Source organism: Guyanagaster necrorhizus, assembly GCF_019112545.1.
Source record: "Guyanagaster necrorhizus MCA 3950 unplaced genomic scaffold BT62scaffold_10, whole genome shotgun sequence".
NCBI lineage: Eukaryota > Fungi > Basidiomycota > Agaricomycetes > Agaricales > Physalacriaceae > Guyanagaster > Guyanagaster necrorhizus.
Window position 1 is genome coordinate 635,757 of NW_025064889.1, and position 68,853 is coordinate 704,609.

The 68,853-nt window shown below is 43.3% G+C and overlaps 13 protein-coding genes across 13 annotated transcripts; 6 read left to right on the plus strand and 7 right to left on the minus strand.

Moving 5' to 3' along the window:
* Positions 1-28,500: 28,500 nt before the first annotated feature.
* BT62DRAFT_948286 (uncharacterized protein) lies at positions 28,501-29,783 on the plus strand. Its single transcript, XM_043188061.1, has 5 exons — positions 28,501-28,518; positions 28,569-28,634; positions 28,689-28,751; positions 28,803-28,919; positions 28,975-29,783. The coding sequence occupies exons 4-5, from the start codon at positions 28,832-28,834 to the stop codon at positions 29,493-29,495; spliced, it is 609 nt and encodes a 202-aa protein (XP_043040784.1). The 5' UTR covers positions 28,501-28,518; positions 28,569-28,634; positions 28,689-28,751; positions 28,803-28,831; the 3' UTR covers positions 29,496-29,783.
* BT62DRAFT_892684 (GTP-binding protein TypA) lies at positions 29,697-31,776 on the minus strand (the record flags this gene model as incomplete). Its single annotated transcript, XM_043183114.1, has 4 exons — positions 29,697-30,114; positions 30,164-31,228; positions 31,275-31,617; positions 31,665-31,776. The coding sequence occupies 4 exons, from the start codon at positions 31,774-31,776 to the stop codon at positions 29,697-29,699; spliced, it is 1,938 nt and encodes a 645-aa protein (XP_043040785.1).
* Positions 31,777-31,811: 35 nt separating this feature from the next.
* Positions 31,812-32,746, plus strand: BT62DRAFT_1075356 (uncharacterized protein). The gene is made up of 2 exons (XM_043179111.1): positions 31,812-32,311; positions 32,357-32,746. Exons 1-2 carry the CDS (start codon positions 31,836-31,838, stop codon positions 32,682-32,684), a joined length of 804 nt encoding a protein of 267 aa, XP_043040786.1. The 5' UTR covers positions 31,812-31,835; the 3' UTR covers positions 32,685-32,746.
* On the minus strand, positions 32,637-33,847 carry BT62DRAFT_931131 (uncharacterized protein). The gene is made up of 3 exons (XM_043186070.1): positions 33,701-33,847; positions 33,518-33,651; positions 32,637-33,472 (listed from the first exon to the last, which is right to left on the minus strand). The coding sequence occupies exons 1-3, from the start codon at positions 33,803-33,805 to the stop codon at positions 32,740-32,742; spliced, it is 972 nt and encodes a 323-aa protein (XP_043040787.1). The 5' UTR covers positions 33,806-33,847; the 3' UTR covers positions 32,637-32,739.
* A 147-nt stretch (positions 33,848-33,994) lies between these two features.
* Positions 33,995-34,646, plus strand: BT62DRAFT_1004866 (uncharacterized protein; the record flags this gene model as incomplete). The annotated part of the gene is made up of 3 exons (XM_043177090.1): positions 33,995-34,034; positions 34,087-34,413; positions 34,465-34,646. 3 exons carry the CDS (start codon positions 33,995-33,997, stop codon positions 34,644-34,646), a joined length of 549 nt encoding a protein of 182 aa, XP_043040788.1.
* A 749-nt stretch (positions 34,647-35,395) lies between these two features.
* On the minus strand, positions 35,396-37,694 carry BT62DRAFT_948294 (3-deoxy-7-phosphoheptulonate synthase). Its single transcript, XM_043188062.1, has 8 exons — positions 37,490-37,694; positions 37,358-37,439; positions 37,233-37,290; positions 37,084-37,178; positions 36,789-37,033; positions 36,562-36,743; positions 36,157-36,501; positions 35,396-36,106 (listed from the first exon to the last, which is right to left on the minus strand). Exons 3-8 carry the CDS (start codon positions 37,273-37,275, stop codon positions 35,799-35,801), a joined length of 1,218 nt encoding a protein of 405 aa, XP_043040789.1. The 5' UTR covers positions 37,276-37,290; positions 37,358-37,439; positions 37,490-37,694; the 3' UTR covers positions 35,396-35,798.
* Positions 37,558-38,562, plus strand: BT62DRAFT_948298 (uncharacterized protein; the record flags this gene model as incomplete). Its single annotated transcript, XM_043188063.1, has 2 exons — positions 37,558-37,808; positions 37,859-38,562. Coding segments are annotated over 2 exons (817 nt in total), but the record flags the coding sequence as incomplete, so codon positions are not given.
* On the minus strand, positions 38,314-44,605 carry BT62DRAFT_948301 (uncharacterized protein). The gene is made up of 6 exons (XM_043188064.1): positions 43,231-44,605; positions 42,203-43,176; positions 41,668-42,155; positions 41,398-41,615; positions 40,075-41,342; positions 38,314-40,029 (listed from the first exon to the last, which is right to left on the minus strand). The coding sequence occupies exons 1-6, from the start codon at positions 44,565-44,567 to the stop codon at positions 38,558-38,560; spliced, it is 5,757 nt and encodes a 1,918-aa protein (XP_043040791.1). The 5' UTR covers positions 44,568-44,605; the 3' UTR covers positions 38,314-38,557.
* Positions 44,606-44,633: 28 nt separating this feature from the next.
* On the plus strand, positions 44,634-46,167 carry BT62DRAFT_986591 (Metallo-dependent phosphatase). Its single transcript, XM_043190009.1, has 8 exons — positions 44,634-44,931; positions 44,982-45,049; positions 45,101-45,174; positions 45,221-45,300; positions 45,353-45,470; positions 45,524-45,615; positions 45,667-45,903; positions 45,955-46,167. The coding sequence occupies exons 1-8, from the start codon at positions 44,695-44,697 to the stop codon at positions 45,979-45,981; spliced, it is 933 nt and encodes a 310-aa protein (XP_043040792.1). The 5' UTR covers positions 44,634-44,694; the 3' UTR covers positions 45,982-46,167.
* Positions 46,010-47,405, minus strand: BT62DRAFT_892853 (terpenoid synthase; the record flags this gene model as incomplete). The annotated part of the gene is made up of 9 exons (XM_043183122.1): positions 46,010-46,227; positions 46,283-46,388; positions 46,437-46,515; positions 46,567-46,633; positions 46,683-46,784; positions 46,836-46,979; positions 47,032-47,078; positions 47,126-47,280; positions 47,331-47,405. 9 exons carry the CDS (start codon positions 47,403-47,405, stop codon positions 46,010-46,012), a joined length of 993 nt encoding a protein of 330 aa, XP_043040793.1.
* Positions 47,406-47,583: 178 nt separating this feature from the next.
* BT62DRAFT_892785 (ribosomal protein S26e) lies at positions 47,584-48,070 on the minus strand (the record flags this gene model as incomplete). Its single annotated transcript, XM_043183118.1, has 3 exons — positions 47,584-47,723; positions 47,783-47,848; positions 47,908-48,070. Coding segments are annotated over 3 exons (369 nt in total), but the record flags the coding sequence as incomplete, so codon positions are not given.
* A 311-nt stretch (positions 48,071-48,381) lies between these two features.
* On the plus strand, positions 48,382-56,875 carry BT62DRAFT_948312 (uncharacterized protein). Its single transcript, XM_043188065.1, has 14 exons — positions 48,382-48,479; positions 48,535-48,615; positions 48,667-48,866; positions 48,916-49,294; positions 49,346-49,637; positions 49,689-50,098; positions 50,153-50,448; positions 50,503-50,783; positions 50,841-51,130; positions 51,179-54,540; positions 54,593-56,159; positions 56,217-56,370; positions 56,421-56,655; positions 56,711-56,875. Exons 1-14 carry the CDS (start codon positions 48,426-48,428, stop codon positions 56,745-56,747), a joined length of 7,638 nt encoding a protein of 2,545 aa, XP_043040795.1. The 5' UTR covers positions 48,382-48,425; the 3' UTR covers positions 56,748-56,875.
* A 167-nt stretch (positions 56,876-57,042) lies between these two features.
* On the minus strand, positions 57,043-57,831 carry BT62DRAFT_919212 (uncharacterized protein; the record flags this gene model as incomplete). Its single annotated transcript, XM_043184139.1, has 4 exons — positions 57,043-57,550; positions 57,617-57,682; positions 57,742-57,752; positions 57,817-57,831. The coding sequence occupies 4 exons, from the start codon at positions 57,829-57,831 to the stop codon at positions 57,043-57,045; spliced, it is 600 nt and encodes a 199-aa protein (XP_043040796.1).
* Positions 57,832-68,853: the final 11,022 nt, after the last annotated feature.

A 68,853-nucleotide genomic window follows, 5' to 3' on the forward strand; every position in this document is an offset into this window, starting at 1 on the left:
GTCAAACCATGCAAGAAAACCAAGACACTTACTTTCACCACCCAACAACTTTTCACCCTTCACTAGCCCCACTACTTCCAACTTCACTCACTTCTTGGGACTAGCAATCACCTCTGTCTCACTGCCATCCACTATGCTCCTCAACTTAAACTTGCATTTATGGCCCTTCTCCACTGGACCTGCCACCTTCCTCTTCCTCTCTTGCACTCTCTTTCTTCTCTTCAGGGTTCCCTTGGATTCTTTCAACTCATTATCTCCCTCAGTCCCCTTATCCTGCTTACTATCAGACTCTGAAGGCATATAGCCAGTCACCTTCTTGAAGCAAAGACTGGAGCTAGGACCAAACTATTCTGCCAGCACTTGATGCAGCCAAAAATCAATGGCCTCTGTGGGGATCATCTGCAATCTATCCTCTGTAACTATCCTCTCCTGCCCTACCTCTGAGACTGAAGCCCTCACTTAGCCTCCATGGCCTCTCTCTCCTCAGCCTCTCTCTGAGCTGCCTCTCTCAACACCTCCTCCACTTTCTTAGTCTGTCTCTTCATGGCCTGCTGGACCTCCTCTCTCTTCCTCTCTAATTTCTCCTTCTGCTCTCTTTTCTGCACCTCTCAGGCCACATGGTCTGTCTAGATCTTTTTCTCCTGCTCCTGCTCCCCTTGCCATTCCAAATAGCTCTCTACAGCCTCTGCATATTCTTCCTCCATGGCTTGCTATTTCAGACAGAACAATTCCTTGGCCTCTTCAGAGCCATCAGGGGTGGATTCTCTCACCAGAGGATTGAGAGTGCATGAGCAATACATGGTGAGCAATAACATAGTCTCAATTAAGTGATGGTGGTGGTATTAGATCAAGCTGCAAAAACTCCCACAGCCACTAACAATCTTTCAGATGGCCCCACTGGCTATCAGAATCTACACTCTTGAAGGCAAGAACACTAATGGAGAGATACTATTATGTGCATGCCATTAGCCTCTATGTCACCTCAACCAACCATAAATTCAATCATGCTACCCATTGGACTCTGGCCACTTCCCATTATCTATTAATTTCATTTCACCATTATCATTTCACATCCATATTTCACATTGTAATATCTAGACCCCAAACTCAGTAGTGAATATTGACACCGGAACCCAATGGAACCCAACTCAGAATTAGCTACCATTAGTATATAAAGCCATGTATATCATCATAACTACTCAGTTTGAATATCAACTTGGATAGCCATTCACACTTCATGCTCACTTCAACTCCCCTCTATCTCATTCAATGGACTCCACTCCAAAGGATACCCTTCATTCTGCCAACAGAACTCCATTCTGTTCATCTAAATCCTTGGGCCTGACTCAAGGGGGACATTGCCAATAGCTTTGTTGATACCCATGTATTCTGCCAGTCTCCATATGTGCACTCAAGCCCAACTGATTGGCATGTTTCTAACAGGTAGCAGTGCTAGTTGATGTCTTAAATATCTTTTATTGTAAATAGAAATGGCCTGCTCAGTGGCCACATATTGAATAATATTCATATGCTCAACTTGGTTGGCAGTAGTATACCTTAAGCCCATGGGCAACACCAACCAGATGTCATCTCTCTATAGCTTAGCTGCTCTTTCCTGATACAGCCATAGAAATTCACTCTGGTGCTCCTCCTGTGCCTTCTTTGCTAACTCTTCTTCTGTCAGTTGCTTTATGAATACACTCTCCCACTCAGAGAGGGAATTCTTATTCTCCTTATCCTTCTTGTCCTTCTCATCCATCTCACTCTTATCCTCCTTAGCAAGAGAACTGCCTTCTTGTGGGTCATAGATGTCTGAGTCAGGCTGACTGCTGCTGCTGAGTGCTGGGTCTAGCATCACTAGATCTGAGGCAAGGAGAAGGCTCTCACCTTCTTTGCTGCTCCTCAAGAATCTCATTCCTTGCTGCTTCTGCCACCACTGCTCTGTGATATCAGTGGAAGTTTTGATAGAAGCAGAGTCAGAAGAAGAGGGATATGATGCATCTGTCTAAGACTCACTTAAAGTCTCCAGTGGGATCAATGCTTTCTTCATTGCCTCCAAAGTCTCCACTGACACTTGGTAGATCTCTGTCTCAGCTTAGAATATCATCAGTCTCAGCAATTGAGTCAGTCCCATAAGATAATGGGTGGTCATTATCAAGATCAAGTGGTGCTTGTCAGTAGATGTCATCTACATGGATAACACCTTTGAAGAGTACTGCCCATGGGTCAGGCTCAGATATAGTGAGAGTATTGGGCTCCTGAAATAGAGTAGAGGAATTGATGAGAGTGTAATCAATAATAGAGGTTCTAGAGCTCTCTGAGCATCTCCTCCAGTCATGCCTTTCTTGTACTCAGAAGTACTGTCTAAAGAGAGTGTTCTCCCTAGCAGCCTCATACTCAATGTGTGCCTGCTCCTGGATGTACTCAGCAAGAGAGTCAGTATGTCATACTTCATCCTCTGAGAGAAGAACCAGATTGATGGGCTCAGCTAGTTATAGTATATCCAGTGTCACTCATACACTTCTTGCTCTGTGAGCCTCATGGCATCTCTAGCATCACTTTATTCACTCAACTTCAAATACAGCATTCCTCCAATATCTTCACTTGTCGCTGTTATCTGCAAAATATACATCATCAGTTCTAATGATGCCTGTTCTGTTCCTCTCACTGTCAGTGCTCTGGTTTTTGATGTGTAGCTCAGTGAGAAAATTCTCTCTGCTGCCTGTAGGTGTTGCATATAGTGATCTATAGTTGCTGTTGGATGGGGGACTTCTATTCCCTTGAGCCACCCCAGGGGCATCAAGAGAGTCTCTGGCATGATATCCAATGTCAGGCTCAGAGGATGCAATTGAGGGAGAGCCTCTCATTGAATGGACATGGCTGGGGATATCTGTGTGCTCAATGTACAGGATAGATATGTCAGATTGTGGTCTTCAAAACCCTATAGTCTAAGGGTTGTTATTGTTTTAGATGATAGCTATTGAAGGTCAGGGTGGATATCAATATTCTTTTTCTTTCTGAGGATGCTGCAAATGCATGTCCCCAGGGTTGACTTCAGGTATGGTTCCTTCCATAGGCTGAAAGGACTGTCTGGCAGAGGGAGGGATGTCATGAAAAGAGAGGTCAGGAGTGACATTGCATAAGATATGTTAAATGTGCTGAAATTCTTGATAATGTCTAATGGCCTGGGCAGTGATTGATTGATGTCTATAGCACAGCTGTATGATCACCAATAATCCTCAAAGTGTTCTGATGATGGAAGCAAGGAGTTCAAAGAACTCATGGGTGAAATTTGAATCTGATAGGTTGATCGAGAGAAGCATTTGGTTTCTCAGCATAATTGGGCTTGAAAAAAGAAAGCTAGAAGCTTCAAGCTAATTGTTAAGCCCAAATGACATATGACCTAAACATGTGATAAACTGACACTGTCTTGCACTTCAGACAATAATGTCAGAGTTCACTTGATGTGTTATATGGCTCTATATCATAAGGCCTTTAGATTGACTCAAGATAAGATAGTAGAAGAATAAACTTTAGCTCAAAGCTGAGGATACTACAGTAAGAGCTACACTACTTATATACTAGTTGTCATCCATCTAAAGATATAACTATCTAATTGTGCATCCTGGCATTATAGAGCATTTTGTCCAGTGTCATTAAGCTACCTATAAAAGGGTATTGTCTGTTGTTGAGCAGTTACTATCATGTTGAAGGACAATGACCAACTGGGCATTGTTGTGCTGACTAAGCCCATCCCATGGTCCTAAACACTAGTCTAAGCACTCTGACTAAGCAAAGATAGAGGTCAATCTCTCAAATAAAAGATGAAAATGAGAAAAAATTATAACAATTCTGAATGCCAATGTGAATCTTGATTGTAAAACATATCTCCTCAGAAATTATAAGCAACAAGAACTAGATAAGTTCTTGAACAAAAACCTCTCCAGCAGGCAGATCTGACCATCAAAGTCTCTGATGGCTTTATCATTCTTTTTCATCAAAAAGAAGAATAGCAAGCTTCAGTCTGTGCAGAATTATCAGAAGTTGAATGAAATAATGATCAAGAATTGTTATCTACTTCTCTTAATCTCAGAACTAATAGACAAGCTCAGAAGCACCAAATACTACACTAAATTAGATGTCCAATGAGGATACAACAATGTATGTATTAAAGAGGGTGACAAATAGAAAGTGGCCTTTCAAACTAATTGAGGACTCTTTGAGCTCATGGTAATGTTCTTCAGGCTTACTAACTCTCCTGCAACCTTCCAGTGGATGATGAACAATATATTCAAAAATCTCATTACTACTGGAAAGATCACCATCTACCTAGATAACATCCTTATCATATCAAAAGAACATACAGAACACTGATGACTAGTCTGCCAAGTACTCAAGCTTATGAGAAAACACAAACTCTTTCTCAAAGCAGAGAAATATGAGTTTGAAGTGCTGAAAACAGAATACCTGGAGGTAATAATCAGTGAAAGAAGCATCTAGATGGACCCTATCAAAGTAGCCAGAGTAACCAAATAGCTAATCTCAACAAAAAAGAAGGAACTCTAATTCTTCTTAGAATTCACCAACTTCTATTGCTGATTCATTTGAGACTACAGCAAGATCATCAGGCCTATAATGCAGCTAACAGAGAATACTCCATGAAATTGGAGACTCTCTCAGCAACAGACATTTGACAATCTGAAGCAACAACTTGCCAAGGATGTAGTCTTAGCCATTCTGATGCAGGAAGGGAGATTTTGAGTAGAAGCCAACTCAAGTGAGGGAGCAATTAGTGTGACACTCTCACAGAAACAGGATGAGAAATGGTGGTCTATAGTCTTCCTCTCTAAGGTGCTCACTATTACTGAGTGAAACTATAAGATCTATGACAAGGAATTTCTAGCCATAATGCTCACTCTAGAAGAATAGTGGCATTATCTCATTAGCACAACCCAATCCTTCAAAGTATGGATGGATTATCAGAACCTCCAATACTTCTGTTTCCTGCAGAAGCTTAATTGTTGGCAAGTCTGCTGGATTACAGAGCTCTCTCAATATGAATATATGTTACACTACAAGCTCAGAATAGCCAACAAGAAAGTCAACCTTCTCAGCTGATATGCTGACTATGACTAAGGCAAGAATGATAATAAAGGAGTGGTACTACTAAAACTCAAACACTTTCAGGCAATAATAATGCCAACAGAAGAGGAGATTCACAAGTGAATCAAGAGTGTGATGTGAAACAACAAGAAATGGGACCAACATGTAGTCTCATTATTAAATCATGAATAGAAAATGATGAAGGAGAGAGGAATGATCTGTTATGATAGATGGATCTACATTCTAAGGAATCAGCAACTTTGTGGTGAAATTATTGCCACCTGCTATGACTATGCAACTGCAAGACATTCCAGAATAGCTAAGACCAAATAATTGGTCTTACAGGAATACTGGTGGCCAAAAATAAGCCAAGATATAGAATGATACATAAAGAGATATAAAATGTGCCAACAGGGCAAGTCATTAACTCAACCCCAGACAGCACCACTCCACCCAAATGAGGTTTTTAATTCATTCTGGACTCACATTTTAGTGGATATAGTGATCAGATTACCAAAATATAATGAATACAATGCAATCATTGTCATTATCAATCAGTTCTCTAAGGTGATTATTCCAATTGCATGCTTGATGGAGTTAACTTCAGAAGGATGGGCAAAGATCCTACATGATGAAGTATATACTAAATACAGGATGCCTCAAGTAGTTATCTCAGACTGAGGACCACAGTTTATCTCTAAGTTTCTTGACAACCTATACTGCCTCCTTAATATTTGGCAAAATACTTCAACCACATATCATTCTCAAATAGATGGACAAACAGAACAAGTTAATCAAGAGATCAAAAAATATCTTTGACTCTTTATTAACTACTGATAGGATGACTGGATAGAATAGCTTATGCTTGTGACTTTTCAACATAATAACCATGTTCACTCTGACACTGGGAAAAGACCATTCTTCATCAACTTTGGATAACACCCTAACATCTCACAAATGAAACAAGCAACAATATCTATGCCTGCCTCTCATGACTTCACCCACAAAATGACTAAGATTTATGCTAAGACCAAAACTGCTCTTGAAAAAGTGACAGTTTCCATGAAAAAACAATTTGATAAACACCACAATCTGATACACACCTATAGCATCAATGACAAAGTTTGGTTGGATACCTCCAACCTTCATCTTCTCTGTCCCAAACAGAAACTCTCCAATAAATGCATCAGCCTCTTCCTAATCATTGTTAAAGTCAGTGCCTCTGCCTATAAACTTTGCTTCCCACCAAACTGGAAGATTCATGACACATTCAATGAATCTTTACTCACACTCTTTATTGTCTCCACATTCCCAAATCAAAAATGACTGCCACCTCTGTCTCCCAACCTGATTGATGATGAAGAACATTATAAAATTGATCAAATATTAAATCACTGACTTCAAAAACTCCATGCTTGAAGTGGAGGGTCAACAACTACAGTCAACTACTTAGTTAGTTGGAAGGGCTATAGCCTCAAATCTAATCAATAGGTCAACAAAAAATAAATGAATACTGACAACACTATACATGACTATAAATTATCTCTAAATTAAGCCATCAGGATGATGGTCTTAAGGAGAGGGTAATGTTATAATTTTTCCATCTTTCTCTCATATTAACCCCTATTTATGCTTAGCCAGAGTGCCTAGACCAGCACTTAGAACTATGGGATTAGCTTAGTCAGTACAACAGCTGGATCTGTCATTGTCTTTTGATATGACAATGCACAACAGCCCTTTTGTAGATAGTAATAATGCTTAAGAACAACAAGCACAATAACTTGGACAGACACAATAAGTAGCAGTAGTATATTTATCTCAACAAACATGTATATAAGTAGAATAGCTCTCACTGGTAAACTCCAGCTTTGAGCTAAAGTTTATTCATCTACTATTCTATTTTGAGCCTAATTTATTATAATGGCCTTGAGACACAAAGCTATATGAACACATATAGTGAACTCAGATATGACTGTATAAAGGTGATACAGCATCTGTTTATCATGTGTTTAGATCACATGTTGCTTGGGCTTAACAACTGTGAGACATCCAAAGATCACAAAAATCCAAAAACTGATCACTTGCAATTACTGATGGCCTAATCTCAAACAGTCAGTAGAAGTATATATCAAGAGATATGAAATGTGTCAGTGAACCAAGGCAAACACTCAGAAGCAAGCAGCACCACTACACTCTAATGAAATTTCTTCAGAGAAATAGAAGGTGATTTCTATAGACATGATTGGCTTACTCTCCAAGTCCAAAAGGCATGATGCCATCCTGGCAGTAGCAGACTGATTTTCCAAAGAACTCATTCTGATCACAACCAATATGAATCTAAACATTGAAGGTTGGGCATCCCTTCTTCAAGATCATATATATATGCACTATAGACTCTTAGATAAAATCATCTCAGACTATAATCCACAGTTTATTTTTCAGTTCATAAAAGAACTATACAAGTTGCTCAGCATCATGGGGAATCTATCTACAGCATACTATCTGCAGACCAATCAGCAGACAGAAAGAGTTAACCAGGAGATTGAAAAATATCTATGGATATTCATCAATCACAGACAGGATGACTGAGTAGAGTGGCTACCTCTGGCAGATTTGCCCACAACAATCAAGAAAATTTAGTGATGAGTTTCAGCCTGTTCTTTATAAATACTGGTGTACATCTTAATACTGAGATGAATCCCTCACAAAGGAACAGTCAAATACCCTGGACAAAAGACTTTATTGCTGATATAAAGAAAATTCATGATGAAGCTGAACATGCACTTAACAAAGCTGCCAACTTAATAAAAAAACAGTATGATAAGAAGAAATCACTGACCAAAGAGTACTGATCAGGTGACCAAGTCATGTTAGACATGAAAAACCTGAAAACTGACAAAACAATAAAGAAGTTGGATGACAAATATAGAGGCTTCTTCAAGATCACAAAGAAAGTAGGCAATAGAGCATATAAATTATTCATCTTAAAGATCTGAAAAATTCATCCAGTCTTCAATGAAACTCTACTCAAGCCATTCCAACTGGCTGAGTTTTTCAATCAGCAGAACCTACTACCACTCAAACCAGTGGTAGTTGATGATGAGAATAAATATAAAATTGATGTCATTCTCAATGATAAACTCTATTACCAAAAACAGTGGTTTTTAGTCTATTTCAAAGGATATGACAATAAAGAAAACTGCTGATATGCTGAAAAAGATCTCCCTCATGCCAAAAAACTTATCACCAAGTACTGAGCAATCTAGAGCTTGTTAGTAGTGGTCAACTTCACTCCACTGGAATGACTGTTGTTTGACAAATCAGACTATATTCAAATCTGAAAGTTATCTTTCAAATAGGACAGACAGCCATTTGAAGGCAAAAAGTTGTACATCTGAAGAGAGGAGGACAAAATACCAGCCAAGACCTTCACAGAATAAAAGTATTCCTTGAACAGAACCAATGACATCTCTGTGGAAATCAATAGCAGAGAGAAAGCATAAATCTTATTCTTAAGCCTGTGGTAGGGCCAAGTGACATGTGTCTAATATCATGTGGTAAATAGGCACTGTATTGCTTTTGTATAATCATGCCTAAGTCAAAATATGTGATATATGTGAATGTTATATCTCAAGGTCTATGCAAGTAGACTCAAGTAAATAGATATGATAAAGGATAGTTTGAGACTAGAAATATATAGCACTGTCTATGCTACTTATATATCTCTAGTTCTGTTGCTAAATATACTGCTACTAATTGTGAGTGTCTGTGCTATAGTACTCATTGTCCTAGCAAGTTGATGTTATCTACAAGAGGTCTGTTATGCTATTGTCAGAGTATCACTATGAGTCAAGAGACAATGGCTGATTATGCTGACCAAGTCTGTCCCATGGTTCTAAGCACTGGTATAGGCATCTTGACTAAGCATAAATAGGGGTTAATACTGTGAAAATAAGAGTAAAAGTGGAAAAATCATAATATTACCCCCTCTTTAAGACTATCATCCTGATAGCTTAATTTAAGGATAGTTTATAATCATGTATAGTATTGTCTGCATTCATGTGACATTCATTTACTCATTGGTTCAATTCAAGCCTGTATCTCTTTCAGCTGACAAAATAGTCAACAGTTGTTTTCATGCCTCCACTATGTGCCTTTATGCATTGAGTCTTGTGATTTAATATCTGATTGAATTCATAATGTTCTTCTTTATTGATTAGGTCAGGTGAAAATGGCAGCAGTCATTGTTGGTTTAGAAAGGCAGGGGCAATGAATAGTGTTAGGAAAATTTCATTGAACATGTTATAGATTTGCCAGTGCAGTGAGAGTTGAAGTTTATAGGTGGAGGTGCCTACTTTTGCAGTGATTATAAAAAGGCTAGTATATCATCAAGTTTTCACTTCAGGCATGAGAGATGAAGGTTAGTTGTGTCAAGCCAGACTTTATTATTGACTTGATATAAATGTGCCAGTTGTCAGTATTTATCATACTGTATTTTCATGGCATCAGCTGTTTTTTGGAGCACAGTTTCTGTTTTGAGATGAATCTTTGCCATATTCATGGCAAAGTCAGTAGAAGCTAGAGTGGTCATATGGGAGTGTGTGGTTTTGGCTATGTTTGAGTGTTAGCCATGATTGACAAAGAAAAGAGTTTTGCTGATAGTAGAATAGATGCAGTTGTTATGTTGAAAGGCTGCAAGTGCCAGCCATTCAGTCCAATCATCTTGTCGATAATTGATGAACATGCAAAAGTATTTTTCAATCTCCTGATTGACATGTTCTGTCTGGCTATCTGTTTATAGATAATAGACTGTGGAGACATTGCTGCAGATATTGAGCAGTTGGTATAAGTTGTCTATAAATTTCAAGATGAATTATGATCTCTGATCCAAGATGACAACTTGAGGCATGCCATACTTGGCATAAACTTCATTACAGAGTATATTTGCCCACTCTTCCAAGAATAATTCTATTGAGCATGCAATTGGAATAATCACTTTAGAGAACTGATCAATGATGATAATAATTGCATCATAGCTGTTACAGTCTGAGAGTCCTATAATCATATCAACCAAGATATGAGTCTATGATTGTGTCAGTACTTCATTTGGATGTAGTGACATGGTGTGAGTCTGAGTTAAGGACTTGGCTCTTTGACATATCTCACATCTTTTGATGTACTCCTCAATATCCTTTGCCATCTTAGGCCACTAATACTCCCTCAATACCAACTCCTTTGTTTTAGCTATCTCCAGGTGTTCAGCCATCACATGGTCATGGCTCATCACTATGATCTCTCTCTGTAGTGATTGATCACAAGAGATATAAAGTCATCCATCATAGAAGAGAAGGTCATTATTTCAAGAGATGCTGTATTTGTAGTTTAGGGATGTTGCAATTCCCTGATCTCACAGATTGGGTTAGCACATAGTACTATGAATCTTATCATGTATCTCCTCCTCTGTCAGCATTACCATAGCTTAGAAGTGTTCTGGCTTGAGCAACATTACTCTCTCATTATCCTCCTCCTCTTGATCATGGTCAGCTCTCTGGCTAAGCAAATCTACCTTCTTATTTGTGGTGCCCACTTTGTGATAGAGTGTATACTGTTATTCAGATAATTCCATCACCCATTGGGCTTGTTGGCAGTTAAGTTTCTGGAAAAGTTAGAAGTATCAGAGATTTTGGTGGTTAGTCTATACTTCAAAAACTTGGGTGGCTCCAATGAGGTAGTGTCACCATTCCACTAATGTGAGCATGATGGCTAGGAGCTTCTTATCATAGATTTTATAGTTTCTCTCCATTGTTGTCAATGCCTTTGAAAGAAATGCAACATGTCTCCACTTTCTGTTCTGCTTTTGTAATAATATGATCTCTATTGCTCCCTTACTAGAATCTGCCTTGACTTGGAATTTCTCTTCCTGGTCAGAGACTGCCAAGGCCACATTCTCTGCCAATCATCATTTGAGCTTATTGAACACCAACTGTTGGGACAATCCCCATATCCAGGGTGTGTTCCCAGTGAGTTGGATCATGAGTTATATGATCTTGCTGTAGTCCTATATGAACCAGCAATAAAAGTTTGTGAAGCTGAGGAAGGATTGTAATTTCTTCTTCTTGGTCAGCTCTAGCCATTCTGTTACTCTGACTACTTTGATCAGATCCATTCAAGTGCTTTCTTCACTGATAATAACTCCTAGATATTCTATCTCCAACACCTCAAACTCACATTTCTCAGCTTTGAGGAATAACTTATTCTTTCTCATCAGCTCAAGTACTTGTCATATGAGTCATCAGTGCTTCTTCCTGTCTCTTGACATTATAAAGATGTTGTCTGGATAAATCATTACCTTCTCAGTGGCGATAAGGTCCTTGAAGATGTTGTTTATCATCTACTGGAAGGTCACTGGTGAATTAGTTAATCTGAAGAACATAATTATGAGCTCAAATAGTCCTTGGTTAGTTCAGAATGCCACCTTCTATTCATCTCTCTCCTTGATCCTCATGTTGTTGTACTCCCATCAGATATCAAGTTTAGTGTAGAATTGAGCTCTGTGGAGTTTGTCTATTAACTCTAAGATAAGAGAGAGTGGATACCAATTCTTGATTGTCATCTTGTTGAGGCATCAATAATCTTGTACTGGTCAGAGTTTGCCATTATTCTTTTTGATGAAGAAGAATGGCAATGCCATCAGAGACTTTGATAGTTGGATCTATCTGCTTGAGAGGTTTTCCTCTAGAAACTTGTCAAGTTCCTGCTATTCAAAGTATCCTAAGGAGTATGTTTTGCAGTCTAAGTTAGCACTGGCATTTGATACTAACTCAATTGCATGGTCTCAGAGTTTGGAGGCAGAGAGTTCATTGAAATTTTCTTTGGTGAAAAGGTCATGGTAATCTTGGGCCCATTCAGAAACCATTTCTTTGAATGTCCTTTCTTTCTTTCCTGTATTAGCTCTGGCTGCTAGGTTGTTGGTATGGTGAACCACCCATATTCATAAGGCTTCTTTGAAGTCCATCATGAGGATAGTTTCTCCATCCTCTATTTTCTCATCCCACTTGTCCTTGGAGTCTGTATCAGGGAGTAAGAATAGTGTCTTCCAACAATAGCACTGGGCAAAGATAACTCATCTGGTCTTTCAATTAATGAGTAATTTGTGCTGGATGAGCCAATCATGCTCCAGGAACAGTTCTTTAGTTCTGAGCATAAAGCACATGACAGCCATTGTGGAGACATTAAAGTCAGTATTGGCCAACCTGTCAACCAGTCTCCTCCTTGGCCTGCTAGCAACAAAGCTGGACCAAGTACCCAAGTCAATGATCAGTTCACCAGCTACTGTCAAAGCCCCCATCCAGTCCATCTATGATTGGCCAGAGAGCTTCCTTGATGAGAGCAGTGAGGCCAAGGAGAGCAGTGAGATTGAGGACAATGAGGATGATGATGAGGAAAGCCCTTTCTGTGACAGCAAGGTCAATTCATTCTGAATGATTTCCAATTGTTAAGTGGAGTTCTATGAACTCTGTAATTGATCTAGCTTGATTCTTAGTGCCATTAGCATTATAGACAGAGATTAGGGCCACAGTGGCCTTAGTGGAGAGACAGTGCTTGTTGATGAAAGCTTAATTGATGGAGCTTTCAATACAGCCACTGTCAATCAGAGCTATAACTGCAAAGTCCTTCTGATTAGTGAGAGTCTAGATCTGTGCTTTGGTCACAAGATTCTGCCCATGGGTCTTCTGCTATCAGATGAACTTCTTCAGTCCTCAAAGTTTGTCTAGCCATTCTAAGGCCTTTCTCTGCTCTACCTTTCATAATTCTTCTACTAGCTCATGATCTGCTTCATTGGTTCAGATCTGATGAACTCAGCCTTTAAGCATGGCTATGGCTTCTTCTTTTTTTTCTTTCTGTATGGCTCACCAAGTCTATTCAGTGTTGAAGGGCTTGAGCCATCCAGTGGCCCTTAAGCAGTTAAGTCTGTTTTGGTGATTCCTTAGATAGTTATGTAGCAAAGGTAATATGAAGTATATTTGAATGCACATAAATATTTCTACCTACAGAGAGCATATGAGTCCAACCTGCAGCTACTGTTGATACACTATAAGGTTCTTCAGCCAACCAAGTGGAATCACTCGCTTGTTGGCTTCATCTTTTACCTCTTCAACTCTAGAGTCAGACCCTGGATCTTCAAGTCTATCTGCCTCCTTCTGTAATTCAGCTATCTGCACTCTAATGTCTTCTCTTGTGCACTCCTTCTTCAGGCAGTCTCTAGACATGTGACCCTTTTGGCCACAGTTGAAACACTTGCCTTCCTTCTTGAGGTGGTCAATATCTATTAGTTTGCCACTACTGGTGTAGATTGTTTCAGTATCTGTCTTCTATGCTGTATAAGATGGTGTCATCATAGCAGTAGTACTAGGTTTCTCTGAGGATCCTCTGCTGGTGTTCTTCTCATTCTCTGTCTGATAGAGCTTCTTCTGGTCAACCATGATTCCCACACTTGCTGCCTTCTGTCACAGCCTCTCCTTGTTTATTTCTGTGATCTGGGCTTTCTAAGCATTGTAGTCTTTCAGAATATTAGTCTCTATGTTAGAGATCATACTGATGTATGAGAGAGACACTCCCATCTTGAGGTATTTGACCATTTGCCCATTATCATCAACACTTTTCTATACTCCTGCTAATGTTCCTAGTCATTCCAACTCATTGAAGTACTCACTGGCAATCTTGTTACCCATTCATAACTCCTTCATCTTATTCTTGTGTACTTCTTGGACAGCTGGATTGATAAATTTATTATAGGCTATCTGCTTGAAGACAGCCCAGGATAAGTAGCAATAGTGTTGTCAGATTGTAGAGTGCAGAGTCAGAGTGATTAGGATCCACCAATGTGTAGTCTTGTTTTTGAAGTACAAGGCTGCAAAGATGATCCTGTTTATATCAGCCTCTAGGTAGGCAGTATACACTTTGAAGTATTGTTCACAGTCAATTAAGAAGCAATCAATATTATCTGATGCACCTTTGAAGGAGCAGAGAGTTCATATGAGATCAGATTTGCATTATAGCATAGCAGCATTCTGAGGCAATGCTCCTATCAGATTAGAGTACTTATTGAATGAGGGTCATTTTCATTCTGCAGGGGGTCCAGAGAATGAGTGAAGGGAGTTGTCATCAGCAACAGGACTTCCCTCCAGAGGTGCTTTCTTTCATATGATGTGTCTATCCTGTATAATAAATCCTAGCCAGATAGCCTTGGAGTCATCTCTATCAGTTGCTGTGGCCTGTCCTGTTCTGGCAAGTAATCAGCTTTCTTTGCCAGTCCAAAGATTGTAAAAGCTGATAGGTCATAAGGGTTCTTATGCTTGGGATTGCCTGATCTGAATGGCAGCTTCTCAGCTGGCTATAGTGCTTCATGACAGTCAAGAGCTGAGGGTTCAGATAGGTGATGCAGCATATTTAGCACATCTTGGTGGTACTGGTGGAGTGTATAGCATTGGCTCAATTTCATATTTGAAGGCCAGTAAGGCCTTCAATCAGTTTTCTAAATGAGTGCTATTATAAATATAAATGGTGCAGTCAGTTGCAGCATACTGTAAAATATATCTTTTTTCTTTGCTATCAGCAACTGAATACCTTCTACCCAGAGGAGTTATTAGCCAACTGATTTCCTGCCATAAAGTTGCTGTCCCCTCCTGGTATAATACTTTAAATTCCTCCTCTCATGTTTTCTGAATCATCCTTTCTAGTTCTTCTTCATCTATTAGTCTATATTCTAGCCACAGGTCAATCTCAGAAGGGATATTATCCTCCTCATCTCTGCTGTCCTCATCCATCTTATCATCCATCTTGCTCTTCTTGAGAGAGTCATTGGGCTAGTCATAGTTAGGCAGCTCAAGAGTCTAAATTGTTGCTAGAGAGCTCCCTGTCAGTTAAGTAGTAGACTGCTGATGAGGTTGAGGAGGAGATTGAGAAGGCCCAGCTCTTCCATTCTCATTACTTCTTTGCTACTCTCTTTCTCTCTCTACTCTCTCACAATATTGGCAGAAGTCATTATAGAAGTCAACATTGAGAAAAAGAGCAGTGATACATCCTTATATAAATCATCAGAGGGCTTAATCAGAGATCTGGGCCTCTAGAGAGACTTGAATCTCATATCCATCAATGATAAAGCTGGCATTAGAAGGGAGTGAACTGTCACTCCCAGTGCTTTCTTTATAAATAGAGAGCAGTGGCTTATAGTTATCATTGAGGTTTCTGGCTTCATCTGCAGTATAGACCTCAGTGTTGGCCCACTGGTCTGCAGACCAGGAGTCATCTTCATTGTCAGAGCCTCACTCAGACCACTCTTGGAGCTCATCACTAGTGGGGCTGGAGGGTGGAGGATCAGCAACTCTAATTCAGTGGGCTTTATCAGTGGAGATTCCTGGGATTGGTCCTTCTTTCTCTTCATAATAAAGGTCTCCCTCTCCATCTTCATATAGTTCATAATATTCTGGTGAGGTGAGGCTCCACTCTACTGCTTGCTCTTCTTGAGCCCACTGTCTGGACTATACATTGTAATATACTTCATCATCTGCCTGTTGCTGGCAGTCAAGCTCCCTCTTCTCCTCATCCACTAACTTGTTAAGGATCCTTGGGTCATAGAGATCACTGGGGATTAAGGGGAGAGGGCTAGAGGCTGGAGGACTGAAACTTTTCTGAGAGATGACATACTTAGAGCCTCCTCCTGCAAGTCTTGCAATCTCATCAATAGAGTCCTGGGCACAGTCTCTAATGCCAGACTCATAGAGTGTGATAGAGAGTTCTGACAATAGTGACCCCTCAAAGAAGTTGTTGGAGAGGTCTTTGTCTTCATAGTTTGAGACCAAAGAGAGGTGTAGTGGGACTCAGAGATTTTAGAACCCTGTATTCATATGCTTATTATGTCTGCTAGCTGCTTGAAAGGGGTAGGTTGGTCATTGGGGTTCCTCTTCTTCTTAGGGCCCCCTTTATTTGTATGACTATGCCCAGCTTCAGGTACAGTTCCAGTCACAGGCTAAAAGGAGGCTCAGGCAGAGAGAGAGATATCTTGAAGGGAGAAATTGAGAGTGACATTTCTGAGGATCTATTAAATCTGTTGGAAGAATTGGTAGTGCTTGACTATCCAAGCTGAAATAGATTGATGTTTGCAGCAAAGTGTGATAATCACAAGTAAGCCTAGAAGTGTTCCAATGATAAAAGCTAATAGTTTAAAAAATTCATCAGTGAGATCAGTTGTTATTATGATTTCTTCACTTTTTTCTTTATTTCTTAGATATTAACTCCTATTTATGCTTAATCAGATCACCTAGGCCAGCATTTAGAACCATGGGACCACACTAGAACCATGCAAATGTTTTGATCAGCACAGCCTTTTACAATCTGAAACACAACACCACCCTGATGCAAGACAATTGGCCTATTGTAGGTAACCATGGCATTCAAGGACAATGAGTACTATAGCACAGACACTTACAATTAGCAGTACTATATTTATCAGAAAGATGAACAGTATATAAGTAGCATAGTTAATGCTATGTATCTCTAGTCTTGAACTATCCTTTATTCTACTGCTTTACCTCAAGTCAACTACTTGCATTGACCTTGGGATATAACATCTACAAACACATCAAGTGGACTTAAACATGATTGTACAAATATGATACAGCACTTATTTACCACATGTTATAGAGCACATATCACTCAGACCTAACAATTAGTTTGAGACTTCTATTTCTCTTTCTTCATGCCTATTACAAGTAAGAGAAACTGAATGTCTGCTATTAATATTACAACTTCCAATTCACTGATGACTTCTTCAAGCTTCTAGCTTCAATCATAAGAACTCTCTTAGGCTTATTAGCTGTTATCACCCTCTGCCACAGACATCAATCTATTTCAGCATGAGTAGTCAGGCACTACCAATCCTTCCAATAGATCCAACAGATACTACATAATATCACCCCTGACCTCTCTCTCTATGACATTCCTCCCTCTGCCAGAGCCTCCTTCCAGCCCAGAGCTGGAACCATATCCAAAGCTAAGCCTAGTCACTTAGATGAAAGAGGCCTTCAAGAAGAAGAAGAATCCTGACAACCAACCTATTCTCCTTGAGCAGCTTACTGATACAATCAGCATTCAAACACAGAATTCAGGAACCCATAGATTCTAGCACACCTGATCAATGAGAACCTCTCCAATGACCTCTCTGAGGAGTCACCATCCATCAACCCTTTTACTGTTCCTTATGAGTCCAGCATTGGAGACCATGTCTGAGACTCTATTTATAAGATTGCAAGACTTGCAGGAAGCAAGTTCACATATGTTACTCTCTGAGAAAGTCTCAGCCCCCCAGTCTCCAGCCCCATCTCTTCAACTTCTGACAACCTCTATGATACAAAGAGTTTAGATGAGTTGGCAGATGCAGAGGAGAGAGAGCTCAATCACCAGTGGCAAGCAGATGATGAAGCATATTACAATGCACAGTTCAGACAGCAAGCCAGAGAAGAACAGGCCATGGAGTGGAGACTCACCCCACCAGAATATTATAGGCTATATGAAGATAGAGAGGGAGACCTCTATTATAAAGGGAAAGGAGGCCTGATCTCAGCAACCACTAAAGAAGCCCAGCAGATCAGGATCACAGACCCATCACTCCTCAGTCCAGATGATGACTGATACTGGAAGTGGTCTGGAATAGTCTTCAACAGTGACAAAGACCCATGGGATACAGACTGATGGGCCATGGCTGAGGTCTACACAGCTGATGAGGCAAGAAATCTTGATGATGACTATGAGCCTCTGTCCCCCACCTATGAAGAAAGCACTGAGAGTAGCAGATCCCTCCCTTCTGATGCCAGCTCAATACTCAAGGAGTACAGAGTCTGAGTTTCTCCAGGAACTTGAGTCAGTAACAGAGCCCTCTGACAATTCCTTCATAGACATATCACTGTCCTCTTCCTCAATGAAGACTTCTACAACAACTTCTGCCAATATAGCAAGAGAGTGGAGAGAGAGTGTGTGTGACAAAGGAATAGTCAGGCTGAGAGAGCCAGACCCTCTCAACTCATTCAGCAGCCTGCTGCTTGGAATGACAGGGAGCTCCCTAGCAACCATTCAACCTCCCAAGGCAACTGCCAATCAACTCAATAAAGAGGACAGCAGGAAAGTCAGTGAGGACAGCAGAGATGAGGAGAATGATGTTCCTCAGAAGACTGACCTATGGTTCAAGTATGGACTAACAGATAAAGAAGAATTAAAAAGAACAATACAAGAGATGCAAATGGAGGAATTTAAGACACTATACTAGGAGAGGACAGTGACTCTATGGAAGGAAATTAGCTGGCTGATGACTCCTCTGGGGAGGAGGTACTCAGTCACTGATAACAAAGAAAAAAGATATATTTTGCAATATGCTGCTACTGACTGTGCTATTTATATTTACAATAGTATGCATCTAGAGAACCAACTAAAGGCCTTACCAGCCTTCTACTATGAGATGCAACCAATGCCAAGCTCTCTGCCAGAACCCCTGCAACAAGCTATCTATATAATACCATCTATTCAAACTACTTGGACCAGACTCTCTCAACTTATAACACCAAACTGAAAAGCCATCTATTGGTCTATTCAGCCTAAAGCCTAAGAGCTACTACAGCCTGTCAGATTCTGAAATCTATGGATCAACCAAGAAAGCCAACTCCTTGCCAGAGCTGAACAAGCCTTGACCTCTGAACCAACTGATGATGACTCTGAAGCCACACAGTTGGGTTTCACTATACAAGATGGGTGAATTATGCAGAAGGAAGCACCTCCTGAAGGAAGCCCCATAGCTAATGACCATTCCCTCCATTCTTTTTTCAGCTCTCCAGCAGAGTGGAAACAACCTCCATTTGAAGAATACCCTAATCCTATGACAGCTCTACTATAGAATGCTGCCATATTATAATGCAGGTCTGACTTTCTACAAATCCCCTAACTCTTCAAGGGCACATTAGATGATATTGATCACTTCTTGATTGACTGTGAATAATATTTCGAAGTGTACACAGCTTACTTGGAGTTGGATATGAACAAGGTCACCTTTACAGTGTCATACTTCAAAAGAAGACCAAGCAATGATGAATCCTGATCACTCTGACTCTATGATCCACTACTCAACAGCACTACCAATATCTGTCCTGGCCTATCTTTAAACAGATAGTCTAAGATAAATTCATCGATCTCACTATCCAGAAAGTCTACAAGAACAAGATAAAGAAACTCCACATAGGCAACAAAGTGACAAGTGAATACTTTGACAAACTGGAATGATTAGGAACATTGGCTGAGATATGAGAAAGCATTGAAGACAATAGGCAGATAGTTGAGTACCTCAAGATAGGGGTATCTCTATCCTATATCAGTATGATCTCTAACATTGGCATGAACATTCCAAAAGGCTATGAAGCCTGAAAAGCACAAATCATAGAGATAAACAAGGAGAGGCTGTGACAGAAGACAGCTAGCATTGAGATCACAATCGATCAGAAGAAGCCCTATCAGACAGAGAATGAGAAGAGTGCTGACAGAGGATATAATGCTAAGCCTAGCACTGCTATGACTTTGACATCTTCCTACACTGTGCAAAAGACAGGCACCAGGATGACATACACTAGCACTGGCAAACCAATAGACATTGACCATCTCAAAAAGGAAGACAAGTGCTTCAACTGTGATCAAAAGAACCACATGTTCAAGGATTGCCCAAAGAAAAAGTGCATGCAGGAGGATATCAGAGCACAGATAGCTGAGCTACAAAGAGAGGCCAAAGAAATGGATGACTCTGGATCAGATCTCAGAGTCAAGAAGATAAAAGATAGAGCCGATGAGTGAGTGATTTCACTTGGTCAGCCAAAAAGAACCATGGTGTGTCAATAGTAGCCATAGGTCAGACTCATATGCATTCTGTAGATATGACTATTTACAAGCATTTGAATATACTCTGAGTTTTATCACCTATCACCACATCCAAAGAATCATGACCAATGACTCAAATGCCTAAAGGCTGAACAGAGAGAGAGACTCCCACTAAGTAGCTCAAGCTCTTCAACACTGAATGGACTTGGCAAGCCATATGAGAAAAAAAAGAAAGGGTGATCATGACTCTCAAAGGCTGGATCCATCAGACCAGAACTGATGAGGCAGATCAGGCACTAGTAGAAGGGTTATGAAGGGCTGAGTGATCAAAGGCTCTAAAATAGTTGGATAAACTCTGAGGGCTAAAAAAGTTTATCTAATGACAGAAGATCCAGAGATGAGATCTCATGACAAAAGCATAAGTTCAAACCCTCATCAATCAGGCAGACTTTATGGTCACTGCCCTGATCGACAGTGGTTGCACAGAGAGTTCTATTAATCAGACTTTCATTGACAAGCATCATCTTCTGATCAAGACCACTGCCACTCTCATCCTGGTCTATAATACTGATAGCATCAAGAACCAAGCTAGATCAATCATTGAATATGTAGAACTTCAATTGATAATCAGAGACTATTTGAAGTAAATCAATCTGGCAGTCACTGAACTCAGCATAAAAGAACTATTCCTCAGACATGACTGGCTAATTCAGCACAACCCACTCATTAATTGGAAGACTGGATGAATTATCTTCATCTGATATTGCTGCTGAAAAACACTATTTACACTTCTCAATGCCAATCTGGAAGACAAGTGGGATGAGAAGATAGAAAATGAAGAAACTATCCTTGCAGTGGACTTCAAAGAAGTCCTGAAAGTATGGGCAGTTCATCATGCTAATGACCTTGCAGCCAAAGTGTATAAAGGAAAGAAGGAAAAGACATTTGAGGAGATGGTCTCAGAATGAGTGCAGGACTATCACAACCTTTTCACCAAAGAAAGTTTTGATGAACTACCCATCTCTAAACTGTGGGACCATGCAATCAAACTGATGCTGAACACTAATGCCAACCTGGACTGCAAGACATACCTGCTAAAACACTTCAAGCAGCAGGAACTCAACAAGTTCCTAGATGAGAATCTCACCAATGGAAGGATTAGACCATCAAAATCCCCAATGGTGTCACTGTTCTTCTTCATCAAAAAGAAGGATGGCAAACTCTGACTGGTGCAGGACTATCAACAGCTCAATAAAATGACCATCAAAAACTGTTACTCTTTACCTCTTATCTCAAAACTGATGAATAAGCTTCATAGAGCCAAGTTCTATACTAAATTAGATGTTCAGTGGGGATACAACAATGTGCAGATCAAAGAAGGGGATAAATTGAAGACCACTTTCAGAAAGAACCAAGGGCTATTCAAACTGACAGTCATATTCTTTGGGCTAACCAATTCTCCTGCCACTTTCCAGTGAATGATGAATGACATCTTCAAAGATCTCATTGCCACTGAAAAGATAATGATCTATCTCAATGACATTCTGATAATGTCACAAGACAGAGAAAAGCACTGATGACTCATATATCAGATACTCAAGCTGATAAGAAAGAATAAGCTTTTTCTTAAAGCCAAAAAGTGTAAGTTTGAGATATTAGAGATAGAATACTTAGGAGTCATCATTAGCAAGAAGAGCATCTGAATGGATCTGATCAAAGTAGCTGAAATTACAGAATGGCCAGAACTGACCAAGAAGAAGGAATTCCAATCATTCCTTGGCTTCACTAACTTCTACTGTCAGTTCATATGGGACTATAGCAAAATCATCCAGCCAATGACCCAACTCACCAGAAATGCCCTCTGAACCTGGAGACTATCACAGCAATTGGCATTTGATGAGCTCAAATGACAACTGGCAGAGGATGTAATTCTAGCAATTTCCAGCTAGGACAAGAGGTTCAAAGTCAAAGCAGACTCTAGCAAAGGAGCCATAGGAGTGGTATTGTCCCAAGAACAGGATAGCAAATAGAGACCAGTCACATTTCTTTTCAAAGCACTAACAACAACAGAAGGAAATTATAAAATCTATGACAAAGAACTTCTAACTATCATGCTCACCTTAGCAGAATGATAACATTATCTCATGAGAGCAACCAAAACTTCAAAGTGTGGACTGATCATCAAAACCTCCAATATTTCCAACTCTCTCAGAAGCTTAACTGGCAATAAGCATAATGGGTGATAGAATTATCTGAATACCATTACACTCTTTATCACAAAGCAGATTCAGCAAACAAGAAGGCCAATCTGCTTAGCTGAAGAGCCAACTATGACCAAAGGGGGAAAGACAACAAGGAAGTAGTGCTTCTTAAACTAGAGCACTTTTGAGCTATGATAATGCTGATAGAAGAAGAAATACATGACAAGATCTGCAGTGCTATATAGCAACCCAATCTGTGGGATCAAGAAATTGCAACTTCCTTGAACTATAAACATGGCATATTCTGGTCTAATAACCTTCTCTTCTATGATGGCTGACTCTATATTTCTCAAGACTGAGCACTACAAGGGGAAATCATAGTGATGAGCCATGACCATACCATAGTAGGACACTCAGAGATTGCCAAAACAAGAAAGTTGATACTAAGAGAGTATTGGTGGCTGAAGATGATGAAGGATATTGAGAGGTATGTCAAGGGATACAAAGTGTGCCAAAGAACCAAGGCCACAACCAGGTGACATGCCTCATCATTACATCTGAACAAAATCTCAATACAACTATGGATTCATATTTTGGTCAACATAATCATGGGGTTGCCAGACTGTAATGGCTATGACACCATTATCATCATAGTCAACCAATTCTCTAAAGTGATCATCCTAATTGCATATTCAACAGAACTGTCCTCAGAAGGATAGGCAAAAATACTCTATGATGAGATCTATACTAAATATAGTATACCTCAAGTCATCATTTCAGACTGAGGACTACAATTCATCTTCAAATTCATTGATGACTTGTATCAACTGCTCAACATTCACTGCAATGCATCTACAGTCTACCACTCATAGACTGATGAAGAGGATTTGTGCACACACAATGTGAAAACAGATACAGCAGAGTGTTATCCACTGACCACACTCACACCAATACACACACACAAAACTCTTAGTTCATGAGGGGATTATAATGCAATGAAAGTAGCAATCAACAAATATAATTGTCCTCTTCAATGAGATCACAGTGTGTGAACAGTAATAGTGCACTTACAACAGTCTGAGGTCTCTCTAAGCCTCAAAGCTTTTCATTTTATCAGAACAAGAGGTGGCAACTGGTGTTGCTGGGCCTCAAGGCAAAGGGTACTGCAGCTCAATACAATATATCAAAACACTCTCACAAAACTCTCCAAAAAGTCCTAAGCACAGCTCAGATCAACTCAAAATCCTTAACACACACAATACATGACTCAAGGCTTTGTGCTCTAAGCAAAAACCAATCACAAACACATCCACAAGTGCCAAAGAGCACAGATCTCTGTTCACAAGCTTCCAAACCAATCATAGACCCACAGGATTCAAATCTATGCAATCCAGAGACACAAAACACAATAAAACATTGTCTGACAGACCAAAAGGTTTGAACCTCTGCCACCTGTAGCACCATGCATCACAAATACCTCAAAAACTCAAGATGATACCCTTCAGACACCACTCTCTTATTCTCAGGTTAGAGCACAATCTAAAACCTCTTATCAAACTGAGCTTAAGTCCTTCATGAGCTTCAATGCCTCACTTAATTCTCACAGCTCTCTCAAAGATATTCAATAATACATTTATTCTCTTACCCAAAGTTACTAACACAAACCCAGAGCTTAGAGTGCAAGGCTTTCTGTGCCCAATACACTGCAACTGTAGAGGTCGGAAACTTGTCCTCTACTCATACAATACCATATTTAAATACTCTACTATGATACTTACTAATACAATCCTACTATGGTATCCTCAAAGTGCAAGACTCTGTGCCAGATCCTGCAGGTATTATTCACATGCATATCACAGTCACCACACTTATTCTCTTCTGGACAAGGACTGTGCCCACTGTTTCTTCACTAGCTGACATCAGCTAGCTGGCCTCACTAGGTCTGCTCACTTTCTTATTTCTCCAGTGACATCTCTAACAGCAGTAAACTGTTTCAGACCCCTGGAGTTATCTCTCATGCTAGGAGTCAGCCACAATGGCTATGTTCTACTTTCCTATGTCCAGCCAGTCATTTTATCTGACTCACCAAAGGTGCTATTTCTCAGTATGATGCAGAGTCCCTCACTGTGTTATGCATGCTAAGGCACTGTAAGTATGTGCATAAGGCTCAGAGCAGTATATGCATTATTCATTTCTGAGGTAATATTCCTCTACTTATTACTTTGTTGTCATCATTCTATTTCTCTATTCAATACCCATTTACTCAGATATCTTTCTTTGAGCCTCAGTTCTCTGTTCTAAAGCATGTCCCATCAGTGCATCAATGGCTGTGCATCTTTGATCAATATGATCAGAATTGCTGATCATATTTCGATCATAGTCTTTTTATTTTTAGCATATCCTCTCATAATAGTATTGGTGCATTCAGGGCCAAGTGCTGAGATGTCACATGCAGCCTAACCCCTCTGGTATTAGTCTGTTACTAGGCCATGCACTCTGCTTATTGTTACTTCAGTTTAGCATTATGATAGCTAGGTTTCTGTGTGCTCTAGTCCTATTTTCTGTTATATGCTTACTGGACTGGAATGCAGTCCATGTATTCGCAATTTTTGCAATTTTACATGCCTGAACATAGAGAGAGCATGTCACCAATAACTAAATGGAGTGCATCAATCAAGAGATTGAAAAATATCTTCAAATATTCATCAATTACTGACAAGACAATTGGACAGAGTGGCTAGCACTTGCAGTCTTTCAACATAACAACTGAGTCCATTCTGCCACTGGTAAAACACTATTCTTCATAAACTATAAATGACACCCAAACATATCAAAAACCACATAAATTCATATGACCACTTCTGCTTCCACAGACTTCACTGCCAGTATGGCAAAAATTCACATTGAAATAGAGACTGCCTTCCAAAAGGCCACCAACACAATGAAATCCTAATATAATATACATAAACTCTCCACACACTCATACCATGTAAACAACAAAGTTTGGCTGGATATCACAAACCTACATCTACTATGCCCTAAACAAAAACTCAACAATAAATGTACAGGCTTCTTCACAATTACAGCAAAGATCAGAGCTTCTGCATATAAACTCTGACTCCCACAATATTAGTGAATCTATAATGTGTTCAATAAAGCCCTGCTGACTCCATTCATTGCTCCTGTGTTCCTAAATCAAGAATGACCACCACTACCATCACCACCAGATCTGATTGATGATAATGAACATTATGAAGTCAATCAGATACTAAATCACAAGACCCAATGAGTCAAAGCTCAAGGCAGAGGCATGAAAACAACTGTTGACTATCTAGTCAGCTGAAAGGGATACAGGCCAGAATCAAACCAATGAGTAAATGAATGACACATGAATGCTAATGATACAATCTATGACTACAAACTATCACTAAATTGACCACAATAATGGTCAATGTCTTTATAAATCTATAAAGAAGAAAGGCAGGTTATCTGCATCTGGAATCTCTAAACTTATCCTTAATTTAAGCTATCAGGACAATAGTCTTAAGAAGAGGGTAATGTTATAATTTTTTCACTTTTTCCTTCATTTCTTGGATATTAACCTCTATTTATGCTTAGTCAGGGCACTTAGGCCAGCACTTAGAACTATGGGACTACACTAGGACCATGCAAATGTTTTGATCAGTATAGCCCTTTATGATCTGAAACACAACACTGCTTCAATGCAAGACAATTAGCCTATTGTAGATAACCATGGCACTTAAGAACAATGAGTATTATAGCACAGACACTTACAATTAGCAGTACTATATTTATCAGAAAGACAAATGGTATATAAGTAGCATAGTTAATGCCATATATCCCTAGTCTCAAACTATTCTTTATTTTACCACTTTACCTCGAGTCAACTACTTGTATTGATCTTGGAACATAACATCTACAAACACATCAAATAGACTTAAGCATGATTGTACAAACATGATACAGTACTTATTTATCACATGTTATAGAGCATATGTCACTCAGACCTAACAGTTGTAATGATATTGATGGCAGACATTTGGTTTCCTTCACTCATGATAGGCATAAGGAAAGGGAAATAGAAGTCTCAAACTAATTGTTAGAGCCAAATGACATATGTCCAATATCACATGGTAAATAGACACTGTATCACATTCATACAATTATGCCTAAGTTCAAATATATGATGTGTGTGGATGTTATATCTCAAGGTCTATGTAAGTAGACTTGAGTAAATGGATATGATAAAGAATAGTTCAAGACTAGGGATACATGACACTGTCTACACTACTTATATACCTCTAGGTCTGTTGCTAAATATACTACTACTAATCATGAGTGTCTGTGCTATAGTACTTGTTGTCTTAGTAAGTTGATGTTATTTACAAGAGGTCTGTTGTACTATTGTCAGGGCATTGCTACAAGTTGAGAGACAATGGCTGATTGCACTGACCAAGCCTGTCCCATGGTTCTAAGCACTGATATAGATGCTTTGACTAAGCATAAATAGGGGTTAATACTGTGAAAATGAGAATAAAAGTGGAAAAATTGTAACAGCCTGCTCTAAAGCAATTGGAGATAATTGTCTTGAAGAGGGGGTAATGTCATGATTTTTATCTTTAATCATGGCCCACTGATGCTTAATAAGCTGACACTTATAAATCTCTGACCAAACCCAACTATGAGTCAATCTAGACCATGGAGAAATCTTGTGATAATCAGATAGAGCTATAGATGATGAGACTATGACAATACAATAACTATGCTTTACTCATTGATACACAATAGACACTCAGAAACAGCATGTCAACAGTCACTATCTCATGTCTTCTTCATAATAGTGTTGGTCATTGAACAAAGTAAATAAGGCACTGAGAACATTCATTGTTCTTACTGCCTATTGTTTTAGATTATTGTATCTTTTTAGAGCAGTGGCAATTAGTGCCACTGAGACTGATCTAGTATATAAGTAGAGTACTTTTCATACAGATGCCTCAGTCCATTATGCTATGACATACAAAAGACTGAGTTTATCTACAGACTGGATTCTAAAAAATAGGTACTATGACACTTGATAAACTCACTATAGCAATGGCCTAACAGAACAACAATGATGCCTGAAAGCAAGAGTGCAGTCATTGTCACTCAAACAATGAGTAGGAGATATGGAAACCAGACAATAGTTGCTTGTAGAATGAAGAGCTCTCTAGACAGTATTTAAGACAGTAGCATACACTGATATACCTCAGTTTTGAGCTAAGGTTTAATACATCTACTAAACTCTCTAATCATCTGGTGTGACTATTTCTGCCAACTTGACAGATATACTCTATCAGCCATCTGAACTCATCCCTTTTATCATCATCATCTATTTCATCATTCTCATCATTCTTCAGTATCAACAACAGCACTCAGAAGCAGACCTTGATGGAAGTGGTGCCAGACATTTGTGATTGTTTGGTAGTAGCATAACAATCTCCTGAACTTCTCAGTTAGGTAGAAATTACTAGAATAAGTGTAGATTAGCATAAATATAAAAGTCAATGGGCAAACTCCTCAGGAGTTTGTAACTCAAAGACTAAAGGTCTGTAAGCATTGTACTGAGGTATATCTTATCTACAACACCTTGGTCTTTTGGAATCAATCATCCAAGCTCTCAGCTGCTGGTCATTAAAGGCCTGGACCACTTACATTTGAGAACACCCTGCATTAATCCATCACCTTGAGCATCTTTTACTTGCAGCCCATTCATATTTCCTCAAACCACCTCCATCCTCCACACTCATCATCAGCATTATAGCTGTTTGTATGCTATAATGGATCAAGGGGCTCAGTGGGTCCCAAGCCTCTCTTTATAGCTATTTGTCTTTCTTATCTCAAGTGAGCTGTAGAGGCAAGGTATCGAAGTCATCAACAGGTGACTGCTAGTAATGTAAAAGTTTAGTAAAAGTATCGGGCCGTAGGCCGACTCGTAACGCAGATGCACGGATGTTGCCGCTTGCATTAATTATTTGACATGAAGGTATATATAAGTGTAACCTTGACTTTGGCCACTCTGACCGACACGTTGAGCACATACTAATTGCCTAAATTGTCGTAGCCTGTTCAGAACTGTTTGAGCACTTGTCATGTCGACATACAACTGCTTGGGTATGTAGTTCCCGTCTTTCGTTCACCGACTTTCCCAATGTTACAACAGAATACCCATACGCGAACAGCGTCATGTCTGAGGAATACGTTTCCTGTCGAGTCGCATCCACCGACGGGCATCTTTTACGTCAAGGTATGCCTATTTCCTCCAAGATATGTGCGCCTGTTTCCACTGTCTTTTAGGCTACATCGACAAGTGTGGTGCCTCTACCTCCACGTACCACCACCCCGTCAAGTCTGTTGCTGCCAGTACGTGCCGCGGCCCTTCTTCATTTCCTCGACTCCGTTTCATTGCTCTCCTAGTCCCCTTGCACCTCCCCTTTCCTCCCAGCATTATCACGGCCCAAACGCCGTGCGACGTCGACAGTACGTCTCTGCTTCACATTTTCAAATGACCTGTCTCATCACAAGGTGCAGAACCCTTTTCTTGGTCCCAGGAATACCCAATGTCCGCCGTTTCGCCACACTTCTCTCTTGACGAAATGGGAGCCTGGTCTCCCTTCATTTCACTATCCTCCGAGATGACCCCAGATCGTGAGTATGGTATCTGTGCTGAGATCATGTCACCCTTCTCATAGAGGTCTTGTAGTGCTCTTCTCCTCGCCTTCAGCATCGGACGACTGTCCAAACGTGTTTGACATTCAATTCGGACGTTCCTTGCATCAGCAACAAAAGCAGCGGGAGCGATCTCAAGAGCCACAGCCCCCACCCCAATTCCCCGAACAGGTCTCCCCTCCTCAACTCCGAACTCCACCGACCGTCACCAAGTCCAATATTAAGACTTCTCCATCTTCTCAAGAAAACGCTTCCCCACGCCGCCGCCACCCATGCCTCATCCCCGGATGCCTGAGGCGTTTCACAAGTCAGTATACGCTCAAAGCACATATGCAGGCACACAAACCCAAGCCTCGCGTATCGTTCGTATGCACGCTCGGTTGCGGGGAGCGGTTTTCTAGACAACACGATCGGCTCAGACACGAAGTGGCGAAGCACAACAAGGTCTGCGAGTTTTCGTGCGAGGCATGTGGGCGGTTTTTCTCCATGGCCAAGACGCTGGGCAACCATAAATGTCCTGTAGCACAAGGTGGAACGAGATGGGTCAATAATTAGCGACGATTCTCTTCTTTTGTGTATTTTTAGGTGCTTTCGGGTGTGCACAGATGGAACAAACGCTTTCGAACTCTTGTCATGTGTTTGCCTCGCAGTTTGTGCGTATACGATGCACAGGACGCCACATTCAACGTGAAAGGTGACCTTACTACTACGGGTATTCCATTATGAGATGGGTGTCATCAAGTCTGACAATACTTTTTACTTGGTTCCCCTCATCCGCTTCTTCTGATCCAAGACAGCCTTTCTCAGACGTATCGCCTTGGGGGTAACTTCTACAAGTTCATCATCAGCCATATATGCAATACTCTCCTCAAGGGACATGATTCTCGGACTCGCGATGACAAGCTTCTCATCCGCACCTGCCGCCCGGATGTTGGTGAGCTTCTTCTTCTCGCAAGGGTTCACGTATAAATCTGATGCCTTGGAACATTCGCCAATGACCATACCGGGATAGACGTTGGTCGTTGGGTGAATGAACATGATTCCGCGAGCTTGCAGAGGCGCGATGGCGTAGGCAGAGGACTCGCCTAGGGACATGGAGATGAGAGAGCCGTTGCGTCCTGTGTCAATGGAGCCCTTGTACGGCATGTAGCCTAGGAATATGTGGTTGAGAGTACTGTATTTAGATTCAGCAAAACGAACAACAGAAACGATCCGGATCTTACCCTTCGCCATGGACATCGTTTTTAAATTCTCCGGCCATATAGCCAAGCAGACCACGAGCAGGTACCTCCATCTCAATCCTCATGAACCCTGGCTCTGCCGGCTCGTAGTTTTTCATCTCGCCTTTCCGCATTGTAAGCTTTTGGATGACCGTACCCGCCCACTCCTCCTTGACGATTATAACGCAATCCTCGATAGGTTCCAGTTTCTGGCCGGGGTTATCCGGATCAGGAATCATAACAGCCTTGGGCGGGCCAATCGTAAACTCAAAGCCTTCACGACGAAGCGTCTCAAAGAGGACACCAAGATGTAAAACGCCACGACCACGGAGTTCCAACGACTCAGCTGTCAAGCCGGGTAGAACGCGTAGTGCAACATTAGTCTCGGCCTCACGCAGCAGACGTTCACGAATAACCTGACTGGTCAATTTGCTGCCTTCCTTGCCAGCCACTGGACTGTCGTTGGGGTAGATACGGACGGAGATCGTCGGAGGGTCGATGGGAGTTGTCTTGAGAGGTTTAACGTCCTCTCCTGGGCTAACGAGACTGACATTGACGCCGCCGATGCCTGCCTGAATCTTTATACCAGCAATAGAGACGATCTCCCCTGCAGCGGCGACATCGCGCTCCACCCTCTCTAGACCAGCACGAGAGAATATCTTCTTGACTTTTCCTTCCCCGACTTTGCTGCCTTCTGCATCGAGCGCCCAGAGTGTGTCGCCCACGCGTAGCTGACCTGACTGTATGCGCCCTAGATAGAGCATTCCAACATATGAGTCGCTTTCTATCTGAACGGTGAGCATGGAAAAGGGACCGTCAGAGGAGAGATGTGTTGGAGGCGGGACCTGGGAGAGGATCAAATCAAAGAGTGGTTCCATATTGCCGTTTGTCGGGGGCGGTGGGGGTTGATCAAAGGTAGCCCAGCCCTCCTTTGCAGAGGCATATAGGACGGGGTACTCCATCTGGTCGTCGGACGCGCCAAGGGTTGCAAAAAGGTCAAAGAGGTCGCTCTCCACCTGAGCGGGACGACTGGTGGGACGGTCAGCCTTGTTGAGTACTACCAGAGACCTAAACGAGTCAGCTAGAGCACCGAGAAGATGATGAAAAGACAGACTTGAGTCCCCTTGCTAATGCTTTGCCTAATACGAAACGAGTCTGTGTCATTGGTCCCTCTGTAGCATCCACGACGAGCGCTACGCCATCGACCATACTGAGAACACGCTCGACTTCTCCTCCAAAATCTGCGTGACCAGGCGTATCTACAATGTTTATGAGATTATCGCGGTATTTGATGCTAGTACACTTGGACAGAATGGTGATGCCGCGTTCCTTTTCGAGATCGTTCGAGTCCATGACGCGATCCGTGGGTGGTTCATTGGTGCCTACAACGGCAGAGGGAGAAAGGGTACCGGACTGACGAAGGAGCTGGTCAACGAGCGTAGTCTTGCCATGGTCGACTGAAAAAAGGTCGCATATAGTTGGCGTAATAACTGGCAGCACGTACCATGGGCTATGATAGCAATATTCCGTATGTTTTCAGTGGCATAACAGCGCCGAAATGACAGAGAAAAAGGCCTTGCGATTACAGGCAACCGCAGAAAGGCATTTCGAAGCATTTGGGGGGTCAAAGGCAAGGGAAATATTAGTCAGCAGATCAGCTTGGAGTCGTACCACGATGAGCTCTCTTCGGTCTGTGAAGCGACGACGAGTAATGTCAGGCGCAGATGGCTTTGCAATGCCAGAAAGCAAACCAAGCAAACTGGCTACACCTCGATTCGAGTCGGCATTCGAGACGACGAAATCTGCGACGTCAAAGAGAAATAAAACAGCAGCAGTACCACCTCCAATAACTTCGAAGCCACGTTCGAGAGCCAATCCATTCGCGTTTGTTGTCGGACCATCTCCCGGTACAAAGCTCAAGCCGCTTCAGCCTCCACCCCCCCCATTCCAAGCTCCACCTACACCTTTGTTGAAACCGGCCCGACCTCCGGTACTCCCAGCCTCTTCCCCTCGTCGTCTCTACCACCTCAATTCGATTCTCAGCTCTGACCCTGCCGACCTCGCATCTGTATTCCTACATGACCTCCCAGACATATCGGATGGCGACCCAGATCTCACCCAGAGTCCTTCGAAACGAGGAAAATTCCTGTGGTAGGCTATGATCTTTCTCTGCAACTGCAGCTAACAATCTGTCAGTGGAGGGTTGGCGTCGCACGCGTCCTTACTGTTTACACGCTCCCATACCGCGTTGACTCTATGGAAATCCGACAACGACAAGCTAGAGCCAGCGATCAAGCTCGTAGTCGTATCGTTCTCTCATGACGGTATCGTGTTTTGTGAGCAACAGGCACGATTCCCACTATCAACACCACCACCCCTTACTCCTGTCCTTCTCTCTGGACTGACAGCACCGCCCAAAAACGGTCAACAGCTCCTCATTTACAAACCTTACCAGATACTGCCAGTCCCTCATCTTCATCAAATGCCCCTACTTATTTCAGCCCGATATAGGGTATCAGCATAGATATACATGTGTACAACAAAAGATAGCTATCATCATAATAGATACCATAACATAATTAATCCACTTCTTCGCTTTCTGTATTTCCTGCAGTCAGCCGCTTCTGGCTCTCGTTGAACACCGGTGCTGGGGCAGGCATTGCCTCTGCAAATGCAAAGGCGACACCGACACTCGCAGTAACTACACGCCATCGGGCGTCCTCTGCCAACACGACACCAGCTAGTCGAACCACCCACCCCGTCAATGGATCAAAACCGTCGCGTCCCCTGAATGACACCAGATACCCCACAAGCCCCGGAATAACGACAGTGGGACCCGCCCACCTCCCAATATCCATCCAAAAGGCTCGACTCCGAAACACACTTACCGTTGGATACGGCACCTCGATGCCACCGATAGCGATCCACATCCACGGCACAATAACTGCCAGCAGCACCAAAAACTCGACCAATGCGCTCAGCAGCCATATATTTGCCGAGTTTGACATCCATGACCTCGTCTTAACAAGCGTCTCTCCCTTGTTCACCTCTTTCACTCTGCGGATGACCATGGCACTCAGACCTTTGGGTGCAGAAATAATGGCTGATATAGAATCCGAACTCGATGGAAGCGGGGGAAGGGAACTTGGCGTTGGGGGTTCGACGACGGTCCGAATTTTGGTCGCGAAGGGGGTGATGGATTTGAGCATCACAGAAACTTCTCCCCTTTCTGGTGTCTCGACAATGGGGTCCATAGGTACTGGCTTCCGAGGTGATGGGGGTGACGGTTCTTTTGGTGGCGCAAGGCGAGAACTAAAATCGTTAAGCTAAGCGGGGTTTTTTTTCTTTGACGCTTACCTAGGCAGTTGAGGTTGGAGACTTGGCTTCCTAGCGACGGCTCCTCCACGGCTCCTGATACCATACAGGCCAGCATACTGAGGGTCGCCCTCGAGCACTTCCTGGTTGTTGTCCAAATGTTTCTTGATGCGAAGCTACGGAGATATTAGTGCATTCTCTATCAGCTGGTAGTAAAGGGCTAACCTGCAGTTCATCTTTCGTGCCAGTATCACTGATTCCAAGAGAGTTAGCAATATTCTGTAAATCAGCTTTTTTCTTGGACTGAAGAGAGCCAGAGAATGGTGCCATAACGGTTCTTAGATAACGTCGCGTCGTGAGTGTTGAATGCAATCAACGCAAGTCAGCCACAGCACGTTTGTCTGTATTTACGCGTTGATCACGTGCACCCGGCTCCTCCGCTTCCATCGCTACCGTTGCTTTTGCATCTTTCTCTTCTTCGTTGTCGTTGTCCTTGCAGGTTCAAGTCTCCATTTTATCATGTTTTCCATTCTTTTGTCGCTCTTTCTCGCAGGTCGAGGTACTCTTCACAACGATCTGCTTTAATTTCCAATTCTCATTTGCCTTTTCAGTTTTCGCTTTCACCTTTAACGTAACTGTGACGCCAGCGCTGGCGACCCTGGCCCCCTTACAGCTTTTGAACTTTTCGTTCACTGGCGCAATCGACTCTTGCCAGTCCCTCTGCAACGATGCGTCCACTGCATTCGCCAATTGTACTGCCTCTTCCCAGGCAGCCACTCCGGCGCCGGACCCTACCCCTGACCCTGCCTCCGACTGTCTCTGCGCCAACAGCACTGTAGTCGCCCTCGTCAGCTGCGAGCAATGCATCTTTTCTGCCCAAATCGCTGCCAATCTCCGCCCTAATGATCCTCGCGCCGGTAGTCAGCCATTGTTGACAGGTGCGCTACTTCTGTGTATTGTTGTTTCTGCTTCAATCGATATCTCGTCAGCCTATTCCGCTTCGTGCGCTGCTGCCAATATCAATCTTACCACCTCTCAAACCGCCTTGACACTCCCTGCGAACTGGGACGGACCATCCGGTATTCATCTTTCCGTCGCTGGCACCGTTTTTACAGTCATGGCAGCTACCGGCCTTGGGGGCTCGGCAATGTGGATGTTATCTAATTTGTGAGGAATGTGTATGGGGTAGCAGCGCTGCCGCCATAGTAGCCTTTTCTTTGATTCATGTTTGTCTAATGACGACAGTGGATAGAATATCTGTTTGAGAACTCGTGCTCTATGCGAGTCTGCGAACTTTCCTAGTGGGATTGCCCACTACTAGCAATGTATCTCAAGTTACGTCCAAGGTGGCTCAGAGTGATCTGTAACGGTCGCATATTACGGTGATTGATAAACGACGACCTATAAGTACTAAGTAGACGTCTGGCAACGAAACTCGTACGAAGCAGTCTGAAAGGTCGTCTAGTTCCTATTGGGGCCATATCCATGAGAGACGCAGCCTACTGGGGGTCAACGGGTCCTCGGGTGCTTAAGATACTTATAAGAGGGATCCATGGTTTTAATAATTTTACACATTGCGTACTAGATTTACGGGTCGTCACTGCTATCACTGATCCCAGGAAGGTACCGATTGAGTAACTCAGACTTATAAAATCTACCGAGAGATCCATCGGAGGAACTCAAAAGACGCGTTTGTGAGAGGGCTGAGGTGGAGGACTTTTTTGTTTACGTCTAAGAGGTGAAGGAGGGCATCCCATCTGACCACCGTTGCTTTCCCCGCTGTTGTAGATCGACGAGTCAATGGAATATCGCCATACAGTATGCGATTGATATGAAAAGCAACATTTCGACATGTTGGAGTAAAGTCGCGCATGACGTTCAGATAGTACTAAGACATTTGGCGAAGAAAAAAGAACGAGTGCATTGATGATATCGGATTTGTGAACGCAAAGCATTTTCTGAGGCGGACTATGTTATTTACATAATGGCAACGCCATCAGTAACTCTTATTCACGTCTGTTAGGAACAAAAGAACGGAGTGGGAGGAGACACACTGAGATCGATTTTGCTATTGTGAATTGAAGGGATCTCCTCGGATAACGGTCCGTAAGATGCCGGCTATGAACCTGCTTTGTCACTTGATACGTTTGTTTTACTGCTCAGCTGCACATGCCTACTGGTCTGTTGAAAATAACGAAACAGGCTAGACCCAAGTAAATCAAAGAGTCCACCTTTGCCGTAACCAGGTCCAGATATAGCCATGAACGCCAAGGAAAACGAATCGTCAAGGCGTGATTCTAACAGCGATTTATTCAACTCGGACCTAAGTCGCTCTCGCAAATGCCGGTGGTCTTCCGAAGGCTTCCTTCATGACCTTCTCCCGCCTCTTCCCAGTAGCCTCGTTCAGCCTATCCAGCATCTGCACCGTTGCCTCCCAATCCACGCACGCATCCGTAATACTCACACCGTGCTTCAGACCGTGTGGTCCCTCGGGAGGTACATCCTGTCGGCCATCCTTGATATTACTCTCTATCATCACGCCTGTGATATTTTTCTCTCCTTCCTCCAGCTGTCTACACACGTCTTCTAGCACAATCGGCTGATTTTTATGATTCTTTTGCGAGTTCCCATCTAAAATTACGTTGGTTCCGTGTCCAAGAGAAACAAAATGAAGTACTTACGACTACAGTCAATCATAATGCTCGCAAACACGGTTTTCCTTTTCTTTTCGATATCAGCTGCCGCTTTTCTCACGTACTCCGTCTTGTAGTTAGGCCCCCCACTCCCACCACGAAGAATAACATGCACGTCTTTGTTTCCCTTGGTTTTGACGATGGCAGCGAGACCCTGCTCAGTGACACCCATGAACGCATGCGGATTGCTCGACGATTGCATTGCATCAATGGCAACACCTATGCTGCCATCTGTTCCGTTCTTGAATCCGATGGGAAAGGAAACACCACTAGCAAGTTCTCGGTGAAGTTGAGATTCCGTTGTTCGCGCACCAATAGCACCCCAGGAGATCACTGCAATGCATCACTTCATCAGATGGACGGTTACACAGGGAAAGGAATTTCAATACTCACGATCAGCAATGAACTGCGGTGAGATCGTATCCAATAGCTCACTCCCGACTGGAACGCCCATATCCGTAAGGTCGCACAAAAGCTGCCTTGCGATTCTCAGGCCTTTGTTGATTTTGAACGTGCCATCGATATCCGGGTCATTGATCAGGCCTTTCCAGCCCACCGTGGATCGCGGTTTTTCGCTAAACCGTTATGAGATTGGAACCAGTCCCGACGTGTCAGCTCACAAGTAGGCCCGCATGATAATGTGCAGGTTATTCCACTTGGGAATGTGTTGCTTGAGCAAAGTTGCATACTGGAGGGCCTGTTCAGCAGAATGGATTGAACACGGCCCGACGATGACAAGTATTCCATCGTCTGAGCCAGCCAGGATCCTGGCAGCGGTGAAACGTGCAGACGCAATGGTCTTTTTGGCTTGTGCAGACGAGACTATTTCGTGTCGCAGCAAGGCTGGTTGTACGAGGGGATCGTACTAATACTGGATGAGAAGGGAGAAACCTGGGTAAAAGAGAGATGACTCACTCCTACGACCCTTCTGTCCTGAATGTACTGTTGTACTTTTGTGTCGTCCTCAAAGTCAGGGTTGGGGGTAACGTCGTGCATATCTTTGGGTATGGCTACCAGCGAGAAAAGATGAAATAAATGAAGGGAGGAAGAAGGGAGATACTAACGGAAACGAAAGGAACGGGCCTCTTTTATAGCAGCAGCCTGCATGATGTATTGACGTGTCTAGATGGTGATGGCCGTGAGATGAGATGCAAAGTCCGTGACTCCAACAGGTAGTACGCCTGCTCACCAGATCCAATTAGCTCTACTAAGAAAATATTATTGTTCGATCCGGTTTTTATCCCGAGTTACTCCTTCTGTGCCAACCCAATCTGTACACAGACGTGAATCGATGAGAAGAAAGAAAAAATATGACTCGAACTCTTTTTTTGGCGGAAAGAGGGGCGGCGTGATCAATGCGAAATTGCACCACCGCACGTGACATATATCCATGAATTCTCCATCCACGACGAAAAGAGTGACCCTCTCGCCCCAGGCAGGATTTTGCATTAAATCGACCACTATCGCAGGAAATGGCAGCAATGGCATGAAAGTCTTCATCAACATTGCCTGGGATGCGAACGTGCCCTCACCACCGCCTGCCAGCGACGAGACCATCCAGCGGGCGATGCAGGGTGATGACGACGAAGGGTGGTATGTACCCGTTATCGTGTCCGAGCCAAGGGGTGACGTTGACAAGGGTACCTCCGTGTCTGTTTGCTTGTTGACCTTTTCTCATGGATGCACTTAGCCGGCAAACCCAGCCTGGTCATGGATTGCATCTACAATAAATCCCTCAAGTCGCGTGTCTTGCGTGACCCAGCGTGGAAGACGTTTCTCATCGAGCTTGCCCTCCAGCGTATTGAGGTTCAGAGCGGACTGGTTCTGTCACGACGCATCGGCACGCCCAACATCGCGTCCAAGGGCAAACTTAGCCCACGGGAGGTGACGGTGCCGGACCTCAGCACAAAAAGCAAGGAGACCAAAAAGACGTTGATAGAAGAGGTCGTCGCTGCCGGCAGCTGGGTCTGGTCCAAGTCGCCCCAGTCTGATCGTATAGACATCCAGATTACCGTGCCACGCCTGAGTCACAAGCTCATCAGTGACGCCACCCTGGACCTCGAACTGCGCCGGGTCATCTTGACTGTTCCTTCCCAACCAACCTTGGATATCGATCTTTCGGTATCAGATGCAGAGCTCGCTTCTAAGCATTCTCTCTCAGACGCCATCGCGCTCAAACGCCAGCGACCGTTCAAGGTGGATGAAGCGACAGCCGAGTGGATTGTATCGGAAGAGGTCCTAATCTTACACGCGTAGCTCCGATGGACGTGTATATAGACCTGAAATACATTCTTGAGCTCCATCACGAAATCCCCCTACTATTGTACATTTGAATGCCTGAATAAAATACATACATTTTATCGTTACACTATATATGAATAAACAACTCTCACTGCTGCTGCATACGCTTCCACAGTTCGACAGTCTCGTCCAAGCTTCTCACACTCCATCCAGTCCCAAGTGAAGTAGCCATCGCACTACCAGTCGCATGCAAGACCTCCTTGATTCCCTCGTCCAGCAATCTTGCATCAAGTGTGCCCTCCGGCCTCCCAAAGCACTGTGCGTACGCATCGCTTGCCAGCCCTTTCATGATTTGCATTACTGTCGACACAGGAACCATGTTCCTCAACAGATACCACGCGAGCCTCTCGGCATCCCCCTTCAATTTCAAGGACACCTTGCCCCCCACTGAATATGCCGCAAACATTTCCAAGAATTGAGCATCCTTCCTGATGTCATCTAGCCGCTCATCCAGCGCATGCAGAGCCCCCATCACAGTCGAATCCCTGATCAACGGTATCCTGGGGTTGTTCTCCGACCTCCCGCTGAACCTCCGGTCATAGATCCTGCTGTAAAAGTCAGCTGCGAACCGCAGGTCCTGCATCCGTAGATGGAAGTAAACGTCCCGTTCTTCCATCCGTCGATACACCCAAAGCATCAAATGTGACTGAAGTGACTGAGGTTTGCCCTGCAGAATGGAGTCATACAGTGCTGCATGACAATACGAAGTGAATAACGTCTCCTCGTCGGTGTCCCCGTCCCAGCCGTTGCCGAAATGATCAGCAAAAGACAGATACACAGGGTCATTGGAAAACGAGTTGATAAATTCACTCAGATCGCTTGCAGGATGCGACTTGGTCGTTAGCTGCGGGAAGTCCAGGATTGCTGCTTCTCCGGCTGAGCTCCTAGACCGGACGAATAAGCTCCTGCTTCCCCTCGGATCTTCCGTATAGCTTAAAAATGCTGTACGTCGCTTCACGTACAATGTCTGACTTCGCACCAGGCTCTCTCGATGCTGCCAAACGTGTTCTAGGTCCAGGTGGAATGGCCAGTATCTCGGTGTATCCACACGTATAGATATCACCTTGTCAATTTCCGGAATGAGTGTAGGAGATATCAGCTGTGTCGTGCCCATCTCGGTCCCATCCCGGACAGTTATCTTCAGCGGCAGATAAACCACCTCTTTCGTCTCCACATCTCGTGCAATTAAACACCTCGGCTCCGCTGCTAGCACCCATAAGTGTCTCAATGCTTGCAGATAGACTTTATTATCCGATGATACTTGATGGAACCGCGGATAAAATGCGATGATCATGCTCGCGATCGCAGCATCCGATGTGCCTAGAGTATACCTTCCTGCACCGAGGAAGAGTAGACCTATCGCCTGGTAAGTCGCAACGTGGATACCGTACTTGTGCGTCGGATGGTACATCGTTTGATTGAACATCCCATATGCGTAACGCAACCGCCGGAACGAGGTTATCTCCCCGGTGCCAGCCATGACCATACTCAGCGCGACCGATATCAAGTTTAGCCCGTCGCGCACGGCAGACCGCTTGATGCGGTGGTCAAAGTTGTGCCCTAGTCGCATGTTAACAAAGATCCACTCCTGTCAGAAGAACTCACCATTTTGATAAACCATCCGCGTAAAGAGGTCAAAATAGCGGATGATCAACTTATAAGCCTCCTGCCTCGCCGTCCCAGCATATTTGAGTCCCACTGCAAAGCAGCATCCAGCAATGACGTTGTAATACGCCAACTCCAGCGCATCATCAATGGCCGCTCCACTCTCGAACCGCAGCTTGATAGCTGCCCTGATCGTCTCCGGAATCTGGTTGGTGAGCCAGGTTGTTGTGGGTTCAATAGAGTCCCACAAGATCAACGACCTGGCCAACACCCTCGTAAGTAAGAAACTCGGCTGGATCGAATTCAATGCAAGGATGGTATCAGGCATCGGCAGCATATCCACAATATCCTTTCGCCCTGTTCGCAAGTACATCAACCCAAGAGCCATGGTCGCAGCAGGGCACGTCAAGTTCAGATCGAACGATGGATGACTTCCGAGACCAATCGAATGCTGCTCGTCTCCTTGAATGAGAAAATTCAGCCGCCGCACCATCTCGACGTCTGCCGGGATCATTTTACCCTTGCCTAGCATGATCAACCCAAAAGCCAGTGCAGCGGACGTCGTATACGTTTCCCGGTACTCGTTATGCAAATCGGGCTGGAAGAGGTCTTTGCGACTGATTTCTCGCAAACATACTTCAGCGTACCGCCGGTGTTTCGTCCCAAGATACAGGAGCCCCATACCTATCAAACCAGCAGATTGTGTCATCAGAGTGATGTTCAAATCAACATCCGGCGTAGGGAGCAGAGCAGGCGTATGCACCGCAAGTAGCTTCGTCACTGAAGCATTTCCACTGCCGACATTTGCCGCAGCTAAACCTAACAACAAACCGATGGAGGTTATATCATGTTTAGGCGTTAGGTACTGAAAGGTATTCCAAGCGACTATTTCCTTGAGATGACCAGAAAGCCCCAGTCCGAATAGAAAGCCTGCGTGGCTAGGCGACAAGTCGTTTGGCTTGTTGAATGCGATCCACGAACTCTCGACGCCTTTCGTTGCGGAAGATATGCGAAGACCGGCAGCGACACCATTATGGAATTCTCCCCAATGAATAGAATCCTGATGGAGCACTTTCACGTCCGGTAACACATGAACGTTGTGGGGGTGAATCCGAATAGTGTAATTGACGATAGGTATGGTATATGCCTGCCGCGAAACCTTCGACACTGAACCAAACGTGAACATAGCACGACCGTAAGCCAATGCGTTTGTCCGTTCGGCTATCCGTAGTGCTTGATGCTGAAATTCCTTGATCTGATCCGCCTCACTGTTGAAATGTGACCAGTCAACAGATATACCGAACGTTGGCATTGAAGACGTACCCTGTATCCGGCCGATCTACGAACGGCCGATAGGTTTGAATGTACGCAGAGTTCAACAGCCGGGCCACGTCTTCCAGCCTTCTGTCCTGTCCAAATCGGATGTCTGTAAAGTCATCCAGGTCCAGTTTGACACCAGATACTGCTTCGATGTCCCCAAAGGCCAGCGTCCGGGCTTCGACAATGGTTTGACTTATTGTTCGCCGTCGTCCTGCGCTTTTCTGAGTCGAACATTAGTCCTTTCCGCATTGAAACCCTTTCATCGAAACATACTATGAAATCTTTGACTGGTCGATAACCGTCTTTTGCAAGGATGTCCGGGTCATGAAGCGCAGACGCAGCAACATCTTCCCGTCCTATGGCGCGATACACAGATGGCGGCCAATGGACGGGCGGCATGAGCTGGCACGTTCTTATGGCTTCCCTCAGAGGAGATGCCAGACCCAGAGGCAATCGATCCAAGAATTCAGGGCCAATACCTGATGTCACCATGAAATAAACTGCATTTTCGGCACGCTTTTGGCTCTGAGTAGCCGTTTTGTCGGCCAGGCACTTGTATACCTCTGTGAGCTTGGCGCTAGATTCTAGTGGGTCTTTACGACCAAAAGCGAATGCAGGCCGGATATTAAAACGTGCCGTCATTCCTGATGCATCTTGCCAAGGCACTTTTGCATCCCAGCCGGGATTGCTTATTCTTCCATACAGGATAGCTGAGATATCGGGCGGCCATGCAGGGATGCGATCCTCAACGTATTCGACATCTGATGAAGAATTAGACATTGTAGTACAAGAAGAACTGTAGGCGCACATGCGCTTGACGGGTACGGCCAGCCCGGAGTATCACAAGGACATAACCGCCTCCAGTAGTCAGCCCATTCCGGACGTATTATCGATGCTATTCGACAAATGACGTCCGTCAATTCTTGAAGAGAACGATAATGATCGACAGTGAGACGAAGGTCTTCACCAAGTGTATGCAGGGCATATAACACAGGCGCAAGAAGGATGGGCCGATCCTCCTGAATGACTTCAACTTTCTCTTTGGGAGGATGCTGCTCCAATAGACGAAGTACAGGGTCATTGCGAAAACGCGCCTTAGAAGACGAATTTTCTAAAGCTATCCATGGGTCAGCTTCCTTTTCTTTACCTTTGTTCTTCTGACGCAAAGTAGCTCCACAAACAAGATATAAACTTGTCCTTAGAGCTTTGAACTCTACTACATCCATGTATCGCCTACCTTCCTTGCACCACATCAGTAGGAATATGCGATGAATGGCAAAGAAGATATTCTCTGGAAGATATAATGAAAGAATCTGAAGCACCTGAACAGTCAAGAGACCATTTGGTATCAAGTTCACGTTGATCTCCGATTTCCAGCCATCCCTATGCACAAGCGTCACCGACGACAAGAACCCGGTTTCAAGGGAGACAATCTCCCCGCGAGAATTGTCAACATCCATTCTTGAGTGGTCTGGTCGTGGCGCGTCGATGATGCTGATGGGTACTTCGTTGACTCCGAGACATAGAAGAGCAACGGAATGGTCGGGCTTCAGAATAAGCAGGTCATGCATTGCAGGGCGGGTTGAACAGAGTGAGACAAAAGAGATAGCTGGAATGGTAGAAAGTTGGTTTGCATGCATAGTGTGATCGTCTTTTTCCGAGACTGAGAAGAGCAATGAGGACCTGCTGTGTGGCAGAGAAACAGCGAGGAGAGAGCGCTCCTCGTTGCCATCCCATCGATGGTCAAAGATCGAAACAGACATTGAACGCCATGCTTTTGCACTACAGGGAGGCATGATGAGAGTCGTTCTGCGATGGAAGAACATGAAGACTCACTCAGCTTCAGGGAGATCATGGGTAGAAAGCCTTTGAGCCCAAAATGACGTTTTCATTCTCCCGGTTTCAGGTGGAAGAAATGACATGTCATCCTTCAGTCTGCCTCCCAACACCATCTTGTCGAGTGTTACACTCAAATCATGTCTATTGAGAGAATCTCTGCGTGTTTTACTAGGTGTGCCGGGCTTTGGTGGACCAACAGTCGCGGCAAGGGCTGCGGGCATCCCAGGAAGCGAGGCCAAAGGATAGATGTCAGGAAGAAAAGTGTGAATTTTGGTAGGATCGTCCAATGTATCCGCGGGAGGCTTTAAACCAGCCATAGACATAGATCGACGCTTTCGGGCACGCTCCTTCATCAGCTCACGACCAGCAGGCCGAGGCGCATCCTTGGCTTTGATGTAAGCATATCGCCAAACGGACAGTGAGTGCTTGGCCTCGTCCACAGTCACTGCAACCTGGTAAGCAGTAGCGACAGAACGATGCGACACCCATAAGAGGTTCTCGGAAGAAGGTACTGTTATTAAGTGCGAGGAAGCCTTTTCAATCTCGTCAATGAGACGCGCGGATACATCGTCTGAACCACCAATGATTCCCGCTGTTACACCAAGGGCTCCTACTTCGGTGATTGGATTAACCAAGGTGAATATTGTGGGCAAGACCCCCTCTCCAGACCGTTCAGCCTCGACAAGTTCTTGAGGGTGTACTTGTCGCTGAATCATGACACCGAAGGGTGATATAGGCCACGCTCTGCGAACGATGTATGGAACAGTGAACGTGTATCTGGTGCCATCCTGCAGAAATGCCATTCCCTTCGTGCGGAGGAACACGAAAACGGTCGGAATACGCTTGACTGTTTCTGAGTAGCCAGCAGGCTGCTCAGAGATAGCAAAGGGCCCAAATGGTGATTTCGAAGGATGGGGAACGGAGGTTGTTGGATAGGTGTAGTCTCGCAGGCCAAAATCTGTCTTGGGTGCAAACTGCTCCAGCCAGCCAAAGCATGCCCACTGGATATTCTGACGCTCGACCTCGAAATCCCATCTCTTCCTCAAGACTCCGCCAGAACTGAGTGCGGCTGAACGGTCATTCCATGTGAGCTGGAAACCATTCCAATCGTCGCCTTCTGATTCGAAATACGTAGAGTGAATGGCATTTTTTGGTTCGACAGCTGTTCCTCGCAGCGCAGCCCGCACCGATTTCAACAAGTCGGATTCTTCATAGGATGGCCGGGGCTCCAGATGCGACAGATATTGGTGGGCAGAGGAGCTGGGTAGGCTGTGTGCATGTACGTCTACTGCCGCAGAAAGTTGAGAGAGGAGGTCTGCGTTTCCTGAAACCATGCCCGTGGCCGTCACGGTGGCAGAGCTCGAACGCGTCGTCAAAATTTGTCCGTGTTTGCTTCCACTGTATCTCATCTCCTTCCTCCATTACATATCCTTGTCGCCTGCTTCACTTTTCGCTGCAATCATGCCAATATACGACCCCGACAAGTGGATAGAGCAGCTCAAACGATGTCAGCACCTCCAGGAAGCCGAAATGAAGAAACTTTGCGAACGTGTCCGTGCAATTCTCATGGAAGAGTCCAACATCCAGCCGGTCTCGAGTCCGGTCACCATATGCGGCGATATCCATGGCCAGTTCTGGGACTTGCTGGAACTCCTTCGGAAAGGCGGTGACGTTCCCGAGACAAGTTACATATTTATGGCACGTAGGTGTTCTTTTCGTTGTGTTATGCAATCGTTTATGCTTTCTAGGGTGATTTCGTGGACCGGGGGCACTACAGCTTGGAGACCGTCACATTACTACTCGCTCTGAAAGCAAGGTTGGCATAACTTGCTGATACAACATCCCTGTAATCTCATTGCTAAGCAAGATACCCCGATAAAGTGACTCTTCTACGAGGGAACCATGAAAGTAGGCAGATCACGCAGGTGTATGGATTTTACGGTACGCCAATATTGCTTCATGACTACGCGGCCTTATCGTTCAGTAGACGAATGTCAACAAAAGTACGGAAGCGCAACAGTATGGAAAGCTTGTTGTGGAGTCTTTGACTATCTCAACCTGGCAGCCGTTCGTTTTCTCCCTCTCACTGTAGTCTTCGAGTGCACCTAACCGCCAGTAGATTATCGATGGTGAAACGTTGTGTGTACATGGCGGTCTATCTCCCGACATCAGAACTTTAGACCAAATTCGGCTTCTTTCCCGAGCACAGGAAATACCGCATGAAGGCGCCTTCTGTGGTAAACGCTCTTTTCGATCGACAACCTAACGCTATCTCATCGTATCACACTAGACTTAATGTGGTCAGATCCTGACGACGTGGATAATTGGGCTGTAAGTCCTCGAGGAGCTGGGTGGTTATTTGGAGGCTTGGTGGCACAAGAGGTCAGTGACATGCGTCATTCGTGTTTCCCTTTTCTTACGGACGTTCACCAGTTTAATCACGTCAACGACCTCAAATTGATCGCCCGAGCTCATCAACTCGTTCAGGAAGGCTACAAGCACATGTTCGACCAACAACTCGTTACCGTTTGGTCAGCACCAAATTATTGTTACCGGTGTGGAAATCTGGCTTCAATCATGACGGTTCACGAAAACGGAGAGAAGTCGTTCACGGTGTATGGTCCAGCAGAAGAAAATGCACGAGACAAAGGCATGACAACACGACGGATGGTGCGTTTATCTGTGATCCACTGGGCCTTGGCAATTCAACATTTCTTTCAGAATACTAATATTCAGTATTTTGTATAATACAAACACAGTTATCTCTTGCAACGGGCTACGAAGTATGAATGAGTTTGGAGCTATCAACATAGAAGAAGTCCATGAGCTTCTCCAAACCCTTATTACCGCCCAACCTGGCTATCTCGACTCGTACTTTCTTATCGAGCAAGTCCATTACGCTGAGAGTGTAGTCGAATGACTTTGTGTGATCCTTGAGATATGATATAACGTGGTATTTCAACGTTGGAGTGGTGGGACGCTTCTGCAGTACATCTGATAATGTTGATGGGTACTTTGAATTGACAAGCGCGACACAATGACAACGTACTGAGGACTTGTCTGTTTGTGGTGTCTGAATTGATACCATGAACGATGGGGAAGGAGAATTTCCCCTCCGTGAGGTCTTCAGCGAAACCTTTGTTGGTACTGTACTGCTAGCGCAATCAACCATAGTAGGGAAGGATGCCTAAAGAATAGCACACCTCAGGGCTCTGCAGATTTAGAAGGTCATCACGAATTTGAAAATAGACACCGATGAGGTTGACCAGAGGAACATAGTCACTTGAAACGTGCCAATGAGCGCTCAAAGCAATACTTTGGGGAGGGGCTTACACGTCAATATTGGTAGTTGCACAAGCCATCATCAACTTGATGCCTATTCGCAGGAGACCACCGGTCTCTAGAAGATGCTCAGCTCCACGTCAATCCAGTCACTAAATGTTATTCACTATTGTTGACCATTCCGATGTAATCTTCCTCGGTGGGACATCTCAGAGAGTCTCTCCACTGCAACTCGAGACCTTGACCACGATGTAAAGACAAGAGTTCAGCTGGCAGGAAGTTGAATCAACGGCCATGCAGGATGCAGAATATTAACATACCCGTAACAATTGCATCCAGATCAACACCTCTCGACGTCCCGAAATTTCCAGCTCTTCGAAGCGCATGGAGTTCCTCGTAAGCGAGGAAGTAAACATAATTTGCGGTATTTATCGTTTGGGGAATTCCATAAATTTTATGGGCCACTGAGGAGAAGGTGAGCCGGACCAATGGTGTAAAGTGCCGAAATGGCCCTACCAGGTCGGCCCCTTCTTAATTGAGAGTCATCTTCAATATCATCTACCCTAGCTATGGGTCACGAAACGTCGCATACCGATAAGCTCAAACGTACAGCAAACTGGCGTTGTGCAGCATATTTACTATGTGAGAAATGACTTTGGTCTTTTCCTCGGGAACATTGAGCCAAAGGTTGAATGCCTCGATCAGTCTGCTACGCATGTCTTTTCCAGGATTTGAAGTAATGAACGCAAATGGTTCCAACAGCTCCTGCGTATCCATTGAGATCAGGATTAATCGAACTGTCCAGAACGGCTCACGGTTTCATGTCGGTCTGACCATGAAGGCACAGTGGATAGCCTCTCCAAGAGATCTTCGTAAATCGAAAGAGACATGTTGGTCGTACAAGTCAAAGAACGTTTTATATCACCGCTTACAAATGTCGAGGCACGCATGATTGCCGCTACACTCCCCCCACAGCTCATTCAACTAAAATGGTAGATGGGATGCAAATCGTTCATATGCGGCAGGGTGAAAAGTGTACAAGGAGCATAGAAATATAATATTTCGACCTTATGCCTTGCCCGCAGCAGCAGCCGCCTTTGCATCCTCTGCAGCAGCGACAGCCGGGTTGACCTTTTTGCCATCCTTCCACCGGACTCGTGGGGGAGGGGCACGGTTGCGACGGCCCTCGCGAGACCGCACACGGACGACTATGTCACAGAGAATCAGTCAAGAATACCCACAACGCTAGTACTCGATAAAGACTCACCGTGGGAGTGGATAGCACACGACACACAGTAACAGATTTTAATGTAGAGCTTAGGAATAGCGTATTCTGCAAAAAAAAAAAAACAGTGAGAAAGGTATACGAGCAATAAAGGCACCACTTCGCACCTGGGTAAACGCTAGCCTCACTAATATCCCGCACAGCGGCACTCTCGACCATGTTCCTCACAGTGAATCGCTTGATAGCCTTATCCTTGGCGACGCAGCGAGAACAGTTGGAGCAACGCATGAAGGTGGTGTGGCCACGGCCCTTCTTGTTGCGACCACCATTTCTTCTTTTCTTGGTCTGCAGAACGAAATCGCGTCAGTTCGCCATCCTCATCCTGTTAGCAAAGCTCGCATCCAGCCCAATTCGCGACCCAACGGGCTCGCATTCATGGGCAGGACGTCCAAAATGTGTCCAGACGCTGAATGCTCACCATTTTAGTTGTCGGGCGTCTTGAGACTGAGAGTGGACGATGGGCCTAGCGCTGTCGAACGAATCCTTGGTTGCTGACCTCAAAATTCTCACGACTTCGGTATTTTCCGGATAGCGGCCCGAGCTCCATTATTTTGTTTGAATATACTTTTCCACTCACCCTTCGCCTTGTCCCGAGTCGACCAATCTTCACCACGTGTAATACGACATGGACAGCGACAACGAAGTCTACGAAAATGCACCAGAAACCAAGCGGTTCAAGGCAAGAAGACCAGACACCCTTTTTCTATCATTCTAACCAAGTTTCTTGTTTTCAGTACCAGTCGTACAGTAGGAGCCTCAAAGATGTCCATCTTCCTTCAGCTCTAGAACAATCAAAAAAGGACCACGACTTTGAAGCGCGTCTCTATTTATTTTGTCTAAAACCTTTCGTTTAACAGTACGACCAGGACTCCGAGTCTCACTTCCGAGATGCTTTGTCCCACTGGAGACAACTGAACCTCTCTCCTTCCTTCATCGGTTTTGCGAATAAGGCGTCGTCGCTGTCTGCTTCCCTTCCGCTTCTCCTTCACAACTGGCGCGAGGTTGTCGGATTGTGGATTTCAGCTTTAAAGAGCTCCGATGACGAGGGATTTAAAGCTCTTTTGGAGTGCGTGCTGCGACTTTCTACTCGTTTTTCGCGACTAAAACTTGTTTAGCCTTCTTCAAAAGATGATTATCGACCTTCGATCTACATTGTCACCTGCGTATACCGATATCCTAAGGGAGCTGCTCGCGCTTCTCCCTCGATCCATACCTGCGGAAGCTCTGACGAGTTTGCTGTCGACCTTCTCCCTCATCTTCAAGCATCTTCTTGTCTCATCAACAGACCCGAACTTACTCGAACAGACCTGGACAGTTATGCGTAATATTTTACCCAAATGTCTCCCAGAAATACAGAGGGCTATGGCTGAGGTGTTGGGTGCTCTTTTAAGGAGACTAAAAGTCCCATTACGGGAGAAAATAGCAGTACTTGTAGCCACCGATGTTACAGGAATTGACGACGCGGTAGCGTGGCTATTTGTTTGCGCGTGCAAGGTGCGTTCTCATAGCTTGCAATGAATTGTTCACTTACCTCGGTCTTTCTAGTCTGTGTCACAAACCCTGCACACGGCTACCCAGTCCATCATAAAGCCATTATTAGCGTTCCACATGTCATGCGATATCGCTGAGCCTACGTATACACTACTTCGTCGCATCCTGACAGCCCTGATACATCATGTCAAAAATAGCGAGAAATTCTCACCCATCGGCGATCTACTCGTCTCTACCTTCACAGATTTCATGTCGGAGCAGAATGCAGATAATTCTGAAGGGCGTCAACGTGTCATTGAAATATTGTCTGTGTCGTGCTCAGTACGACAAGGATCTCGACATACAGGTAAGTTACCCTCCCCTACTTAAAGTCACCATCATCGTAACATCGCTCCAGAGAAACACCTGTCACAGCTATTGACAGCAGCAAATTCGATACCAATTACTGAGGCAGTCCGACCCTCTTTACTGAAGCTATCCGCAGCGGTGCTAACAGCTGGTGATATGGCCCTATCAATGGGACTCGGACGTCGATTCTTGGAGCATTGTTGGGACCATCCAGTGTTTGCTATAGAGCTGCATGGAGCACTTGCCGATCTTGGCTGGGGAGGATGGAAGATGATCGCGCTACCCACGTTGTTGAAGAAGACGCCTCTTCTTTTGGAGAACGAGCCCGTTCGCACATTACAGCTTCTGGCTTCCGTGCACAAGGAGAAAAGGTTGGGTGAAATCGATCTGGTGTGGAAGCAACGCGTCGAACAATGGGTGAAGAACAGACTCCAAAATTGGGTTATGTCTCGAGAATCAGTAAGTCTTCCAACTCTCAGTCTTCTTAAAGACTTCCTTTTCATGGTTTCGTAGGCTTTAGAGCTGCAGTTTATCGTCATCCTTTCTGGATACTTATCTGCTGAGGTTACCCCTCTTATTATCAGTATTGTTGACTCCTTATGTAACGCCGATCCCGAGCCAGACACCCGAAGTGATAGCTTTCCGTCGCCGTCTTGGGTCCTTGGGCTATGCCTACCATATCTGTCAAAAAGACCACAAGAGGAACTGAGAGATCGTGTTCAAATGAAGGCGTGGACACAAAAGTGTGTGGCCAAGTGGTATTGGTCTCCTAGTGTCGTCAGTGGCCTCGTTTCCTTTACCAACCAAAGGTAAAGTACAAAGTCTATTTAGTGGACTATTTCTCATGTGTTGTCTCACTATAGTGATGGGGATGCTGCCGACTTCGAAGAATTGTATCCTTTTCTGCGAAAATCGATTCTCTCGCACGACTTACAACTCCGCTTGAATGCGTTGCGTCTTCTTGCGTCTCCTGCAATCAAAGTTCCTGATACTGTCCTGGAGGTCGTCAAACGCTGCCTTCAAAGTGAAGAAGTGTCGTTGGACGTTCAGGGCCTCCGAGAACGCGTTTTACGTATGGGTAGAGTAGGGCAGATTGTGACAGATGGAAATAGCGGACCAGACTTGTGCGTTCGGTGGCTAGTAGGTGTGTACCGACCAATATATTTTGGCATGAATTGCTGGCTGATATTTCTCCCTTCAGCTCAGTTAAAGGTTAACCTTCGGCCACTCTGGTCGCCGGCGGCCGGCGCAATAGCATCTCTAACTCAGCAATTTGGTGGCGATGTATGGAGTATTCTATTTAAAGAAGTTCAGGAAGTTTCTCAGCCAGACTATTGGGATAATATAAAGTCTTCAAAGGATGATGAACATGAGGGAGGTGACGATATATGGGAAGAGGAACGGTCGTGGAGAGATCCTAGTGCTCATAAGTTCAGATTATCAGTGTATCAGTGGTCGAGCAGCTCTCTGATTCCTTCGAAATCATCACAAGTACGTGTCGGTATTTTATCAGCGTTTTCCATACTTATCTCTGCGAAGTCTTCGACAGTTCGTGAAAACTTAGATGTCCGTTCCTACGAGACACAGCTCGTGACAACATTAGGACAGTGCTCTTCGCTTGCTGAAAAGCACAACCACGATCTCATCTCGTACTTCTTGTCCATCATCGACGCCGACTCCAAGTCCAAGTTGCCACGACAGAAGCTCGCTCTCTGGCTAACTTTGTTCTCAAAATTCACTAATCCTAAAGCCCTCTATGCAACCGATAAACTCCGAGACCTCTATTTCTCCCTTCTGTCACACCCCGATCGTTCCCTCCAAACTGTCGTGCTATCGTGCATTTTGAACTACAAATCGCGTTCACTTTCTTTGTATGAAGACAAGCTTCGACTCCTGTTGGATGATACGCAGTGGCGCGATGAACTTACCTCGCTCAGTCTCGCCGAGATTGAACCTCATGACCGTCGCGAGGTTATAGACGTAGTTGTGAGGTTACTCTTTGGAATAATGCTCGAGAATAGGGGCCGATCGCGGGGTTATGACCGTCGGACTACAATTTTGGGAGTGCTAGATGGTTGCACTGAAGAGGAGCTAGGATTACTGGTAGATCTGATGGTGAAGCCATTCATCGCCGACAGGCATTCTCATCAAGGGGAGATGTTCACTGTCCATTCCGTGGGACAGGTGTTGGAGAAACAGCAGATGGGATTTTTGACCCTTCTCGGCGACCTGTTGAAAATTTTGGGACCGCGGTTGATATCATATTGGCCTGCTTTGCTGGGCACTACGATCAATATCGTGAGCGGCGCTCAGACAAAGTTGTCCTGTTCCAATCAAGTAGCCGATAATTCCGACGATGAAGTCGATGATCAGGACGAGAAAGCTGTAGATGGTTTATCGGTGGTGAAGGCGACCCGGGCTATACGACAACTTGGAATCAAACGCTTTTCCGATTTCTTCCAATGTCCAATATCGTTCAACTTTGAACCATATCTGCACGCATCATTTAATTCATTCATTTCACCGCGGATACCGTTACTTGACAAGGAAAATACCCAATCTCCTTCCGCTCTTCTGGATCTTTTCTTCATATGGTCCAAGTCTTTCGATCATGCAATGACCCTTGTTCGTCACGACACACAGCTCTTACCACAGATATACAACTGTCTCATAGCTACCAATGTGAAACCGGCGGTCACGTCCAGAATCCTCGATATTATTGAAAGGCTTCTGTCTCTCTCTACGGAAGAGCCGGCTATCCTTGAGTCGATCCTCAAGCCCCATCTGCCCCTTCTACTCACCAATATGTCAATACTGATTGAACGCAAGAAAGGCTCCGAAGACCCGCTGGCGGAAAGACAAATCACTGTTCTTTCTCAGCTTGCGCCCTACTCGACCAACGCTGAAGAAGCCAAAATGCTGCTCCATCTTTTTTCCCCCTCCCTTCGCAAATCATCCAGAGTGGTTCCTGAGAAAGTCAAGACTGACCTGCTCACTATTATCAGCCATCTCATACCATTAGTCCCAGAACTAAAAGATAATTCCTCCACCGAATATTTCAAACTGTATGAGGCGCTGTCCCAAATGTTCCTGACTCTCCGATCTCGGAATGCCCGAGTCAGACTTGTGGCCGCGTTTCAGAGTCTCGTAGCAGGCAGCAGGACCTTACAAAGTTTCATAGGTCTATTGCAGTCATTAAACTCTTACTCAACAAAACGTTTGGACGAACCTGATTTTGACCGTCGTCTCAAGGCATTCGCTGAGTTGAACGACAGTGTATTTACTACCTTGTCTTCTGGTGATTGGGTTCCTTTCGTCTACCAGTCTCTCTACAGCATCCAGGATCCCGACGAGCTTGCTATACGCAATAGCGCAGCCCATTCTCTGCGGCATTTTATAGATCAGGTAGCCACCCGCGCACCCGATTTTGTTGCCTCGTTTTCGCGAATCCTGTTTCCCGGCTTAAAACACAGTCTCAGGTCGAAGAACGAGTTAGTTCGGGCTGAGGTTTTGGGTGTGTTGGCGTACACCGTCACGACATGTGGCGATAATGCTGCTGTGCAGGATATGCGGATATTATTAGCAAGTGGTGACGAAGAAGCCAATTTTTTCAACAACATCCAACATGTCCAGATTCATCGAAGGTCTAGAGCTCTTCGACGCCTAGCCGACCAGTGCGATGAGCACCCCCCTCGCAACAGCACACTCTCAGGCATTCTCATTCCATTAATTGCACACTACCTTGTGCCTACTTCACCTTCGAACCATCATCTGGTAAACGATGCTATTACGGCGGTTGGCCGACTGGCAAAGCACTTGGCGTGGGGTGCATACTATGCCCTCATTCAGTCCTATATGCGTCTCTCCAAAGCCAGAGATGAGTCTGAGAAGACCTACGTTCGCACCCTCGTTGCCCTTCTCGATAACTTCCATTTTTCGATGGACGAACAAGCGATGTCAGAAGGCATTGAGGACGATGAGGCCAGTGAAGAGGGGCCCCCCAATAGTTCGACACCTTTGAAAAATACCTCTCGAATCTCTGATGCCGTCAATAACCGCCTCCTTCCTGATCTCCTGAAATTCATTGAATCTCGCGACTCCACTACAGAGGACATTACACGTATCCCAATCTCCATTGGTATCGCAAAGGTGGCTTTGCACCTTCCTCTCTCTCTGGGTGAGCCTCAGATAACTAGGCTTCTCACCGTGACTTGCCAGATCCTTCGCAGCAAGTCTCAGGAGACGCGTGATGCAACGCGTGATGCTCTCGCTCGCATATCAGTAACACTAGGACCCAAATATCTTTCTCTGATAATCCAAGAGCTGCGTGGCGCACTTTTGAGAGGACCTCACTTGCACATCCTTTCCTATACGACACACGCGCTCCTCGTACATGTCACATCACCAGAGCATGCGTCTGTCTTTCATACACTAGATGATTGTGTGAACGGCGTTGCCCATATCTCCGCTGAAGTCATATTTGGTGAATCGGGAAAGGATGTTCGCGCTGAGGACTTCAAGACAAAAATGCGAGAAGTGCGTGGGTCGTCGTCCAAAGGCCTGGATTCGTTTTCGATATTGGCCAAATACGTCACGCCGCCTTATATCAGCGGCCTCCTTTCCCCATTGCGCTCCATCATGAGAGAAACAGAATCGGCGAAGGTGATGCAGCTGGTCGATGAAGTTATCAAACGCATTACGACCAGCCTCAATATGAATACGCACTTAATACCGACCGAACTTTTGTTACTCAGCCACACTCTCATTACTCAGAACGCTCAATTCCTCCAAGAAGCTCCTTCACGTAAAAAATTCAAAGCCAAGATTAAGGACGATATCGTTGTTCAGCTGAAGCGGCAGGTTACGATCGAGAATGATCATTATAGCAGTAATTCCTATCGGTAAGTTACCTTGATAAAGTGCGACAGTTTCTAATACACATTTGTTCCCCAGCTTTGTTGTCTTTGGGCTTGAATTGTTCAACACCGCGTTGCGATGGAACCGTTTTGATTTCAGGGACACGGGTATAATATCAAGGCTTGAGTCGATGGTCGTGACGATTGGGAATACTCTATATTCGACCAGTTCTCCCGTCTTGATGTCAGGAGTCAGATGTGTGGCCGGCTTGGTCAAATGTCCCCTGAAATCCATGGACAAATCACTTCCGGTTTTCATCAAGCAGATACTAGATATCGTCCGGTTAGCTGGCAACACAGAGTCAGAGCTTGTCCAAGTGGCTTTGAAGTCTTTGGCCACCATCATACGTGATAGGCCGGCTGTAGATGTGAAAGAAAAGGATCTCATATTTTTGTTGGAAGTTCTTTCTCCGGATCTCGAGGAACCTTCTCGGCAAGCAACGGTGTTCACTCTGCTTCGCGCTATAGTGTCTCGAAAATTCGTGGTGCCCGAGATCTATGATCTTATGGAGAAGGTATCGGAAACGATGGTGGCTAGTCAATCCCCCCAGGTCCAAGAACTTTGCCGAGGCGTGCTTCTCCAGTTTTTGCTGGACTATCCACAGGGAAAAGGGAGACTGCGAAACCAAATGACATTCCTTGCCAAGAATCTTTCCTATGTTCACGAAAGCGGAAGGAAATCTGTCTTGGAACTTCTAGGTGCCGTCGTAACAAAGTTTCAATCCATGTTGGTGTGGGAGTATGCTGACCTACTTTTCGTTGCGCTTGTAATGGTCATTGCCAATGATGACTCTGCGAAGTGCACCGAAATGGCTGCCCAACTCATCAAGTCGCTTTTAGGACGACTGGACGATGAGCATCGTGAGGTCATTCTATCACATCTTCATGCATGGGCCTCCCAGGAATCGCAACCTCGCCTTACACAGGTTTCTTCCCAAGTATACGGTCTCTTTGTGGATGCATTGCAGGCCGCGGCTTCACGCCACGTTCCAGCCATATTGCAGGATGCAAATCTATCTTTGCAGAGGTCGGCCCAGATGCTTTTACTTGCAGAGATTAACAATGATGCAGTGGAAGTGGACTTTGATTGGCAGACACCATATCACTCCTTGGTTGTGATCTCGAAAGTCATCCACGTCTTTCCCGATCTGACTTCGCAATCCGACACCGCTTCGTGGCAAAGCATAGTGACACTTCTTCTCTTCCCTCATTCCTGGGTCAGGACTGCATCCTGTCGTCTATTAGGATCCCTCTTGGCGACCAGCCCCGTCCGCGCTCCATTGGACTCCGATACCTTCTCGGCATTTTCAAAGTCTGGCATGATCGACATATCAAAGAAACTGTGTCTCCAACTAAAAGGCCAGCATCTAGATGAGCCCCTGAGCCTGCAGTTGGTGAAGAATCTATTTTATATCGGAAAATGCTTCGCTCTATCGACCTCAGTTCCTCCGGAGACCGCAGAAGACGAGTCCATAGTCGAGCTGGATGAAGCCGAAGATCCAGAAGAGACGCCGAAACAAGACAACCCTTTACCATGGTTGTTTTCGAAGCTTTCATATCAGGTCAGATCTGCGCATATTACTCGCCGAAACAGACACAACCAGGTACCTGACTATAGCATCTTCATGTAATTCTATTCTCGGCTAACAAATTTTGTTTAGCCCAATTGGCACCACCAACCTCTGTCCGTCCTTAGGTGGTTCGCTGCGATGGCCTCTTTCTTGGAACCCGAAAGACTCGAGATGTACTTGGTGCATATCCTGTCGCCTGTGTATAGAATCATCGAAGATGACACAATTCGTGATCAACAAATGGGTATTTCTTATGTTCATATTCCTTCGACGTGAAATTAACTTCAGGTTCAGACGAATTGAAAACTCTAGCTACGGAGTTGCAGGATCTTGTTCAGTCCAGAGTGAGCCCCGCTGCATTTTCGACGATATACAACCAAATACGACAAGGTCTCTTGGGTGTTCGAAGAGAACGGAAGGCCGTGAAAGCCTTGCAGGTGGCTACTAATCCTGAGATGGCATCAAAGCGGAAGCTTCAAAAGAATATCATGAAGAAGGACAGTCGCAAGAGGAAGGGCGACATGTTTTCGTAAGTCACATTCAGGTCTGCGGTGAATGGCTTTATTTGAAACACTTCTTTTCAGCGATGGGAAAGGAAAAATAAAACGGCATCGTTCATAGCAAGGTTGTATAGGACTATACTTTCTTGAGCACTGTATCTTAGTTCTTCTCGTGCGAGTTGTTAATTAGTCGAGCGGAAAAATCTCATACGGAGGCTGAATTCAGATTAATGCCAGTGATTCAAATTTACGTAAAGCTCGATCGTTGTAATGGGTAAAAAAGAACTCTCAGAAAACCAAGAAAGCAACTATTAAGGCATATATAAAAGATGCAGATGAAATGCAGGGTGGGCATGCAGAAAATTCGGAGGTTAAAACTGTTATAGTCACGATACCAGAGGGGAGATGCTTTATTTTCACCCACGGCTGCCGGTGTTTGTGGGAGAACAGTGCATACCCAATGTACGACCGAGATCTTCGCACATAGTGGCTTTAGCAGCCCTAAAAGCTTCAAGTAGGTGCAGCGCGAAAACACCACCTATCGTTCCATCTGTCCGTGATGCCTCCCATGCAAGTTGAAAGTCGCTACAGGCCGAAAGAATAACTTGGGAGGCCATATCTGGCTGCCAATTCTGCACAAGAAAGGAAGGATGATCAGGGAACCTCATACTCAAGCTCTCATCCGAAGCTTGAGGAATCTTACGTGCAGGCATCGTGCTTGAGGATAGGGACTGGAACTTCCTAGTACCATCATATAGGGATATGCTCAATGCACCCTTCATGTAAGAACAATCCAAAATCACAGTGATTCTATCACCTTTGGAATGATGAATCTCAGAGAAGATCATGTTCAATTCTCTGTCACTGATATCAAGGACAGGCTTGCCTGCAGCGTCGGTGATATTGTGGTCCATATGACATAGGCTGTCGAGGGTTCAGCCATACGCCCGTTGATCGGGTTATTGGTCCGTTCATTCTAAATTTACTTACAAGTTCATACATTTCTGCTCGATCGTTTCCATACTTCCGTCCATTTTCTTTCGTTCACACCTCAGTCTTTTACCACCATGATGAGTGAAGACTGAGGTGCATATTTTACTTACATTGCTACTCACTGATTACTTATCTGTTGAGATTCAGTTTTCATGGCTTTAATATTGTATTCTATTTATATATATTTTACTGCTTACCTTATACTTTGACATTTTCACATCTTATTGACTTGACTTGGAACCACCACTGTCCTTACTCTATACAATGAAATATACTCTTCCTTTGAGTCAAATACATCTTCCTCTGAATCACCAGCATCTGAATTCCAACATTATCATACTGGTAGATTGTTGTTCATTGACAGGTTATGCAGCCCCATTGTCTCACTCTGTAGATTCAGATCTTTACAACAAGCACTTGTATCTAATCCAAAGACTCAAAATCCAAACAGCAACCTCTTGGATCTAACTTTGGCTCTTATATTGACTCACAGAAAACTTTCTTTGAAACTCCTATCTTCTATAAAATTTTTCCAACATGTCATCAGGAAATGCCTCCTCAACCCAAATCCTACTGTTCAAACTTGATGAAAATGAGAAATTTAGTGGAGAAAACTGGACTGCATTCAAAATGATAATGATGGCCAAAAAAAGACCATAAGGATTAATCAACTACTGGGAAAATCATATAATAGTATCAGGACCCTCTCTACTACCTACCCAAACTACTGGCCTCACCAGCCTTACTCTCAATGAATACAAATATGCACAAAGAGAGAGCTGTGCTCTTTCTTCCATTATTTGTAATGTGACAGACATCTTTGGCTTTAGGCTCAACACTCAAGATACATCCCATACAGCTTAGACAAAACTGAAGACACAGTATGATGCTCATTCAGATCTCATATGAAACTATCAGGAGAAAATCCTCTGAGTGAATGTCTATGAAGAAGGAGACAAGATATCAGGTGATAGAGGCCATATCAAAAAGATGAGACATTTACTGAAGGAAGCCAATGATGCAGGAGCCACCATAAGAGAAGAAACATTTACCATCATTCTCCTTGATTCCTTTTCTGAATCATAGGATCCTGTTGTCAGTATTTTACATGGTGAAAATGACTTGATGATAGTTATTGCTCATCTTGCTGCACATGGAGAACAGTTAGAGGATGATTGATGACCAAATCCAACATGCTGAAAAGGTATGGGTGGCTAAAGAGATGAACATATTAGACTTGTCAAAACTTTTCAGTGACTCTGAAGCTAATACTCACTTCATGAAACAGAGAGTTGTTTTCTCAGCCTATGTCCTGCTCATGAATATCACTGGTGGTTTGTCAAAGGATAGTGTGACCTTTAAGATCAAAGAAATAGAGACTGTGGCAAGAAAAGTGTTGATAAATAGGATTGAAAATGTGATAAAACTCCAAAGAGCCCTCCATTGCTCAGATATCTCAGTGAACTTAATTTTAGTCAGTCAACTGAACAAGGATGGGTGGAAAGTCATATATAGAGAGGGAAAAGTAATGTTCATTGATTCAAACAGCATTCCCCAATTTGATGGTGCACTTATTGAGGATCTGTATGCTATAAATGATACTCTGATCCATCAAGATTGTCACATCACTTTAATGGCAGTCTCTTGATGTTGCAACCTCTTTAAAAGTGTGGCACATGCATTTGGTCTGTCACAGCATGGATCATATCAAAGACATGATATAAAAGGATCTAGTCAATAGATTGAACATAAAACCTGACCCAAAGCTGTCAGAGAAATGCAAACCTTGCATCTTGGAGAATCCAAAATAGAGGCTGTTTGACATGATAGTTGTCCCAGCAAGCCAAGTCCTTGAATTAGTTGTCATAGATATCTGGGGCCTAGCCAGGGTCTAATCAATTAGTGGTGCAAAATATGCTATAGGCTTCATGGATGACATGTCTTCTAAATGTGAGGTATTCTTCCTCCAAAATAAAAGATCTGAAATGACTCTATCAGCTCTCAATTCATATACTATAGTTACTGAGTGACAAACCAGCCAGGATCTGCTGTGATAATGAGTTTGACTGCCAATTATAGTGAGACTGAACAGCTGCTAGATGGATCTTAATTAAACCAACAGCCTCATACTCTTTCACTGCCAATGGAATGGCAGAGAGAACCTTCAGAATCATCTTTAGCTTGGTATGAATCATGCTTATTGAAACAGGCCTGTCAATGAGTTGGTGGGCAGAAGCATGTGACTTTGCAATAAAGGTTGAAAACCTACTATCAATGTCAAGACACCCAGGCAAAATTCCTGAGAAAGTATGATCACAGAAATGTCAGTCAGTTGGATACTCATGAGTGTGGGGGAGCCTGTGTTATATGAAACTTCCTAAGGTGAAGAGAGAGAGTAAATTGGCTCCACAAAGCTAAAAAGGATGTATAATCAGATTGGCAGGGCATGGAACATATCAAATCCTACTAGAAGGACCAGGGAACTATATCATTATATCATGTGATGTCATCTTTGAAGAGCTTATTCCTACTTGGATCCTGTCTCTTCAGAGAAAGATCATTGAGGACTTACTCAATAGTTCAGAGGCAACAGTCTGAATAGGCAATCCTCCTTCTTTTCTAAGACACCAATCCTATATTCCAACTCTCCAGAATTCAAATGACAATCCCACAGCATTGTTAGGCTTCCACTAACACTCACAAATCTCTAGCACCACTTCCACCAGAGTCCAATTCTAGATGCTGAGTCTGAGTCTGATTTTGATATAAAGTATGATGAGGATGATGAGATAAGCTATAAGGATTTCACAGAGAGGGTTGAAGGGTTGTGGCTAGTAGATATAGTCTGCTATTGTGGCAAGAGTATTTGCACCAGATAGTCAGAGAGTGTAGTAGGTGTATTAAACCTTAGCTCAAGACTGAGATACATCAGTGTGTACTACTGTCTTATATACTGTCTGAAGAACTCTATGCCCTATAGATGACTATTGTCTGCTTTCCATGGCCTCTGCTCATTGTCTGGGATAACAATGACTATGCTCTTGCTTTTGTTTGTTATTGTTGCTCTGCTATACCATTGCTATGGTGAGTTTTCCATATGCCACAGTTTCTATTATGTTCCAGATGTGGGACAGTGATAGTTACCACATTGTTCCTTGTCATCTTATTGTGCATCAATGAATAAAGTGTAGCCATGGTGTCATCATGTTTTCATCATCTTTTGTAAGGTTGGCCTGAGGTTGGAATTGGTAAGCATCTGCTTACTAAGCATTGGCAGGTCATGATTTAGAGGCAAAAATCATGACATTATCTCTCTCTCAAGGCAATTGTCCTTGATTGCTCAGAGCAGCCCAGGAAAGAGAGATCATGCTTCATTCTTGCCATTAATTTCAGTGGAGACATCATTGGTGCAGTTAAGAAAATGGGGTTGATCAACAAAGATTCCAGTAGCTAGGTTATCTTCCTCCTTCCATATAAATAGCTTTTTGCATTCAAAGAGGGTTCAGTCTTTTCTGAAGGGCAATCATCACATATGAATATAGTCTGACTTGTCAAACATTAGTCAATCCAATGAGGCAAAGTTGACAGCTGCCAGAGAATTTTGGTGTGTCTAATATTTGGTGATGAGGGTCTTTGCATGTGGAAGGTCTTTTTCCATATACCATTGGTTTTCCTCATTGCCATACCTCTTGAAATAGACTAAAAACCATCATTTTCTGTACCAAATCTTATCATCAAGAATGACATCAATTTTATATTTATCATCAACCGCTATAGGTTTAGGTGATGGTGGTTTCTGCTGATTAGGGAATTCAGCCTGTTGGAATAGTTTGAACAAGGCTTTATTAAAGACCAGATGGATTTTTCAAGTCTTCAAAATAGATAATTCATATGCTTCATCACCTACTTTCTTTGTGATCTTAAAAGGCCCTTCATATTTGTCATTCAGCTTTTTCATGGTCCTGTCTGTCTTTAGGTTTTTCATGTCTAGCATGACTTGATCTCCTGGTTGATACTCTTTTCTTGGTGCCCTTTTCTTGTCATATTGTTTCTTCATCAAGTCTGCTGCTTTTAGGAGTGCTTGTTCTGTCTCATCATGGATCTTCTTCATTCAGCAGCAAAATCTTTTGCTCAGGGTACTTGACTGTCTCTTTATGAGGGGTTCATTCCAGTGTTAGAGTGTACACCAGTGTTCACAAAGAATGGGCTAAAGCCTGTGGTGGAGTTTTCTCAGTTGTTGTAAGCAAATCCTGCTAAGAGAAGCCATTCTGCCTAGTCATTCTGCTGGTGATTGATGAATATTCACAAATATTTTTCAATCTCTTGATTGACCCTCTCTGTTTGTCTATCTGTTTGGGACTGGTATGCTGTCAATGAATTTCCAGTGATTCTGAGTAGCTTATACAGCTCTTTTATGAACTGTGAGATGAATTGTGGGTCTCAGTCTGAGATAATTTTGTCTGGAAGGCCATGGTGGGCATATACATGGTCTCAAAAAAGTCATGCTCACTCTTCTGCATTCAAACTTATATTAGTGGTGATAGAAATAAGTTCTTTAGAAAATCAATCCACAATGGCTAGGATAACATTATATCCTTTGGACTCAGAAAGAGGGCCTATCATATCTACCAAAATCACCTTCCATTTGTCTGAAGGGATCTCATTGTAGTGTAATGGTGTTGCTCACTTCTGAGTGCTAGCTTTAGTTTTTTGGCATATTTTGCACTCTTTGACATAGGCTTCTATCAATTTTTAAAGATTAGGCCACTAATAGTTCCAGGTGATCAGCTCCTGTGTTTTTGCAATCTCTGAGTGTCCTGCTGTTGGGTAGTCATAGCAGGTGGCTATGATTTCCCCTTGTAGCTTTTTGCTTACTGAGATGTACAATCAGTTGTGAAAATTGAGTACCCTCTCCTCAAGGGTCCACTCTTCCTCTTCATTGTCAATGGCCAACTGTACTGAGTCCTCTGTGAATTTCTTTTCCCTTTGCATTTTTTTCAAGATTTCAGAGGCAGTTGAAAAGATCATGGCATTCATATAGAACATTTCTGGCTTGAGTACTACCATTTCTTCATTATCCTTTTCTCTTTGGTCATGGTCTGCCCTTTGGCTGAGTAGGTCTGCATTTTTGTTGGCAGCATTCAGCTTATGATGGAGGCTAAAGTGATATTTGGCCAATTCTGTTACTCATTATGCTTATCATCAATTCAGTTTTTGTAGTTTTTTGAAATACTGGAGATTTTAGTGATTAGTCTATATTTTGAAATCATACTTGGCTCCCATCAAATAATAATGCCATTCATCCAAGGCTGTCATTATTGCAAGCAACTTGTCATAGATTTCATAATTTCATTCTGTGACAGAAAGTGCTTTTGACAGATATGTAATCAGTTTCCACCATCCCTTCTGTTCTTGGCTAAGAATGGCTCCTAGAGCCTCTTCAGATGCATCTGCTTTGATCTTAAACCTTCTATCATCAATGGGAATGGCCAGGATGGGATCTGAAAAAATCTAATGCTTGATTTCTTGGAATGCTTGTTTCTGGGCTTTTTTCCATTTTCACTCTGCCTTTCTGGTAAGCTTGGTTAGTGGCAAGGCCACTTGGCTATATCCTTCTATGAATCATTGATAGAAGTTAGCAAATCCTAGAAAAGATTGCAGTTCCTTCTTTTTGGCTAGCATGAGCCACTCTTATACTCCTGCTGTCTTTATAGGATCCATTCATAGTCTTCCTTCAGTGATAATAAGTTCTAGATATTCTGCTTCCAGGGTTTCAAACTCACATTTTTCTGGTTTTAAATATAATTTGTTTTATTGAAGAATTTGTAGTATCTGTGATACCACAGCTTGGTGCTCTTTAAGGGTCTTTGAGAAAATCATTATATCATCCAGATAAATGGTGACCTTCCCTTGCATAATAAGGTCTCAGAAAACATTATTCATCATGGTCTGAAAAGTTGCCAGAGAGTTGGTGAGTCCAAAGAACATCACCAGTGGCTCAAACAGTCTTCAGTTAGTTCAGAATGTGGCTTTCCATTCATCTCCTTCTTTGATTTGGATATTATTATATCTCCACCAGACATCCAGTTTGGTGAAGTATCTGGCTCCTGATAGTTTGTCTATGAGCTCAGAAATTAGTAAAAGTGGATACTGATTTTTAATAGTAAGGTCATTAAGTTTTCAATAATCTTAAACTAGTTGCAACTTCTCATCCTTCTTTTTTACAAAAAAGAAGGAGAAGGCTATAGAGACTTAGATATTTAGATTCTTCCACTGGTTAGGTTTTCATCCAGGAATTTGTCTGACTCTTCCTGTTTGACTCTTTCTAGTGGGTACACCTTGCAGTCCAGATTGGTGTTTGCTCCCAGTATCAGTTTAATAGCATGATCCTATAGTTTCTTTGGTGGTAGTTCATCAAAGTTTTCCTTGCTGAATATGTTGATAAAGTCTCTATACTATCTGAGAACCATTTCTTTGAAGGACTTCTTGGGCTTTTCTGCATATGCTTTAGTGGCTAACTCATTTGAAGTAGTGCCTGCTACTCAGATCTTTATGGCTGGTTGAGAGTCTACTATTAAGAATCAATCTTCCTCTTCTATTTCTTACCATATTATTTCTTCTGGTTCATCTTGGTCTGAGTAGACTCTCTCTCTGTCCTCTGATACAGGTGCATCCATTAAAAATGACTTCTCCTTCCTTCCAATTGTTAAGTCCAAGTGACACATGATCTAAAATACATAATAAACAGATGCTGTATTATATTCATATAGTCATGCCTGAATTCACTATTTGTGTTTATATAGTGTTGTGCTTCAAGACCTTGCAGTTGGCTCAAGATGAAATAATAAAGTATAAACTTTAGCTTGAAGCTGAGGTTATACAACAAGAGCTATTCTACTTATATACTAGCCATCTGTCAAGATATTAATATTACTACTAATTGTATCTGTTCAAGTCTGTGCTCTTGGTTCTTGAGCATCACTACTATCCACAAAAGAGTTGTTGTGTATTGTCAAGGAATGTCATCACATCAGAAGACAATAGTAGATTTGGCCTGTTGTGCTGACTAAGCCTGTCCCATAGTCCTAAGCACTAGCTTAAGTGCTCTGACTAAGCATAAATAGAGGTAAAAATGTAAAAAAGATGAAAAAATCATAATATTACTCTCTCCTTAGGATCATTGTTCTAATAGCTTAATTTAGAGATAATTCATAATCTTGTATGATGTTGTCAGTGTTCATGCTTTTTTTATTTACCTATTAGTTAGATTCAGAGCTGTAGCCCTTTTAACTAACAAGATAATTGACAGTTGTTATAGAGCTGCTATCTTATGTATGGATTTTCTAAAGTTGGTGGTTAAGAATTTGATTGATTTTGTATTGTTTATCATTATCCACTAGTTTCAGTGCAGGTGGTGGTGGTTCTTGATTGAGAAAGGTGAATGTAATGTAGGGTGATAGAAGTGATTCATTGAGGACATTATAAATCTTCCAGCTGACTGGAAGGTGGAGTTTGTAAGTGGAGGTGCTAATTTTGGTGAAAATAAGAAATGGCCCTATATATTTGTCAGCAAGTTTCTATTTAGGTTGAGAGAGGTGAAGATTGGTTGTATCCAACCAGACCTTGTCAGCAACATTATAGATATGTGTGAGAGCTCAGTGTTTATCATACTGCCATTTCATTGAGATAGCCACCTTTTCAAAAGCAGCATGAGTTTTGTTGTGGATAAAGGACATCATGTTTGTAAAGTCAAAAAATGCAGGAGTAGAAGTATGAGTGCATTTAATATGAGAGACATTAGAGTGTTGGCCATAATTAATGAAGAAAGGGGTTTTCTCCATTGCAGAGTGGATCTGATTATTGTGTTGGAAAGCAGCAAGAGTAAGCCATTCAATCCAGTTGTCCTGTTAATAATTGATGAAAAGATGAAGATACTTCTTGATCTCTTGATTGACACATTTCATTTGTCTATTTGTTTGTGGGTGATATGCCATAAAAGCATTGTGCTGAATGTTTAGGAGTCAGTACAAGTCATCAAGGAATTTTAAGATGAATTGTGGCTCTCAGTCCAAGATAACCACCTGAGATATACTGTATTTGATATTAACCTCATCATGGAGGATCTTGGTCCATTCTTCTGAGATCAATTCTATTGAGCACATGACTGGGATGATCACTTTTGAGAATCAGTTGATGATGACTATGATTGCATTATAACCATTACAATTTGGTAGTCCAATAATCATATCAACAGAAATATATGTTCATAGTGATTGCAGCACTTCATTTGGATAGAGTGGTGTGGCTCTTAGTTGAATCATTGACTTTCTCTTTTGATATGTTTCACACCCTTTCACATAGCACTTGATGTCTTAGCCCATCTTTGGCCACCAGTACTCTTAAAGTATGAGCTTTTTGATTTTTGTGATTTCTGGATGTCCTGCTATAGTATGATCATGGCATATGGCAATGATTTCTCCTTGGAGTTGTTGGTCTCATAGAATGTAAATCCACCTATTATAACAGATTAGTCCTCCTTCTTTCATCATTCTCCACTCATGGTTAAGTGATGGAACCACTCATTGATCTCATTTACTATTGTCCCTCATGGCATTCTTGATTCACTCATAGATCTCTTTCTCTATTAGCATTATTATTGTCTGAAAGTGTTTGGGTTCCAATAATACCATATCATCATTGTCATTTCCTCTCTGGTTATAATCAGCTTATTGGCTAAGCAGGTCTGCCTTTTTATTTACTGCTTCAGCCTTGTGATAGAGAGTGTAATTATACTCAGACAGCTCTGTTACCTATCTCACCTGTCATCAATTAAGTTTTTAGGGCTGTTGGAAGTACTAGAGGTTTTAGTGGTCAGTCTAGGCCTTGAGAGTTTGGACTGCCCCAATTAGATAGTACTTCCATTCCTTGAGGGTAAGCATTATGGCAAGAAGTTTCTTATCATAAATTTCATAGTTGCATTCCATAATCATCAGAGCTTTGGACAGGAAAGCTACTGGTCACCATTTCTCATCCTGCTCCTGAGAGAGTATGGCTCCAATCACTCCTTCATTTAAGTTGGCTTTGACCTGAAATCAGCCATCCTGAGTCAGGATGGCAAGAACTATATCTTCTGCAAGCTGTCATTTTAAATCATCAAACATATGTTGTTGGGAGGATCCTCATTTCCATGGGGCATTCTCTGTTAGCTGCATCATTGGTCAGACAATCTTGCTGTAATCTCAGATGAACCACTGGTAGAAATTCATGAAGCCTAAAAAGAACTGTAGTTTCTTTTTCTTCATTGGCACTGGCCCTTCTGTTATTCCAGCCATCTTTATCAGATCCATGCATATACTCTCTTCACTGATGATTACTCCCAAATACTCTGTCTCTAAAACTTTGAACTTGCACTCTTTCACCTTGAGGAATAACTTGTGTTTTCTCATTAGATTGAGCACTTGGTGGACTAATTGCTAATGTTCTTCACAGTCTTTGGACATGATGAGAATGTCATCCAAGTAAATTGTGACCTTTCTAATAGTGATGAGATCCTTGAAGATATTGTTTATTATCCACTGAAAAGTCATCAGTGAGTTTGTCAGTCTGAAGAACATTACTATAGGCTCAAACAGCTTTTGGTTTGTTCAGAATGCCACCTTCCATTCATCTTCCTCTTTGATCCTTATATTATTGTACCCTCATCTGATATCCAGTTTTGTGTAGTACTTTACTTCATGTAGTTTGTCTATGAGTTCAGAGATAAGTAGAAGAGGGTAATAATTCTTGATTGTCATTTTGTTCAATCTTCAATAGTCTTGCACTGGTCAGAGCTTGCCATCCTTTTTTTTGACAAAGAAAAATGGAGACACCATAGGAGACTTGAAAGGTCTCATTTGTCTGCTAGAGAGATTCTCATCTAGGAACTTGTTGAGTTCCTATTGTTTGAGATTACTAAGAGAGTATGTTTTACAGTCTAGGTTAGTGTTGGCATTGGGGATCAGCTTGATCACATGATCCTATGGCTTTGGTTCTGGGAATTTGTCAAAACTCTCTTTGGCAAATAAGTTTTGGTAATTCCTGGCCTATTCAGAGACCATCTCTTTGAAGGTCTTTTTTTTCCCTCCACATTGGCCTTTGCAGCCAGGTCATTGGCATGATGAATTGTGCAGATGTGCAATATCTGCTGTAAGTCCACAGCAAGAATAGTTTCACCATCTTCTATCTCCTCATTCCATCAGTCTTCTGAATCCTTATCTGGTAGCTCAAAGAGGATTTTTTGATATTGACAATATGTGAACATAATTTGACCAGTCTTCTAATTGATAAGCAGATTATAATGTATTAGCCAGTCATGCTCTAGAAATACTTCTTTTGTTCCTAGTTTGGTCATGGCCAGATCAATTTATTCTGAGTGATTGCCAATAGTCAACTGCAGTTCAACAAATTCAGTTATCAAGCCAGCTTGGTTCTTGGTGCTGTTTGCATTATAGACCAGTATAGGGGCTGCTGTTGCTCTAGTGGAGAGCTTGTGCTTATCAACAAAAGCTCAGTTAATAGAACTCTCCATGCAGCTGCTGTCAATTAGAGCTGTCACTGCATACATGGATCAGTTTGTGAGAGTTTTAATTTGGGCCTTCATAGTTAGATCCTACTCTGGGATCTTGGCTCATCAGATGTATCTCCTAGGGCCCTAAAGTTTGTTGAGCCATTCTGGAGCTCAACATCTTTTGGCCACCCTTATTCCTTCATCCATTTCATCAATTACTTTTTTGGCTCACATCTTATGTACTCAGGTTTTGAGTACAGCCTTCACTTCTTTCTCTGTCTTCACATCTTTGATAGCCCTTCAGGTCTATTCAGTGTTGAATAGTTTGATCCATCCAATAGGGGCCTCTCCCTTTGTTTGACTTGTAGGTGATTGAGTTTTTAGTGTTGGTGATTCTTTCAGTATGCATTTGATAGTCAGGGATTGGAGTATATTTGAATGCATGCATAATTTAGATATAGTGGTACCTACAAAAGTACTATTAGTCTGTTCTGCAGCTATCATTGGCACACTGGTAAGTCCTTTGGCTGACCCAGTGGAATTGCTCACTGGTCAGCCTCATCTTTTACCTTCTCTATCTTTATATCTTTGCCAAGTTCTTCTTCTTTCTAGAGTTCAGTGATCTGTGCTCATATATCTTTGTAGATTCATTTCTTTTTTGAGCAGTCCTGTGATATATGCCTCTTCT

Coding starts and splice junctions, on each gene's coding strand:
- BT62DRAFT_948294 (XM_043188062.1), bottom strand. CDS start 37,275: ATGCAGGCTGCTGCTATAAAAGAGGCCCGTTCCTTTCGTTTCC. Junction 37,034..37,083: donor AGGACAGAAGGGTCGTAGGA/GTGAGTCATCTC, acceptor ATCCAGTATTAG/TACGATCCCCTCGTACAACC. Junction 36,107..36,156: donor CATTATGATTGACTGTAGTC/GTAAGTACTTCA, acceptor ACGTAATTTTAG/ATGGGAACTCGCAAAAGAAT.
- BT62DRAFT_1075356 (XM_043179111.1), top strand. CDS start 31,836: ATGAGCTCTCTTCGGTCTGTGAAGCGACGACGAGTAATGTCAGGCGCA. Junction 32,312..32,356: donor AAACGAGGAAAATTCCTGTG/GTAGGCTATGAT, acceptor ACAATCTGTCAG/TGGAGGGTTGGCGTCGCACG.
- BT62DRAFT_948301 (XM_043188064.1), bottom strand. CDS start 44,567: ATGGTTTCAGGAAACGCAGACCTCCTCTCTCAACTTTCTGCGGCAGTA. Junction 43,177..43,230: donor CATGATCTCCCTGAAGCTGA/GTGAGTCTTCAT, acceptor GCCTCCCTGTAG/TGCAAAAGCATGGCGTTCAA. Junction 41,616..41,667: donor GACCAGTCAAAGATTTCATA/GTATGTTTCGAT, acceptor TGTTCGACTCAG/AAAAGCGCAGGACGACGGCG.
- BT62DRAFT_931131 (XM_043186070.1), bottom strand. CDS start 33,805: ATGGCACCATTCTCTGGCTCTCTTCAGTCCAAGAAAAAAGCTGATTTA. Junction 33,652..33,700: donor GCACGAAAGATGAACTGCAG/GTTAGCCCTTTA, acceptor ATATCTCCGTAG/CTTCGCATCAAGAAACATTT. Junction 33,473..33,517: donor CTCCAACCTCAACTGCCTAG/GTAAGCGTCAAA, acceptor TAACGATTTTAG/TTCTCGCCTTGCGCCACCAA.
- BT62DRAFT_986591 (XM_043190009.1), top strand. CDS start 44,695: ATGCCAATATACGACCCCGACAAGTGGATAGAGCAGCTCAAACGATGT. Junction 45,050..45,100: donor CTACTCGCTCTGAAAGCAAG/GTTGGCATAACT, acceptor TTGCTAAGCAAG/ATACCCCGATAAAGTGACTC. Junction 45,471..45,523: donor GCATGAAGGCGCCTTCTGTG/GTAAACGCTCTT, acceptor GTATCACACTAG/ACTTAATGTGGTCAGATCCT.
- BT62DRAFT_948312 (XM_043188065.1), top strand. CDS start 48,426: ATGGACAGCGACAACGAAGTCTACGAAAATGCACCAGAAACCAAGCGG. Junction 48,867..48,915: donor GGATTTAAAGCTCTTTTGGA/GTGCGTGCTGCG, acceptor AAACTTGTTTAG/CCTTCTTCAAAAGATGATTA. Junction 50,099..50,152: donor GGGTTATGTCTCGAGAATCA/GTAAGTCTTCCA, acceptor ATGGTTTCGTAG/GCTTTAGAGCTGCAGTTTAT.
- BT62DRAFT_948286 (XM_043188061.1), top strand. CDS start 28,832: ATGTCCGCCGTTTCGCCACACTTCTCTCTTGACGAAATGGGAGCCTGG. Junction 28,920..28,974: donor CTCCGAGATGACCCCAGATC/GTGAGTATGGTA, acceptor GAGGTCTTGTAG/TGCTCTTCTCCTCGCCTTCA.